The 72,089-nt window shown below is 37.1% G+C and overlaps 1 protein-coding gene across 5 annotated transcripts; it reads right to left on the reverse strand.

Moving 5' to 3' along the window:
* Positions 1-2,374: 2,374 nt before the first annotated feature.
* WDR47 (WD repeat domain 47) lies at positions 2,375-57,314 on the reverse strand. 5 transcript variants are annotated; one of them, XM_036874108.1, is made up of 15 exons: positions 56,853-57,271; positions 40,183-40,349; positions 37,602-37,685; positions 33,870-33,954; positions 31,003-31,805; positions 26,838-26,961; positions 21,007-21,185; positions 17,078-17,338; positions 14,193-14,268; positions 12,197-12,354; positions 8,605-8,774; positions 7,872-8,042; positions 7,049-7,180; positions 5,447-5,665; positions 2,375-3,736 (listed from the first exon to the last, which is right to left on the reverse strand). In XM_036874108.1, exons 2-15 carry the CDS (start codon positions 40,338-40,340, stop codon positions 3,594-3,596), a joined length of 2,763 nt encoding a protein of 920 aa, XP_036730003.1. In that variant the 5' UTR covers positions 40,341-40,349; positions 56,853-57,271; the 3' UTR covers positions 2,375-3,593. The 5 variants fall into 5 exon arrangements, with proteins under 5 accessions (XP_036730003.1, XP_036730002.1, XP_036730004.1 ...); XM_036874107.1 differs by having other exon boundaries at positions 2,391-3,736; positions 7,872-8,048; positions 56,853-57,306; XM_036874109.1 differs by lacking the exon at positions 5,447-5,665 and having other exon boundaries at positions 2,391-3,736; positions 7,872-8,048; positions 56,853-57,314.
* Positions 57,315-72,089: the final 14,775 nt, after the last annotated feature.

The following is a 72,089-nucleotide window of genomic DNA, read 5'->3' on the forward strand; positions in this document are numbered from 1 at the left end:
AGGGGGTTCAGATTGGATCTCTGGTCGGGGAACTAGATCCGGCATGCGTGCTGCAACTGAGAGTCAGCATGCTGCAACTGAGAAAGTCCGCAGGCCATAGCTAAAAGATCCCGCATGCCACAACTAAGACCCAGAGCAACCAAAATAAATAAATATTTTTTTAAAAATACACCTGACATAAAATTTACCATCTTAACCATTTTTAAGTGTACAGATGTGTCATTAAGTACATTCATAGTTGTGCAACCATCACCACCATCCATCTCCATGAATCTTTTCATCCTGCAAAAGTGAAACACTGTACACCTTAAACAATTCATCATTTCCTCCCTGCCCCCAGCCACCTGCACACCAAAGATACTTTGTATCTCTATAACTCTGACTGCTCTAGGTACCTCATACAAGTGGAATCATACAATATTTGTCTTTTTGTGACTGGCTTATTTCACTTAACATAATATCCTCAAGGATCATCCATGTTGTAACATATATCAAAATTCCCTTCCTTTTTAAAGGCTGAATAATATTCCATTGTATTGTATACCACAGTTTATCCATTTATCTGTTGGACTCCAGTTTCTTGCACATTTTGGCTCTTGTGAGTAATGCTGCTATGAACATCAGTATACAATATCTTTTTGTGACACTGATTTCAATTATTTTGAGCATATATACCTAGAAGTGGGATTACTGGATCAAACGGTAATTCTATTTTTAGTTTTTTGAGGGACCACCATACTGTTTTCCACAGCAGCTGCACCATTTTTTATTCCCACCAACGATGCACAAGAGTTCCAATTTCTCCACATGCATGCCAACACTTAGTTCTTTTGATAGCGGCCATCCTATTGGGTGTGCAGTGGTTTTCAATTGCATTTCCCTAATGATTAATGATATTGAGTATCTTTTCATGTGCTTATTGGCCATTTGTCTATCTTCTTTGGAGAAATGTCTATTCAAGTCCTTTGCCCATTTTTTTTTTAAAGATTTATTTATTGATTGATTGATTGCTATGTTGGGTCTTTGTTTCTGTGCTAGGGCTTTCTCTAGTTGCGGCAAGCGGGGGCCACTCTTCATCGCGATGCGCGGGCCTCTCACTACCGTGGCCTCTCTTGTTGCAGAGCACAGGCTCCAGACCTTTGCCCATTTTTTAATCAGACTTTTTTTTTTTTGGTTGTTGTTGAGCTGTAGAAGTTCTTTATATATTCTGGATATTAATCCTTTATCAGACATGATTTGCAAGTATTTTCTCTGATTTCATGGGTTGCCCTTTCACTGTTATGTCCTTTGGCTTATCACAATTTTTTAAAAAATAATTAAACATTAAAAAAATGAAATTTGGGGAATTCCCCGGCTGTCCAGTGGTTAGGACTTGGCATTTCCACTGCCGTGGCCCGGGTTCAATCCTTGGTCAGGGAACTAAGATCCTGAAAGCTGTGCAGCATGGCCAAAAAAATTAAAAATAAAACTAAAAATAACATTTTTTTAAAAAATGAAATTTGAATCAGACCTCTGAAGCTTCTGCCAGGGAGAAGTCAAGAACTTCTACACCACCCTCCCATCCCCACTCTCCTTCCTTGAACCCCCACCAGAGGATTCAGAGACTAGAGATACCTCAGTTCTCATATTTTCTCTTTCACATGAACCTCCAAGAATCTATTCACCTCCATGCAGAAGACAGTGTGGAGGCACAGGAAAAAGGACATATGTAACCAGACAGTTACTGAAATAAGTAAGATAATTTCTAGTGCTTATATCTAATGCACTGCAAAGTAAAAATACCCAACATATGGGAGGATCTTAAAGTTTTCTCCTTGACAGTGATGGAGGTAGAATACATAATTTTATGAACACTTTTTACCATGAAGTTGATCTGGTCTACATCAAGAAATTGCCCTTTTTTTCTAGTTTTAAATTAACACTAATGGCCTGCTATAGTATCTAAAATGTGTAAAACTAAGTATGAAAAAGTAAACTAAAGGAGCCTGTGGCCTGTTTTTAGCAGAATTCCCTTCTGCATGCCTGAGAGGTAGGAAAACTGTACTACTGAATATCCACAAGCTAATCATATTTTATTTCTAAAGTACTCGATTCAACGTATTTGTAGTCAAAGTTAGAATTTATATATTTTGCCCAGCTTCTGTTAACTTTTACAATACATTCAGTATATAAAGTTCTCTAGATAGTGAATAAAAGAGAAGACACACAAAAGTAATACAGTTGTGAAGGATTTAAAAGTAAGTTACTATGAGAAATTTAAAAAGAAACTTAAGAAAGTGATTGTGGGGTTCATCCACTGGACCACACTACTTCCAAGTAAACTGGAAAAAACAACACTCTAAACTGAAAACCACCGACACTGAGGAACAGGAATAGTTTAAGGTGTCAAGAGGTCTTTATTGAAATAATAGCACAGTTACACTTCTAATACCCTTTCCACTTGTATACAATAGATTAAAAATGCTTGCTACATACAGTGCACAGACAGTTCAATAATTAGAACCAACTCAACTTCATTTGAAATAAATAAAATAGGCTATTTAATAATTTAAAGTAAAATTACTGTACATTATGAAAATAAAGATACATAAATGTTAGGATCTACAATGCCATAGAAATAAAATCATTATTCTGCATTACACAAAACAGTGCAAGAAAAGAATCCGAATAAGCTTTTGGAGTGCAAAGTTTAAATTTTCCATTTTAAATTATCATGCAGACATAGCATTTCAAGCCATGCTATAGTCTATGGCAAAGTTTTTAATTTTGAAGAGGAAAAATGCTAGCCGGTAAATTTACTGTACCATCAAGTGTTGCATCACATAACGCTGCTGCTCTGCCTACAGTACAGTTTAGAAGGGAGGTATCTTGTTGCATCCAAAAAATTGAAATTAACAAGTTTCTGAAGAAAACACATTTACCTTTTAAGCCTGAAACAAAATAATGTGACAAAAGAGTAATTCTATCCCTGGGTTTAAGAAAAAAGAAAAGGCCTATACCACATAATGAACTAAGAAGCAGTTTTCCACCCACTTTTAAACTCCATAGTAATCCTTAGTTAAAACAACAATGTTAACTCTGGGGAGACATATAAAATTCTGATCTCTAGCTGACAAGTGATACAATATCATGGGATTGTGAGAAAAGCAAAAGTAATTTCTGAATATCTATGTTTAATCTGTGTAGAACTTGGTTGCATTACATGTAATAATATGCTTAAAGTATAGTTCAGTTTCAATGTGTATATAAAACTGTCAATTAGGCGAAGACCAAGGAATGCACTTAATACTAAACTGTAAACACATCAGCCACCTTGACTTAGAGTGCACACTGACAACATAAGAGCTCTTCCGCAGACTTTGGCAACAAGACTACACATAGCAGGTCACAGCAGCACGAGCTCACATGGAAGACTGAAAGCACTGCAGAATAACACCACCCAACAGCTCCTATCACAGGGATACGTGGTAATAAGGGGCCTCCTCGTGCTAAGCCACCTTCCAGGTCAGTCTGTGTTCTTCAAATCTGTAATGTTCACAACTCAGTAGTCTTAAGTCTGTGCCCTCACTGCATAGACTGACATTGGCTGTACTCTATCCACTGTACGTCCAGAGGGTTACAGTTCTGTCTGCAGAGGACGACAGGAAGGAAAGATCCTGGGTGTGCCACCTGCACTGAATGACTTTGTCCTTGTGTTCCCCCACCACCATGATAGGAAGCTGTTTAGTGAGGTCTCCTAAATTAAAGAAAAGAGATTTGACTTACAGTACAAAATATATACAGATTTCATAGACTTCCTATTACTTTAAGACATTACAGTATATAAAAGCCTAATACATTAATATAGTACATTGAAAAGTTTAAACAGTTTAAATTACTGAAGACCTAATTATGTGAGCAGTATTTGGTAACATATACACAGCAACATGACACGGCTGTCACTCTCTCCTTGAAACTCTCTCCCCTTGATATCTCCCTGACTTCAGTGCCACTACACCGCAGCCTCCTTTGATGTTTGTCCTCTTCTTCCTGAGTTAAAGTTTGGTGAATCCCAACAGTGAGCCTTCAAATTTCTTGTTCCCTGTATACCTCATCTCCTATGAAATTTCACCTAGTACCATACTACCACAGCCATTTATATACTTAAGATTCATGCACATTTCATCTCCAACCTTGACTTCTCACCTGAGCTCGACTAGTAGACAAACAGCTATTTGACATCTCACTTGACTGCCTTGACAGTCACCTTAAGTGTAACTTGTTTAAAACAAACTCTTGATTTTCTTGCCTAAACCTGTTCCTCTCCCTACCTGTCTTCCTCATCTCAATGGTACCATCTGCTTGCTCATGCCCAAAACCTAGGAATCAGCACTGATTCCTTTTTCCCTCACTCCGCAAACTTAACAGAAACAAACTAAAATACATCCGTAATTCAATTACTTCTTACTACCTCCACCTTTACAACCCTAGTCCAAGCCACCATCGTCTTCCACCTGAATTGGTCCAATTGCCTCCTCACAGATATTTATACTTACACACTCTCCCTATAATTCAAAATTATTTTTAAAATTTTCAGACCATATCACTCCCTATTTTAAATCTTCCGAAGGATTCCTATTATGCTTTTTTAAATGCCTACAAAACCCTGCCTCTGATTTATTCTCCTGCCTCTCTCTCCCTCGGTTCACTAAGTTCCAGCCACACTGGTTTCTTGCAGTGTCATGAGCAAGCCAAATCCATTCCTGCCTCAGCACCTTGACCGTGCTATGGTCTGTTCCTAAGGTCCTGGCACAGCTTGTTCTTCTCACCAGGTCTCTGTGCAAATGGCACCTCCCTGGTGAGACCTACTCTAGCCTGCCCAGCACAGCCTTCCCCTAGCCACCCTGTCACTCTCTCCTGCCTTGCTAATCGTTTAACAGCACTTGCCAATACCTAAAATTACAGTTTACTGGTTTGCTTTTTACTGACCTCTAAAATGTAAGCTCCATCAGGAAGAAAGTTACCTGTCTTACTCATCTCTCTGTCTGTCCATAGTTGGTACACAGTAAATATTTGCTTAATGTATGTTTAAAAACAAAACTAGATACTGAAGATATAATTATACCGATTATACACTACATTATTTTAAAGTAGCAGCAGGAGTATTGATACATAAATGTATATTTTAACATCTACCATCATTGAACTCAAAATGATTCAGTATAAAAAATGTTGATTCTTTTAAATATTTTAAAAACTATTTAACAATAAAAATAAGACTATTCGCTCAATTTAATAATTTGTTACAATTCTTCTCAATACATTTACCAAGTAATTTGCTCAGTAAAAGCTGTAAAACTAAAAGTTGAAAATGTTGTATAGTCAATCACACTAGATTAACATAAAAGAAAGATTCCAAATAGAATAGGAAAGACTAAAAAAAAGGAAAGAGGTCAATTTCCATCACCTTGTAGGTCTGTCACCTTTATTTTCATATCATAGGATCCTGTTAGCAAGTAGTGAGCTCCAGGAGAGAATCGAACAGAGCGAACATCACTGGAATGAGGGTGGTAACTTTGTACCATTCTTCCTCCTCTTATGTCATATAACATGCAGCTGGAATCTTCTTGTCCTGTGGCTAAGAGACGGCCACTGGGATCTACCGCTACAGATGCCACTGCACTGCCTGTATAGCAGGAGGAATGGAAGGTTCGATATGCAAAAATCAATATAGCTAAACTGCAACAGCTACTTATGTTCACTGAACCATACACTAAAGATTTAATGTAGCTTATCAATACTGTTCAGTTATGGAAAAATCCAAACTGTCAACCAATAAATACTTGCATCCTTTTTTTAGAGGATATATGAAGCAAGATTCTGTGAGAAATGAGAAAGCTCCTTTTTTTTGTCCTTTGGGAGAACCCCCTGGAGCAGCATTACCTATAGTGCAATAGATGAGCCACTTTTCCTAATGCAGTGTTTTCACTGCTGGGTAAGTGTCCAAAAATTCTCCCATACCCAGCTCAGAGTCTAGTTGGGGGAACAAAAGATTAAATAACAAAATATATTTTAGGACACAGTGTGGGAAATATCTCTAAGCAACACATGATTAACTGCCAACAGGAACTGAACAAAAAATAAGCTCTGAGTCTACAGGTTGGACCCTTGACTCTAGGCCATGGAATAATGCCTCCATGGGGGTGCAAAATGGTTCTCAGAGGACAAAAAAATCCTAAATATTAACAATGGTTTGTAGCCCTTCGAAGTTCAGCCCTACCAAACCAAAATCTCATTCCTTAGTATTTAATTTCTTTTGTTAGGAAAAAATTTAATTTTGTTTTTCTCCTTAGGGGAAGCGATAATGAAAATAAGATTGAAGAGCACTACTCTAGACCAAAGTGGCCTGCGAAGACTTAACAGAAAAAAGGGACATAAGTTAGAGCTTGAAGAATAGTAAACAGTATAAATAAGAGAGAATGTGTTTACATGTATTACACATATATGTAATTAGAAATAATCTTTGCTTGAATTTTTGATAGAGAAAAGAAGAGGCTATCAGGAGGAATTACATGAGAAAATGTTTAAAGGAAAGGAATAAAAATGTTTAAGGATAGGTAGCTTAGTTTGACTGGAGTTACTTGCTTATATACTTACAGAATATTCCTAGAAGAATAAATAAGAAACTGGTCCCTTAGGGAAAGACACCAAGAAACAGGAGTGGGAAGAAAATGTTTTACACCCTTTTGCTCAATTTTTGCCACGTGTATGCAATTAAAAAATGTTTTTTTAAAAAGGTCTGAGTTCTAAAACGACCCTGCTAACAGAATAATTAGGGCATGATACTTAATCTCCTCAGGCCTTGGTTTCCTTAGCTGAATATTATTTTTACAAATAAAGTAACAGATGAAAGCATTTTGTAAGAATTTAAGGTAATCAATAAAATGCCAAGTAGTTAGTTTCTATTGTTCCTATTTTTTTTTTAACATGTTTTGCAGGGGAGAAGAAGTAAGTGCAATCTATAAAGTTTCTTTCTCATATAAATTTATTTAAATTCCAAAAAACCTACCAGTTCCATGGAATGTTGTGCCAACAACGCGAACACAGCTTGGTACACGGAGATCCCAGAACCTAACAGTCTTATCTTGGGAACCAGACGCAATCATCCAGCCACTCCAAGTGTAAAGCGCTAAAATATGCCCTATAAAAGATCATATAATCAGTGAGTACTGTGGAACAGTATTTTTCTATAACACATTCAAAGCTAAGTACTCCTTAACTGTTGAGCACGTCTAATCTAGTTAATCAAATATACTGTGTGGCAGGGATTTTCCATATATAATATATCAAATATATTGGCAATTTTCAAAAAATTAAATTCAGTAAAAGGCACATCAAAACCATGCTTTATAAACTTAACCTTTTTTGGTGAGTCAAATATTTCAGGACATCATAATTAGTACTGAAAAAATATTATCATTTGAAATTAGGGCAAATTTTCCAAAGAGGAAGCACAGGATTGTGGGATTAGATCACCAGCTTTGGAAGGGACAGACCTGTTCTGCCATGTTTGGCAGTAAGATAATGAGCAAGTCATTTTGCCTTTTTCAAGTTTTGCCTTTTCCACGTATAAGATGGAGATAGAACTTCTGGCCTTATAAGATTGTTGTGAGGATTAAATTAAGGAATTATGTGTCTAAGTAAAGGAAAATGTGAGCTATCATTACCTGTGTTGTTATCCAAAGTTCACAATTTAGATTTTTGAAATAAAAATTTCCTGTCCTGAAGAAATCCCTTTTGATGCAATATACCCCCTTTAATGAAAATGCGTAGGGGGAAAAAGCATGGGATGAACAAAAAGAAGAGTAGCATCTGAGACTGATATCACATACCGGTATGCCCACTCAGAGCATGGAGGCCCTGTCCTCTTTGACAATCGGTTGTATAAATGTTACAATCCCCTGCTCCAGCACTTATCAAAATAGCTCCACCACTTTCTGGACCTTCCATAAATGCCAAGTCTCTGATTGTCCCATCATGCATACTAAATTCCAGATCCGGTCCTGAAACAGCAATAAGAATTTTAAAAAAAGACGCTGCTCAACTTACTGTGATAATTTGAGATTGCTAAACTGCCTCCAAACTGACCAAGAGTAGTAGAACGGTAGAATGGTATGGTTTATATTTTTATTTTGGAATTGATATAATAATCAATTTCATTTTACTGAGTAAAAAACTTCAAGAAATCAAAATACCGACTAGGTTATCATCATCACTAAAACAGAGCTATATGTAGAGTTACCTTCTTGGCTTTTATCCCAAAGAAAATGAAAGAAAAAACAGATACTCTCTGGAAAATATTCACTAATACAATTCTGGAAGTTATTTAAAAGTTATTTTTCTGATGACAAAATTTTTCTGAGGATTAGACACCACCTGGCCACCTTGTAAGAACTGGTTAAAAAAGGATAATGCGTCATGAACGCAAGCAATTAGAATGTAAAAAAATTCTTAATGGTATATTCTTAGATTTAACTAAAAATAATACAGAGCTATATCAGAGACACACATGGGGAAACACAAAGAACACACTGGCAAGCTACTGCTTACATACTCGGCCCCTACCTGTTGCATTACAAGTCTCTGCATTGAAGGGCAGCACTTTGACGTATTTGTCATTTGATCCTGTCGCTAATAACTGTCCACAAGGACTCCAGGCCACACAGTAAATGGATCCTTTGTGATGTTTATTCCTTTTAAAACGTACCACTGGCTGCTTAGGGATGTCATGTGCACTAGAAAGAAAAATCGCAAAAAGATATTTCAATTTCTTGCTTACTAAGGTTAATGAATGTGAAGTGAATGTGAGGTTCTGCATTATGGTTGTTCTTGAGGGAGGGAGCAAAAAAACTATCAGACAATATGTTAACAATTTTCAAACTCTTAGATGAAATAAATTTAAAGCATATTTAAAATCCAAAAGTAAAATTATTAACCATTATTATACTAATCTTAAGTCTTATTTCAGACCACATAGGGAAGAGGATATTTTCTAAGTCTTCATTTCACATATTTTCATATATCTTTCAATTCCCAAAAGAATTTTAAAAAGAGCTAATGATGCTTCTAATTCAAAAAGTTCAATAAACATTTATTAAACATATAATATGAGCAATTGCCTGGGGCTAGGGGAAGGCAAAGGATAGAGAAAAGGACAGAGAAAAAATAAAAGCGGCAAGAGCTCTGTCCTGAGTTTAATATCTGGCAGGGGGAGATGTTTCATGACTACCCACATACAGTAAAGCAAGTATAAATATTATAGTCCAATACAAGGTACTAGGTCTTAAAGGACAGGGAGAATTATTACAGAAAAAGATGAAGGCAGGAAAACTGCTTCAGTGAAGATAAAATATAGTGGGGAGACCAGCCCAGCATGCAGCATGGGAAAAAGTCTGTGGGACTGGCGGGGAGAAGCCTGGGGCATTCCAGAGACTGAGTGGGACAGACATGATGGGTGAGGAGCAGCAAGCACAGCTGGGGAAGGTCCTAAATGCCATGCTCCTCGATAGCTTGGCCTTTAATGGGAGTATAACATTGGTTTAGTGGAGTAGTAGCATCTTATCTGTACTTTAAAACATAGACTAATATTAAGATACTATAGGTATAATGATAACATCAAGTCTATGTAAGAAAATGTACATGTTTTTGGAAATTCATCCTAAAGGGTGAAATGACATATCTAGGATTTACCTTAAAATACTTTAGTAAACAAAAAGGATGAAGAAATATGACAAAAATCTTGACAAATGCATTTCAGTGTACTAATCTCTACTTCTGTGTATGCTTAAAATTTTCATAATTAAGAAATTTTTAAAAAATAAGAATATTGATAAATCTTCAACACTTACAAGGTAGTTAATAGTGATAGAGAAAATAAATCAGATCAAGATTCTCTTTTCAGCTGGACATCCAGTTCATTGCCAGGGCCAACCAATTCTTTCTTTAAATGGATTTTACCTCCATCCATTTTCCACTGCCATCACACCAGCCATTGACAACAGCCTCCTACCTTTCTCCTAGCATCCAATCTTATTGCCATCTGACCCAGAGTTTACATCACAATACTGTTCTGCTGAAAACTTCCAGCAGCTTCCCACTGCACTCACCATAAAATCCAAAATGTATACAAAACTGCATAATATAGTTCACATCTATCTCTGTAGCCTCATCACACTACAGCTCACAATACTCCAGCCGATCCGAACTTGTTTTGGTTCCTTAAAAAGCCAAGCTCTTTCTCACTTCATGTTCCCTCTAATTACTATCTTCTCCCTTCTCTTCACAGGGCTAGGTTCTACTCACCCTCAGATCTCAGCTTTAACACCTCTTCTTCAAAGAGGTCCTACCCTGACTCCCCAGTTCCCTCATCTCCCGTTTTACTATGTTACAGCACCTTGTACTTTCTCTTCATAGCACCTACCACAATGTATAATTACATTTATTAGTGTGCCTATCTCCATAATATCCATCTTCTCCACTAAAACAGAAGTTCCATAGGTCAATGAACATGTTTGTTTTACTCACAACTATCCCCAAAGCCTAGCACATAGAAGGAGCTCAAAATATATTTGTTAAATAGATGAATTTATTTTCATAAAAATCAGTTTCTTCAAGGGAGTCTATGAAACATCTGTGCCAGCATGAGAAATACAAAAGAGGAAAGTCAATTTAAGATCAGATTAACCTTAGATATACAAAGTCTTTGGCTCTGCCTACATAACTGTTGCTCTTTTCCACACCCTGATCTGGAATTCTGCCTATTCTCTCTCATATAATCCTACTTAACTAACACAATGAGCACCAATAAATTATATTACTATCATCTAACATGATCCCTATTCCCCTTCCCAACCTTTAAATGCTACTGCAGTCCAAAAGCCTAAATTTCTAGTTTCAGATACAGAGATATACCAAAAATGCAAATAAATAAATAATCTCACCCCTCTGTTCTCTGGGGTTATAATAAAAAAGCCTAAGGGTTGTAAAAAGTTTCCAAAACATATTATGACATGTACTGCTTTTTATTTTTAAAATTTTAAAGATGTGTAGCTTGTTTTGTTTGAGTGTTTTTGTCTACTGGTATGAAAACTATTCCATTTGTGGCCATTTCTCTAACCACAAAATCTACCAAATAGTTCTTGACCTTTATAATGCCTATTTATTTTGATAGTAAAAGCCTTGACAAATAAATTGACAAAAAGAGTTCAAATTTGGTTTTCTGTGAGATTATATCTAAGGTATATGCTTTCTCAGTAACTTTAAAGAATTAGTTGTACACCTAATACATAAGGTCATGTGCCTGGTTTTTTGCGACATATGCCTTTAGAGATATATCTCTTATTTTCAAATCCCATAATCTGTTAAAACAAGAGACTAAAATCATAATTAGGTTGACTGAATGAAAATTGAATCTTTCTAGGTCAAAATGGTCAAATATCAGCAATTTCATATAGTTCAACCTAATACTTCTTTGTAGTGTAAGACATTTTAAATTTTCTCCAAGTCTACAACCAGCAATACTTTGTCTTTATGTAATTAAGCTAGAATAGAAGGATCTTGCAGATTTTTTTAAAAATTAACAAAAACCATGAAAATAAAGAAAACTAGACTACTGAGTGAACAATGGCCTAATGAAAAACATTTTATGAAAAACAACTTATAAAGTTAATGGATGGGGGACTTCCCTGGTGGCGCAGTGGTTGAGAGTCTGCCTGCCAATGCAGGGGACACGGGTTCGAGCCCCGGTTTGGGAAGATCCCACATGCCGCGGAGCAACTAGGCCCGTGAGCCACAACTACTGAGCCTGCGCGTCTGGAGCCTGTGCTCCACAACAAGAGAGGCCGTGATAGTGAGAGGCCCGCGCATCGCAATGAAGAGTGGCCCCACTCGCCGCAAATAGAGAAAGCCCTCGCACAGAAACAAAGACCCAACACAGCTAAAAATAAATTAATTAATTAATTTTAAAAAAAAAGTTAATGGATGATTCTTATGTATATTTCCTAAGTATTGAAAACAAAAATGTAAAAGCTTAATAAAAGGAAAAGAAATAAAAATTAAACACTACTGAATGGCAATTCTTAAAAAAGGGACCATATAGCTAAATTAAAAACTAAAGTAAGAATGGCACAATAATGTGCCAATAATCATCTATCCTTACCTTGGATCAATTACTTCTGGATAGGCACATACTCTCAGAGTTTTTGAATTTGAACCGACAGCATACAGACCACCACCTGGATGAAAAGCCACTGCTCTAACAGCTTGTGTGTCTTCTAGGGTATTAATACAAACAAACTGCTTTTTTGATTTGTCATCCTATGGAAAGAATGAATATGAAAGTCATTCTATAAAAACATGAATTTGAAAGAATTTGTCTTTATCTCATTTTAAATTCATCTGAACTGTATTATTCACTTCATCACTTTAATGTTCATTATCTACAATCATACATTCTTTTGAATGGCAAATCCAAATTAAGCCCAATTTTTCTATTTTTGCTACTCATTGCTAATCTAAGCTTACACAGATCACAGACATTCAAGTTTTTCTTCGCTTACTATGACAAAATATAAGAATATGCATTCCCATATTAAGTTCTCTTTAACTGTCAAGGAAAAAAATAGTCCACATGCATAGTTCTTACAAAAACAGAAAACTGTTCATGTTTCTAAAGGTAGGAAATATAAAACACTATTATTTAATCATTTTAGGGTTAAAAAAAAAAAGTTTGCCATTATCTCCAGCAATGAATACTTTAATATTTCAAACTCAAATTGTAAAATACCCTTTTAAAACTGTAAAAATGATTTTAATCAGAACATTTAATTTCAGCCTCATTTCTATTTTAAACTGTCAACCTGTCTGTCCACAGCCCTCTTCTGAGGAAGGCAAGTTGAAACAGCTCTGTATCAAAGCTTTGGTGACTGCTATTATTGGTATCATTTGAAACCACCCTGCTACCCTGACCAGGACTGGACCCTGGACCTGGAACAGAGCCCTCCAGGCTGGGTGTGGTGCACAGACCCAACCAAATTCTGTCTTTGCGTATGCACCTGACATTCATACGTTCCAAAGGCAAATCACTTCAGCTCTGGTTGTATGCTGAGAGCTCTAGAATCCATAGTGATTATATCAATGAAGAGACTATGCATCTCCCTACCCAAACTTTAATGTATTCAGCAATACATCCTCATGGGGGAGTAGGAGTTAAACCTAATATATTACACTCTGTTTGTCTTACGTAACTGAATTGAATTCTTGTATTATTCATATCAATTTGACTAGAAATACTACATTTTCCATTAATCCATATACAAGAAAGGTGACTATTTACCAAATGAATAGCATGGGTAGATAAGAGAAAAATGGAGGGGAATGACTAATTGATTAAATGGCCGATAGTACATTAATAATAATTACTAAGAGTTGCTTTACAGCAGAAGTGGCAGAGCCAAAATTAACTTTACCTGCTCTTCTCCAGTGTATTTAAATTTTTTTTTAATTTGTTGCCATTGAAAAAATAGATTTCACATAAAAATCTAACTTTCTAGCTTTTCTTTAAAATCAAAAGAACTAGAAACACTAGGCCAGCATATTTCTTTGTGCAAGGGACAAATATTCCTATGTACTTATCACAAAAAAAGTCAACTTTATTCACTTATGTTACCTGTTTGGCCCCATAAGCATCTGAAATAATTATTGTTTATGGGGTAAAAATTTGAACTAGAGAAAATAAGATAGAGTGAAGGTGTACACTGGTTAGGGAAGGATATCTGGTTCCAAAGCAAAAAACAAATGCATTGATGAGAAGTCCAAAGGAGTGAAGATATAATAATACCTTAACTAATTAACCACAGGGTTCAGAGAGTAGTGACATAGCCCTAACTCATGCGCCAAGATCACCACTGGACAATTAATATGAATACTCTCAAAATGTGATTTGCCAGGCAACCCCTTCACTTCACTCAGTGAAAGCTCAACTATCCTGAGGTAACTACCAGCATTAACAATAATGACTATTCCTAGTCATAGTCATTATATTATCACTATAATAATGAACAAAGAACTATTGTTCTTTCTTTAAATTGAGAATTCCTTGACAAAATTTGCAAGTAAATATAAAAATAATGAACCTTCCTTCCCCTAAGTATTACCTCTTCCCCTCTTGATCTTGACAGATTCCCTGCAGAATCTCCAAGAGGTGGCTTAATGACCGAATGTTCTGATGAGCTGTGTGAATAGAAATTCAAGTACAGTTTACTCTGAATATCAAAACAGAAACTAATTTATCCTTTCAATCTCTAATATTTATTTTTTTGGCAAATGACACCCACTGACTCCAGTCATAGTTACTCTCTGGAGCCATTTGTTAAGAGGCTCTGGACTCCATAACACAAAGCATAGTTAGTTGTAAGGAAGGAATGAGAAGCCATTCTAGAAAAGAGATTAAGTCAAAGTTCACAAATTTTATAGTCAGATGCCAACTACCTTTTCCCTGCTTAGTTCCAGAATCCTGGTTGCTATGCTTAAATCCTAACCCAGGCAGGAACCTGGATTGCTCTTTAGAAAAATTATCTGGCCCATGAGAAAAGACTAACAGAAACTGGACAGTTCAGGGTCCCACAATAAAACAATGTTTCCATTTAATCACTTTTTGGTGAGGCCAACAGGTAAACACATGCATCCATACATGTGGCCCTTCCTTCCAATCAGCTTTTTTAAAAAACACCTCACTCCCAATAGTCAAATGCTTGAAGAAAGCCTCCTAAATAAAAACCAGAGACTAGGGTATTCCCTGGTGGTGCAGTGGTTAGGACTCCATGCTTCCACTGCGGGGGCACAGGTTCCACCCCTGGTCGGGGAACTACGATCCTGCAAACCGTGAAACGCAGCCAAAAACAAAACAAAACAAAACAAAAAAAAACGGAGACTAAAATAAACAAGAAAGGAATTTGGAAGAAGGAAGACAATTAAGGAAACAAAAGCTACAAAAATATAATTAAAATCCTAAGAAATATAAGGGGAAATAATGAATCCAGGAAACAAGAAAAATATCTATTAAAAAATATAAGGAAAATTAGAGAATAAGAAAGAGCTTAGAAAATAAAAATGATACCAGAAAAAATTAATCAATAGAAAATGGAGGTAAGAAAATTGCTACATAAATGTTTTCAATATTCTAGCACTTAAGTTTCCAGCTTAAAAGAGCCCACGAAGTATCCAGCAAAATGAAGTAAAATAGACCTACTCTGATGTGTATCATCATGAAGTGTTAGAACATCAGGGAAGACAAAGTCCTAAAAAATCCCAGAGTGGAAAAAGCAGCAGTCCTCATACAAAGGATCATATCACAATGGCATCAGACTTTTCAATATGTACGTGAGCATGTAGCAATGACTCCGAAACTCTGAGGAATGATTTCCATTCTAGAATTCTATACTCAGCTATACTAACAAGTCAAATGTGAAATATTTAGACATGCAAGATCTCAGAAACTTCTACTCTGATGTACCCATTTTCAGAAAACTACATGAGATCCTAAAACAGGGGATCCAGTACAGGGAACAGGCAAAGGAAACTCCCAGGAGAATGGTGAAGGAAAGTCCCAGGACTCTCTAGGCCTGAATAAAATGACTTAGAAGCAATGAATATAAAGTGAACCAGGAGTGATCTTGGAGGGGTGTCTCCCAGGGGGAAAAAAAAATGGAAAGAGAAAGTACCTAATATTTTTTACTGTAATGAGGAGTTTTATGATTTTACAGTTCTGTCACAGCATCTGCAGATAGTTTAGCACCAAGAAAACTAAGCATGTATACACATACACATGCACACCAAAAATGAGGCAATTACTCCCCCCATGAAAAACAAAAAAGTTTTGTGAAAGGAAATATATTCATATTATATGACTCAGTTGTAAATAACATTTACATGGCCATAGTAATGTTAACACGGAATACCGATTTAAACAAAAATTGATGTATATTAGAAGAAGGTGTAGACAAAATTAATGTGTTGTGGCTAAGGTATGGTAGCTAAATCTAATTGGCAGGGAATCAAGGGATAATAAAAACAGCAATAGAAGCAGATTATTCAGAAATGTGGAGATACATAGCAAAAGAAACAGCTAACTAGGTTGAAAATGGCAGCCTACTGGAAACAGAAGTCATGGACAAAGATGGGTAAGAGAGGGGATTCTGTTTTGTTTTAAGCCTTGAAGTGCTATTTGTCCTTTTAAACCATGTATGTATATTACTTTGATAAAAATAAAAACCAATTTTAAAATTTGAGTTCTAGTTTGGGGGGTACACAAAACAAGTGTTATAGGAACTGTAATAAAGAAGCAAATATTAGATAAACTTATATTCTTAAGTATAAAACTAGAGTTTTTGATACTAAATGTATAAAGCTAATTCCTGTAAACATCCAAATGCCAAAAGCAAGTTATGCATTTTAAAACGAACTACTCCCAAAGGTGTTTAATGTTATAATAGAGGAAGAAAATGCTCAACTATTCCCATTGCATAAATTAACACTTGTCAACTGATAACAAGATGAAAATTTTTCTCTGACTACTGAAAACATAAATATGCAAGAAGTCTCAATTGCTGTAACTACCAGAGCTGCCAAGACTGTCTTGCTGCAATCATTCCACCATGTCAGAAAACATCTTCTTGTGCCCTGGATGTCTGTGAATTAAAAGATTATTTGTTGAAAGGTACCAATGGCAAGGGAAAAAACTGGGGAGGAATAAAGCCTAAAACTGTATGACCTCTGAGTAAGATGGCTTATAAAAAAAACAGAATTGCCTTGGTGGTGGTAAGAAAGCAAAAAGAAAAATAGGAGAATAAAGACTATTAAGAGACACAGAAGTTAGTAGAAGAGAATATAGATAAATGAAGGCAGATCAGAAAAAACAATTTGGTAGGTAATAAACTGTAAAAACTTTCATTTGTAAGGCTCCAAAGAGAAGTTCAACTTTCCAAGTTTATTTATTAGTATGAAGTTAACATTTCCAGGTCTAACAAAGTAAAGCACTTACATTTGGTTTCCACAAGAAGGTGATTCCTCAAGAAAAGGTATGTGATTTATTGATCCAGCATTACTAGGAGTGCTTGTGTGAATATCTGGAGCATCATGTGTTAATCTCTGACTAGAGTCTTGGGATGGTGTAGAAAAACTAGTGATGGAAGAATTATTAGATCCATTGCCTTTGTTCCCATTACATTGCTGGTTGAGTGCTGGCACCTCATTACCAAGGCTATCCATTCCAATATTTAATTCACCTAGCTTTTGAATGGACCTATAAAATAAAACAACGTAATTATATTAAAATTAAAACTTAGTCATATTCCTAACATATAGAAAACTGAAAATTTGAGAGGGTAAATACATGCACATATAACATATAATATATGACAAGTTTAGTACTAAAAATTACCATCATCAGTTTAAGACATAACCAAGAAACTGAAAGAAGATCCAAATTTTCCTATAGTATACCACTGTAAAGGAGATAGGCATAATGGGTATCATTGATTTTTTTTTAAAGCACCTTTTACCATAAAAAACAGAAAAAAAAAATCTGTTTCTTCTCCAGTATAACTTTGGTTCAATTTTCAACATGAAAATTAACTTCCCAAAATAATAAAAATATCACCACTATCAAATTTCTCACCAACAAAACAAAACAAGCCATTTTCATTTCATCTGTCTAGTAATGTCATATTAACTGAGAAATGGATGACTAGAACAGGTCATGATGGGACAAAGTCAAGTGGCATCCCTATTATCCGCACATTCACTCATTCATTCATTTATTCATTCTACAAAAACTATTTGCCAGGCTCTGACCTAGGCACTAGTGAGATAAAACAGGGAGCAAAACAAGGTGGCCTTGGGGTCTTTCCCTCACCGCAAGTCTCCCTACGTCAGGGTAGCCTGACTCCTTATGCTGGACTCAGGGCTCCAAAGGGCACAGAGGAAGCTGCCAGGCTCTCTTAAGATTTAGACCAGAACTGGCCCAGAATCACTTTCTCCAGCCTAGATTTAGTATGAGAGAGGACTACATAAGGGATGTAACTACCAAGGGGTATTGTGGCTCACTGTATTTTCTAATTTTTCTACATTAAACATTAGTGTTCGTGTGTGTGCTTGTGCATACGTGCATGTGTATGTTTAGGGCTTAAAAAAGACTTTAAAAGAGCAGTTTAATATTATTAAAGGAGTTGGCAGCCATTACTAAATATTTATCAGTTAAAATGTTTAACTAGACAGTACTTCTAATCTTCTATGAAACACTAATCCTGTGAAATGCTCTCCATAAAAAAAGAGCCTGAGGTCAAATAAATGTGGGAAATGCTAAGTATAAAGAATCTAAAATGCAAATATCATATTGATTCTCTCAAAGTGGGGAGGATGGGGAAGGGGCAGAATATGCCTATAATAAGTGCCAATTATTAGTAACAGAAACAAAATATCAAGAGGTATAAAGTAGTGATACACTACTGTTAATAATAATCCTATCATGCTTTAGTTGATTTTTTTCAGTAAGTTCTATTATAGAACATGACTCTTATTTCTCTGCCTCTTTCTATGCCTCTGGGAAGGAAGAAACAAAATTTAATTCTGGAAACTGTGCTCTGCTTCTAGAATGATTTGGAAGACTAAAACATTAAGGGGAAAAAAGTATATTTTAATTTCTAGATTCTATCTCTATTCAATTTGTCCTTGGTATTAGTCAGGTACTTTAATGTCCTGGTACAGGCTCAGATATATAAGGTCTAGAAAAAAAGGATTGAACTATTATTTTAAAGAGTTAGAAAACAGAATAGATAAGAAAAGGTTAAGACAACAACAGAGGGCTTCCCTGGTGGCACAGTGGTTAAGAATCTGCCTGCCAATGCAGGGGACAGAGGTTCAAGCCCTGGTCCAGGAAGATCCCACATGCAGTGGAGCAACTAAGCCCGTGCACCACAACTACTGAGCCTGCGCTCTAGAGCCCACGAGCCACAACTACTGAGTCCTGCCACAACTACTGAAGCTCACGTGCCTAGAGCCCATGCTCCACAACAAGAGAAGCCACCGCAAGGAGAAGCCCGTGCACCGGAACGAAGAGTAGCCCCCGCTCGCCACAACTAGAGAAAGCCCGGGCGTGGCAATGAAAACCCAATGCAGCCAAAAAAAAAAAAAACAGCAACAGAGAATTTATATGAAACTAATTTATGAAAACTTAGGATAAACACCCATTCATATTTATTTATAATAGACCTGGTTATCCTATGGATTTTTATAACATACTTACCTTTAGTACAATTTAAAATTCTAATCTCTAAAGAAATTGAGAACAGTTGTTAAATAATAAATATGCTCTAAACTGATCCTAAATTATAAGAAATAATTTGAATTCTATATATAATTGTCTTTAAAGGAAGAATAAACCATCTTGAATAGTTTAACTTTTTTTCTGAGAAAGGACATCCTTACTACTACCAGAATCACAGAACCTTGCCACTTCATGTTCTGACTTAATGCTAGGTATCTGCTTTCACTGAAAAGCAAAACAGTCAGGAAGTCAAACTGCAACCATGACTTTTACTGGTATGAAGACGACATCCAAGAACTAGAAGTAGCAATTCATCAAATTACAATAATCCTCATAAGCCACTGACTTGATCAGAGGTGATAAGAAAACGACCCTCAAACTGAATGTTCAGAGGCCTACCTAGACTCTATAGATTACCACTATACAAGTTCCTTGTGTGAAGGTTTGAAGACAGGATCAGTTTCAGGCTCACTGACTTGCATAACACGCAGAGTGTCAAGCAGATTACTTCCAATATTACTGAACCAAGTAAAGACAGTCGCCACTGCATTGCCATATTATAATCATGATGATAGCCAACATTTATGGCATACCTCCTATATGCTAGAAATTATTCTAAGTAATTTTTTATGTATGTTAATTCAATCTTCCAACAACCCTTGCTCATTTAAATATACATATTCAGGCTTCCCTGGTGGCGCAGTGGTTAGGAATCCGCCTGCCAATGCAGGGGACACAGGTTCGAGCCCTGGTCCAGGAAGATCCCACATGCCATGGAGCAACTAAGCCCGTGCCCCACAACTACTGAGCCTGTGCTCTAGAGCCCGCTAGCCACAACTACTGAGCCCATGTGCCACAACTACTGAAGCCAACGCTTCTAGAGCCCATGCTCCGCAACAAGAGAATCCACCACAATGAGAAGCCTGCGCACCGCAATGAAGAGTAGCCCCGGCTCGCCGCAATGAAGACCCAACGTGGCCAAAAATAAATAAATTAATTTTTATAAATAAATAATAAATAAACAAACATATTCTGGTTTACTGATTTCTAAAAAAAAAAAATGTTACCATATATTTACCTCCTATAGTTAAAAATAATATAAGTTCATACTGTCTTGGCAGAAATTACAAGAAAGAATCATTTTAATATACTGAATTCAATAGAATCTGAAAGTTTAAGCTCTCAAAATAACAATAAAAATAACAGGTAACACTTAATATAGTGCTTACTCTATGCCAGGTACTGTTTTAAGCACTTCACGTGGATTAACGCGTTTAATCTTCATGGCAACCCTGTGAAATAGATGAGGAAACAAGCAAATAGAAGGTAGTAACATCCCCTAGGTCCTCAGCTACCCTGGGACAGGGCTGGATCCAGAAGTAGTCTACTTCCAGGCTGTGTGCTGAAACCACCACTCTCACTGCTCCCTTTGCTTAGATGTGAAAGGCCATTTAAAGGGAAGAAGGACAAAACTAGATGAGCCCTCAGAATGCTGTGACTGGAAGAGATTAAGTAACTCCACACTACTTGAAACACTTAAAAAGCCTTAAAATTTCAAACTATACATGGCAAGTAGCAGTTACTGCATGCTCTTAATAGCTTTTAAATAATTCCTTATATTTAAAAAAGTGACTAAAAAGACCAACCTATTGAGGAATTGTTCGGTAAGATTCTGCTGCTGATCAGGACCATCCTCCTGATTCACACCTCCTTCAAGCAGCATCTGTTGGTATATCTGTCGCTGTTGCTCCTTCTGTTCTAAATGCTGTTGATAGCGTAATCTTTGCCTATAATATTCTTGAAATTGTTCTGTTGAATCTCGAAGCTTAAAAATATTAGAAAAAATAATATATTTGAGCAGACTACAATTGAATATGTCACCACTCAACAGTAACTTCTATAAGTGCTGAATAAAACATACAGATAGCTATAAATAACAATCAGAAAATACTTAATATATTGGCTCTTTGAAAAATAACATAGTATCCATGAGTCTTAACAGTCAAGTAGATCAGATCAGTTAATTTGCTGAATTCCACAGCAAGAAATTGACCAAAATGAATGGTCATCCTGGATCCCTAACACCAAATAAAAATACAAGTTACAGTTGTCACAAGGGAGACATAGAGAATACAAATGTAGATAAAGACAAACACAAATCTATCTATATTACTAGAAAAAAAAATACTTACTGAGGGACTACATTAATATTTAATAAGCACAATATTAATCTTATCCAACACACTTAATTTAAGCATGTAAGTGGCTTAATAGGTTACTCTGGAGGGAAGCTTATAAAATTTCCCTCAAAAACAATACTTTAATTCAAACAGCCTTTCACAAGAAAGTAGAATAAATGGGTGTTAAACTTAGCAGTCTCAACATTCCTTCCTCACTCTTCTAGAAGCCAACTTAAAGGACTTAGATATCATAGTGAATTCAAATATTGGCAAAGAAAGACTCCTGCCAAGCCGGAGTCTGGTCACATTACACAGGTCACGTGAATTGGAACAAATCAGTCATCTCTAAACTTGGCCAACACTGATAATAAGCTTATCTAAGAGTCTTGTACCGCTAACTAAAGCTAAAACTGTCTCCCTTTTCCAGAAAATAGTAACAGTCCCCCTTTATTTCATAACATAGCAATAACTCTGAGACAAAATTATCTGTATGTCCTTTAAAAAAATTTTTTGTGGTAAAATAAATACAAATATTGTAATTTTAGCCATTTTTCAGTGTACAATTCAGTGGCATTAGATTCATAGTGTTGTACAACCATCACTATTATCTATTTCCAAAAATTTTCATCACCCCAAACAGAAATTCCATAACCTTTAAGCAATAACTCCCCATTTCCCTCTCCCCCTAACCCCTGCTAACTTCTACTTTCTGTCTCTATAAATTTGCCTATCCTAGATATTTCATATAAATGGAATCATACAATATTTGTCCTTTTGTGTCTGGCTTATTTCACTTAACACGATGTTTTAAAGGTTCATCCAAGTTGTAGCATATTTCTTTTTATGGCTGAATAATATCCCATTGTATGGATATATCACTTTTGTTTATCCATTAACTTGTGGATGGACATGGGTTATTTCTACCTTTTGGCCACTATAAATAATGCTGCTATGAACATGGATGTACAGATATGTTTGAATCCTTGCTTTCAACGCCTTTGGGTATATACCTAGAAGTGCAATGACTGGGTCATACAGTAATTCTATATTTAGCTTTTTGAGGTACTATGAAACCACAGTGACAGCACCATTTTACATACCAACCAGCAACGTATGAGGGCTCAAATTTCTCTATTTCCTCATCAACACGTGTTATTTTCCATTGCTTTGATTTTAGCCATTTTAGTAGTTGTGAAGTTATATTTCATTGTGGTTTTGATTTACGTTTCCCTAATGACAAGTGATGTTAGGCATCTTCTTCATGTACTTTTTGCCCATTTATAGACATTTAGCCAATTTGCAGAAGTGTCTATTCAAGTCCTTTTTTACATTGGATTTTTTTGTTGTTGAGTTGTAGTAGTTCTTTACATATTCTAGATATAAAACTCTTGCCAGATAAATGATTTGCAAATATTTTTCCCATTCTGTAGGCTGTCCTTTCACTTTCTTGATAATGTCCTTTGATGCACAAAAGGTTTTTTTTTAAATATTTATTTATTTATTTTGGCTGCCCTGGGTCTTAGTTGTGGCATGTGGGATCTTTAATTGCAGCATGCGGGCTCTTAGTTGCAGCATGCAGACTTCTTAGTTGTGGCACATGTGTGGGACCTAGTTCCCCAACCAGGGATCGAACCCAGGCCCCTTGCATTGGGCGCATGGAGTCTTACCCACTGGACCACCAGGGAAATCCAAAAGTTTTTAATTTTGATGAAGTCCAATTTATCAATTTTTACATTTGTTGCTTAAGCTTTGGTATCATACATAAGAACGCATTACAAAATCTAAGGTTGTGAAGATTTATCCCTTTGTTTTCTTCTAAGAGTTTTATACTTTTAGGTCCTATACTTAAGTTGTTGATCTACTTTTAGTTAATTTTTATATATGGTGTGAGGTAGAGGTCCAACTTCATTCTTTTGCATGTGGAAATCCAGTTGATCTAGCATCATCTGTTGAAAAGACTATTTTTTCTCCCACTGAATGGACTTGGCACCCTTGCCAATAATCAGTTGGCCATAGATACACGGAATTATTTCTGGTCTCTCAATTTGTTCCATTGGTCTATATACCTATCCTTATACAAGTACCACACAGTTTGGATTACTGTAGCTTTGTAGTAAGTTTTGAAATTATTAAGTGTGAGTCCTACAACTTTGTTCTTCTTTTTTCAAAATTGTTTTGGCTATTCAAGGTCCCTTGCAATTCCATATGAATTGAGTATTGGCTTTTCCATTACTGCAAAAGAGGCGGTGGAATTTTTATAGGAATTGCATGGAATCTGTAAATAATACTGGGGTAGTACTGACATCTTAACAGTATTAAATCTTCCGATCCATTAACACAGAATGTCTTCAATTATTTAGATCTTCTTTAACTTCTTTCAGCAATGCTTTGTAGATTTTAGCATACAAGTCTTTCAACTCCTTAATTTATTCCCAGATATTTTATCCTTTTATATGCCATTGTAAATGAAATCGCTTTCTTAATTTCCTTTTCTGATTGTTCATTGTTGGTGTATAGAAACACAACTGATTTTTATGTGTTGATCTTGTACCCTGCAACTCTGCTGAACCTGTTTATAAGCTCTAGTAGCTGTCTTGTGAATTACTGATTATACATATAATATTCATGTCATCTGTGAATAGAGATAGCTTTACTTCTTCCTTTCCAATTTATTTCTTTTTCTGGTCTAACTGCTCTGGCTAGAACTTCTAATAAATGTTGAATAGCAGCAATGAAAGCAGGCATCCTTATCTTTGTTCCTGATCTTAGGGAGAAAGCTTTTAGTCATTACCTACTGAGTATGATGTTAGGTTGGTTTTACATAAATGATCTTCACCATGCTGAGGAAGTTCCATTCTATTCTTAGTTCTCTGAGAGCTTTGATCAGCAAAGTGTTTGATTTTGTCAAATGTCTTTTCTGAGATGATTGCATGTTGTTTCTTTTTTTCCTTCATTGTATTAATGTGATGTGTATTAAACTGATTGTTTTTTTATGTTGAACCACCTTGCATCCTGCAATCAATCCACTGGGTCAGAATGCACAATCCTTTTAATATGCTGATGGATTTGGTTTACCAGTATTTTGTTGATTTTTGCTTCTATGTTTATAAGAGGTATTGGTCTGTAGTTTTCTTTTCCTGTAATATTTTCAGTTGGTTTTCCTATCAGGGTAATGCTGGCCTCACAGAATGAGTTAGGAAGTGTTTCCTCCTCTCATATTTCTTGGAAAATTTTGAGGATTGCTAACGCTTCCTAAATGTTTGTAGAATTCACCAGTAAAGCCATCTTATCCCAGTCTTTTCTTTGTTGAGAAGTTTTTTCATTACTCATTCAATCTCTTTACTCATTATAGATCTGTTGAGATTTTCTATTTCTTTCTGAGTCAGTTTAGTAATTTGTGTTTCTAAGGAATTTGTCCATTTCATCTAAGTTATTTAATTTGTTGGCTTACAACTGGTCACAGTATTCTCTTATAATCTTTTTCATTATTGTAAGGTTGACAGTTTTATTTTTTTTTTTTTTAATTTTATTTATTTATTTTTGGCTGTGTTGGGTCTTCATTTCTGTGCGAGGACTTTCTCTAGTTGCAGAGAGTGGGAGCCACTCTTCATTGCGGTGCGCGGACCTCTCACTCTTCATCGCGGTGCACGGGCCTCTCACTATTGCGGCCTCTCTTGTTGCGGAGCACAGGCTCCAGACGTGCAGGCTCAGTAGTTGTGGCTCGCTCAGTAGTTGTGGCTCACGGGCCTAGTTGCTCCGCGGCATGTGGGATCTTCCCAGACCAGGGCTTGAACCCGTGTCCCCTGCATTGGCAGGCAGACTCTCAACCACTGCGCCACCAGGGAAGCCCGACAGTTTTATTTTTGATTTTAGTAATTTGTGTTTTCTTTTTCTTTGTCAGTCTAGCTAAGGGCTTGTCAATTTTATTGATCTTTTCAAAGAACCAACTTTTGGTTTTGTTGATTCCCTCTGTTGTTTTCCTTTTCTCTATTTTATTTCTCTCTCTTCTAATCTTTATTATTTCCTTCCTTCTGCTAGCTTTGGGTCTAGCTTGCTCTTCCTTTTCCTAGCTCTTCAAGGCATAAAATTAGGTTATTGATTTGAGATCTTTCTTCTTTTTTAATGTAAGCATTTGCAGCTATAAATTTTTCCCTGAGCACTGCTTTTGCTGCATTCCATAATTTTGTTGTATATTTGGTATGTTGTACTCATTTTCATTAGTCTCTAAGTATTTTCTAATTTCCCTTGTGATTTCTTCTTGGATCCAGTGGTTGTTTAAGAGTGTGTTGATTAATTTTTACACATTTTGGATTTAAAAATTTTCCTTCTGTTATCAATTTCTAGCTTCATTCCACTGTGGTCAGAGGAGATACTTTACATGATTTCAAATCTTTTAAAAGTTATTGAGACTTGTTTTGCGTCCTAACACATGCTCTATCCTGAAGAACACTGCACGTGCACTGGAGAAGAATGTGTATTCTACTGTTGAGTGTCCTATAGATGTCTATTATGTCCAATTGGTTTACAGTGTTGTTCAAGTCCTCTATATCCTTACTGATCTTCTGTTAAATGTTCTATCCATTACTGCAAGTGGGGTATTGATGTCTCCAACTATTATTGCAGAACTGTCTATTTCTCCCTTCAGCTCTGCCAATGTTTGCCTCATATATTTCGGGATTCTGTTGTTTTGTGCATATCCATATGTACTTTTAAGAATAATTTTTCTACTTCATTCTAAATATTTAGTCAAAACCAAGAAAACTTACTCAACTTATTAAACCTACCTACTCACCCCTTATAAGTGGGATAATATATATAAGATAAAATTTACACCCTATTTCACAGTACAATTTCCTTCCCAAAGCACCACAGAAAAATAATCTGGAACTCTAAAGGCTTAGATAAAATATTATTCTATATTATAAATGTCATAATTTCTTGCTCATTAAATCTAATTAGCAAAATATAGAGCATATATCTTTAAAATACAAGCTGTCCACATTTAATGCAAGTTCAATTACGTGAGTGCTCAAACATGTAGGAGCAATGTCAACTGTGATATTTTAAATTGTTAATAAATCCATCCATTAAAAATGCTCCAAAATATAGTGATAACTAAAAATACTGTAAATTCTTAAGGAAGAGGGGAGAAAATGATCTAATAAGTAAGAAAATCTAGATATTCTCTCTCTTACTCTCAAATATCAGAAAATTCTTTTTAAGTTCTATCCAAGCAAATAGTATCACTTCTTACAAAGAGAATAACTCTAAAAGACTCGAGGTGTAGTAAATATTACCTCATTTTTTTCTTGCTTAGCTGGTCCTGGATTCTGTGCTCCATTTGCAGGCTCTTTTTCTGAAACTGAACTCTGGCCCAGGATTTCACTGCTGATAGGCCGCTGTGCCTCAACAGGTGTATCACTTCAGGGCAAAAAACAAAAAGGAAGAGGTAGGGGTAAAGAAAAACATATTGTAGTTAGAGAAATTTTAATTTAAAAAGTGAGTATTTAGCCTAAGTGTTTATCAAATGCACAAAAACAGATTTTTAAATTTTACTTTCTTCTCTTAAGTACACTATCTAAGGGATTTTTAAAAATAGAATGTGCTTATAATGGAAGAGCACAGGATTATTAAGCAAGGAGGGTAGGGGTTCCCATCTAAAATAATGTGTGTGGCCTTGGGAAAATCACTTACATTCTCTGTGGCTCAGCTTCACCTACAAATTAATAGGTTAGATGACCTAATGCCTACATTCTTTTAAAGAACTCTTAATCTGTTATTTTGTTATCCAAACATCAATTTTCTTTCCTCTAATATATTTCAATAAAATTTTAAGAATAGTTGGGATTTTATTAAAAGGCTTTCTTTGCACTTAACGCAAAAGCTAAACATACCTCTTTCAAATTTAAAAAAAAAATTTTATACTAATTATTTTTATTTATTTAAAATTTATTTAAAATTTATTTTATTTTTGGCTGCATTGAGTCTTTGTTGCTGAGCGCAGGCTTTCTCTAGTTGCGGCAAGCAAGGGCTGCTCTTCATTGCAGTGTGTGGGCTTCTCATTGCAGTGGCTTCTCTTGTTGCGGAGCACAGGCTCTAGGCGTGCAGGCTTCAGTAGTTGTGGCACACGGGCTCACTAGTTGTGGCTCGTAGGCTCTAGAGCGCAGGCTCAGTAGTTGTGGCGCACTGGCTTAGTTGCTCCACGGCATGTGGGATCTTCCCAAACCAGGGCTTGAACCATGTCCCCTGCACTGGCAGGCGGATTCTTAACCACTGCACCACTGGGGAAGTCCCCAAATATTTTTAATGTATACTAATTAGTAAGCTTGATGTCTTATGTCAGGTTGTTCCTAACGGTCTTCTAAAATACTAGCAATTTCTACTTTTCATAGTTATGCTGTTCAAAGTTTTTAATAACTAAGATTATCCAAAGATGACAAATACCACATTCACATAGATTACCTATCAGTAAAAGGCACCATAGGAACAAGTACAAAAGTAAAGTGATTTTTGTCTTCAATGAATTTGATTAGGAGATGACTTCCTAATGGCCTCTCCAGGCAGAAGTATGTAAGACATATCAAAATATAGGTCTAGGGTTTAGGAAAGCAGAGCTAGACAGTCATCTTCACAAAGGCACCATTAGTTAGGAGCCTAGTAGTCTTAAGTACCTAAACATACATACACACACATGCACCCTGAGGAGGAAGTAGAAAGACCTGGGAAGAGTTTTCAGCTACCAGACTGTGCTGTAAGCTGCTAATGACCATAGGAAGCCCCATTTTAGTCCATAAATTAGAATTTGTAAGAGTTATTAACTGTATAGAGATAGAATAAAACAACCTTTATAAAGTAACATTTGATTTAATTTTGCAATTTACACAGCACTTCCACATGCATTATCTCATTTAACTTGCAAAATAACCTGTAAAACAGGTTAAAACTCCCATTTCACACATGAGGAAACAGACTCAAAAAAGTCATTTTCCAAAAAATACACAGTAAATAAAGCTAGGACTTGAATCCAGGTCTTCAGACTCCAAATTCAATGCTGGCACATGTCTGAGAATAGATCTTTTTTCCTGCCATTTAATTTTGAGACTATTATATTGTATAGTCACAGCTTGTGTATTTCAGCTGATTTTTATTCCTTTTTTATTTTGAGTTGGTTTCTGTTCGAGTGAAAAGATATCCTTCAAAATACCACACACTCTTTTATAAACTTTTCTTCTGTGTTTTATCTTCTTCTTCACCATAGTAACTCAGTCATATCCTGGGGATGCAGCACAGTGCTAGCACAGAGTAGACAATCAAATATTTTTAAATGAATACTGACTTCAAATTACCATAAGCAGGAGTCTCTTTATATTGCATTTTAACATAATTGATCTAACTGAGCTTTCCAATATTTTTTAATTACACCTAAAATATTCTTTAAAACCAGGTAAACTTTTTTCCAAAGTAAATTTTTATACTTTATCCACAGCACAATAGCTCTCCCATAGTATGTTATTAGTAGCCCTTTTGACACATTGTACTTTCCAAGGGTATGGACCCTGAACAGGGGAAATTTATGTTTATTAAGCACTAAGCACATGCTTAGCACTGTGCAAGTCAACACTCTATTTTATAGAGGAGGTCACTGAGGCTCAGAGAGATTAAGTAACCATCCCAAGATCACACAGCTAGAAAATGGCAAGGCTACAGTTCAAACCCAAGTCTAACTCCAAAGACCATGTTCTATTCATTGTTCTACACTGCTTTGTCTCGTAAGTTTTCCAATTTCAGAGACATGACAGATGTTTTCTGGGTTATTACTACTGCTCAGCTAATAACACATACATTACTTACCTCTTGACATGTCACGTTTTACCCCACTGCTTATTCTATAATGGTCTAATAACTTATATTCCACTTCTTTCCATCTTTATTCAGTCATTCCTCAATTTATAATACTTTCTTTACATAGGGAATAGCACATGTAGAGTCAAATTTGGCTGGATTTTTGTGTGTCTTTTTTCTTTATAAAGGCAATCCCACTGGTGCACAATTCAAAACATGCTATTCATTATATCAACCAAGAAGATCCTATCATCTCATGTACTCAGAAGAATATCAGCAGTTCCCCCAGAATTGAAGCCCAGCATCCCAGACAATGAGAATTTTCTCTAAGGGGATCAGAAAGTCCAAGAAAACTTTAAGATAGTCTCTACCAATGCTCAAGATTCTCTACTTCTTTAGGATTTAGATAATAGGATGCTCCTATATTAAATTATATTCATTCATTTGTATCACTAGATATCATCTTTATCTTTCAAATATAAAATACAGAGCAATAAGATGCCTTAGGAAGTCACCCTAGGCTTTGGGAAGTCCCTCACTTAACTGATCCCAGAATCCTCTCCTCTCTTTAAAGAACATTAAAGAAAAATCACACCCACCCACCCCAACAATCTCACAGCAACTTAACAGAAAATGCTTCCATAAATATTTATCCTGTAATTCTTGTGCCTTAACCCTTAACTAAAGATCTCCTCCTGTTTTAATTAGAAACAGAAATTACAAGTCCAGTGCTCCTTCTTCAATAAAGAATGCCTCCAACTATCCTATATGAATAGTAAAAGGTTTAGGTTTAGTTTTTGTGCTTTTAATGAACTTATTGCAGTCGATAGTAATACTTCATAGCATCAACTCCGAGTATAGGAAACCAAGATGTGTCCCCAGTGGGTTTCCTGGAAAATGGAGGCAGGAAGTTTCCTAAGCCTTGAAATAAAGAACTGCTAATCAGGAAATTATTATTTCAAGCCAGGTTTGAAGGAAAAACTGAGTGGTAGTTTTAATACTTAATTTCCTCATGTATGTATATAAAGAATTACTAAAAAAAGATAAGTGGAAATAATCAGAGATTTTTATATATATATGTTCAATACAGTAATATTTACAGGAAACAGTCTACTCTCCTACAATAAGGAACTAGGTAAAATTATGATCCAGTCATACAATGGAATACTGCACACACCATTAATCATTGACCTCAATAAATGTTTAAAAATATGGGAAAAAGTCAGGATTTATCAAGTGAAAAAAGCAAATTATATGAAAATATATATAGCACCTTCTCAATTTTTAAAAATGTATTCATAGGAAAAATGTTGGTCATCTAAGTGCAAGATTGTGTGGGATTTTAATTCTCTTATTGATACCCTTCCATATTTTCCAAAATTTCTTCAATGCACATGTACTGCCTTTATAACCAACAAAATGATAATACGGGATATAAAAATAAAGGTTTTCCCTGATAATTGTAATTATCAAAATTTTTTAAATGCCTTATAAATAAAGTTTTAAAGACTAACTTTCAACTAAATGGACTTGAACATTTAGAAAACACACACACACACACACCAATTAGATTATCTCACACTTGGGGAGATCTCCCAATTTTCATGAGCAAATACTTACCGTTCAGGGGATTCTTCATAAATACTGTGACATTCTGTATTCTCAAGCATGAGACTTCTACTGAGGTTTTGTACCCCTGGATAATGGAAGTTAGCAAAGGAGTGTGACATTGGAGAAGTTTTGTTCCCAAGGTCTGAAATTCTCTTATCGTGACTGGTTAGTCCACAAGTGAGGCCATCTAAAGCAGGATTCAGAGAGCGAGTCATATAGGCATCAGCTGATTGAGGCCTTCTCATTGGAGATGATGGATAGGGAGAAAGTTTGCTGATAAGAGGAGTCAAAAGATCAGCATATGCAGCTTTTGTGGGTTTCAGAAGTTTGTCAACATGAATATTAAGCATTTTCTGTTCAAAAGCACAAGAGAAGACCGAAGATGGGAGATTCTGAAGCCATGACAATAAACTCAGATCCAAATCATCACAACCATTACCACATAAGAGGTCGATGCCAAGTAGTACTTCACTTTCTGTAATTTCTTCTCCAGTTGCTTTACTTTGACAAAATTCTACACAGCATTCATAAAGTAGGCCCTTCATTACAAGCTGAAATAAACGATTGCTACTTGCTTTAAAACCAGCCTCACTTAGCTTCCTATCAGCAGGGATGAATTCTGCAACCATGACACAAGCCTCTTCAAAACAGTGAACTCGTGCAGTGCTGGGATTCCAGTCCTTAAATTCAGCATGATTGGTCAGACGAGGCAAAGTCAAAAGCAAACAGAGCTTGCTGTAATCATCTTTAGAAGGACAGTACTCTTCTAGGGCATGTAAACATTGCACAGCTTCTTGCATGGTAAATTCCAGCTGTAAGAAAAACATAAGTGATTGCTATAAAGAGAGATGCTACGAGATATGAAAACAATGAGAGTATTTTATTCAAATATAAAGACACTTTACGAACTTTCACAAACTGTTCAATTGCAAAAGGATAAACTCATGTCACAGAATACTCATATAATTGTGGGCTATTTAACAACTTTCAAGTCAGGAACCAAAATGTTTTTTATTCCTAAAATAAAGATTTTAAAATTTGGTTATTAGCACATTAAACTTTTACCTATAAAAAAAGTGTTGTAATTCAGACTTAATACCATTTTCAAATGTATAATTTTTTAAGAGTAAGGATAATTAAGTTTTCTAGCAATGAAACTGAAGCATGCCAAAATTCAATTATTTATTATAGCTTGCTATCACTCCAGCTTACTCAAAAAGCAAAAGAGCCATTCTCAAACTTACCTTAGGACAAATGTGTGTGGGGAAAGAAAGCAAATCAAGAAAGGGAACACCTACAGTTCACTTCTACAAAAACAGTGCAGAGACAGAACAAAAGGAAGCTTAACTGAATAACAAATTACAATAATTTGTATAGTGAATATTATCTTAGGATCATAAGCTTTTTTTTTTTTTTAAAAATGGAAATATGTTAATATAAATGTTTCAGACATTACATGAAATTTCTAAAAATCTTAAAAAAAAAAAAAAAAAAAAAAAGATTTTTTTTAATAAATTTATTTATTTATTTATTTATTTTTGGCTGCGTTGGGTCTTCGTTGCTGCATGCGGGCTTTCTCTAGTTGCGGCAAGCGGGGGCCACTCTTCATTGCGGTGCGTGGGCTTCTCATTGCGGTGGCTTCTCTGTTGCAGAGCACGGGCTCTAGATGCGCAGGCCTCAGCAGCTGTGGCACGTGGGCTCATTAGCTGTGGCTTGCAGGCTCTAGAGCGCAGGCTTAGTAGTTGTGGCTCATGGGCTTAGTTGCTCCGCGGCATGTGGGATCTTCCCAGACCAGGGCTCGAACCCGTGTCCCCTGCATTGGCAGGCGGATTCTTACCCACTGCGCCACCAGGGAAGCCCCAGATCATAAGCTTTTGATGATGTAAGGAACCTTAGAGCTTGCATAGCACAGCTTCTATATCTTCCCTGTGGGAAAAGTTAGGGTGCAGATTTAACCTAAGTAATTCAGTTGGTTAGTGACGAAGACAGAATAAAAATTCTTATTGACTAATATTCCAGTGTTCTTTCCACTTTTTTCTTTTTTTTGGCCACACCATGCAGCACGCAGAATCTTAGTTCCCCGACCAGGGATCAAACCCATGCCCCTTGCAGTGGAAGCATGGAGTCTTAACCACTGGACTACCAGGGAAGTCCTTCTTTCCACTTTTAAACATCATTATCTGCAAACATTGCTCTATTTTTTCAATGATTACTTACTGGCACTTAATAAAAGTTTCTTTGGTTTTGGATACAACAATACTAATATTAAAACTTTAAAAGTATCTCTCTAATCAAAAAGAATTTAATATCATTAAATCTAAATTGTTATTAAAAATACACATTGTATTAAAAAAACACCTTTGGGGAATTCCCTGGCGGTCCAGTGGTTAGGGCTCTGTGCTTTCACTGCTGAGGGCCCGGGTTCAATTCCTGGTCAGGGAACTAAGATTCTACAAGCTGCACTGTGCAGCCAAAAAAAAAAAAAAAAAAAGTTAAAAAACACACCTCTGGATCAAAGAAAGTACTGAAAAGACAGAAAGAGGAAGTAAACATAATCCACTTCTGGGATAAGAAAAGAAGCAATGATGTAGAGTCATCAAGTCAAACATCTTTTGCTATCTATATCACCTTAAACAAGAGGGGAGCACACACTCTCCAACCAGATAGCCACTCATTTATCATCTTTGCCTAAATCACAGAACAAATTCAGAAGCACTACAGACTGAAAGTACTACATCTGCAAAAGAGCAGATCTTGCCCCACAGCCGCTCATAAAAACTTTGAAAACTCATGATACTAATCTTTTGTTTTAGTGAACAGAATACTTATGACTGAAACAAGACTGTGGCGCAAACCTTTAGGAATAAAAATCTTACATGCTGGGGCTCATCTTCTGCTGACATTGCGTTGTTAACACATAAAGCTTCTAAAAACTTCTGCTTCAGGATAATATAACGAAACCTGTGAAAAATAAAATATGAAACATTAAAATGATTAAAATCTGAATTATAGCAATGTCGAAGACTAGAAATGAAACTCAAGTTCCTAAAGCAAAACAGGCCAAGTTTTTCTTATAGGACTAATTATTTCTTTAAAAAAAGACTTTAAAAAATTAATTTCCCAATGTCTCAGAAATCAAATGTACTTATAAGTTACTGTAAGTACCTCTGCTTTCAGAAAATTCTTTAATTATTTTACAAAGCTGATCAAATTGAAGCCATAATTAAAATAATTTCAGTAGCAAGTAATCACAATTTAATACTCAAAGGAAGGATTTCTATTTGCAATATTAATTCTAAGCAATCAAGTTTTTATGCAAGATGTCAAATGTCACCTAATATGAAAATCCTTTATATTCCAAATATTTTATTTCCCAAAATATGTCCTCTTTTCTTTTCAAACATGAGAAAGGTCTAATAAAAATAGAGCTGAAAGGATAGGAAGGAATGAACAACATTGCTAAAAAACCGCAAGATAACTGTAGACTTAAAACTTTTTAAAAGGGATTTTTCAGAGAGGGGAAGGGAGTGTCTACCTGACTTCTCTATGAATCAAAAAATGTTGAATGCCTTAAGCACTTTAAAGAAAAGTGTTTCTAAGGGCTGAAAGAAAATAATAATGAACTTCACAGTCATTCTTTCAACCACTGTTGTAACAGCAAATATGTGTCCAATAAAACAAAATCCCTGCCTTCAGGAAGAGGGTCATCTAATGGAAGCAACCCAAGTACCCATCAACAGATGATCGGATTAAGAAGCTGTGGTGCGTGCATGCATGTGTACACACATACACACACAATGAACTATTACTCAGCCATAAAAAAGAACAAAATAATGCCATTTGCAGCAACATGGATGGACTTAGAGATTGTCATACTGAGTGAAGTAAGTCAGACAGAAAAGGACAAATATCATATGATATCGCTTATATGTGGAATCTAAAAAAATGGTACAAATGAACTTATTTACAAAATAGAAATAGAGTTACAGATGTGGAAAACAAACTTATGGTTAACAGGGGGGAAGGGGAGGAGGGATAAATTGGGAGATTGGGATTGACATATACACACTACTCTATATAAAATAAATAACTAATAAAGACCTACTGTATAGCACAGGGAACTCTACTCAATACTCTGTAATGGCCTATATGGGAAAATAATCTAAAAAAGAGTGGATATATGTATAACTGAATCACTTTGCTGTACACCTGAAACTAACACAACATTGTAAATCAACTATACTTCAATAAAAATTTTTTTAAAAGTCACACAAGGAAGCAGAAAAAGAATGAAATATTGCCATCTGCAAAAACATTGATGAACCTAGAGAATATTGTGTTTACTGAAATAAGTCAGACAAAGAAAGACAAATACTATATGATAACACTTATATGTAGAATCTAAAAAGTAATACAAATGAATATATATACAAAACAGAAACAGACTCACAGACACAGAAAACAAACTGTGGTTACCAAAATGGGGGGGTGGGGAGGGATAAGTTAGGGGTATGAGATTAACAAAGGCAAACTACTATACATAAAATAGGTAAGCAACAAGGATTAACTGTATAGCACAGAGAATTATACCCAATATCTTGTAACAACCTATAATGGAATATAATCTGAAAAAATACTGAAACAATATGCTGTATACCTGAAACTAACACAATATTATAAATCAACTGTACTTCAATTTTTTTAAAAAAAGAAGAGGGTCATCTAATAAATTGCATGAAATATGTATAGGATTCAGCAAGATTTCAAAGGAGTCATTATGAAACCAGGTCTATCAGAAATAGTGAGGGTCTTACAAGAACTGACTCTTGGAAGATGATCAAGAATGTGCTATGTAAAGGCAGGAGATGATGTAAGAAACAGTATCCCAGATAAATGAAGAATGTATAAAAGCAAATAGGTATCAAATAGCATGGTTTATGGAGAATCAGAAACTAATATGAGGTTCCACTTCTGATAATGGTGGAGTAACTTGTATCTGGCTAACCTTTCTGCAAATAACAATTAAACCCTAGATTAAATATAAAAAATATTTGAAAGCACTGAAGAAAAAAAAAAAAACTGGCATAGCTAGAGGGAAGTCAATCCTTGAAAAAGGGAACTTTAGGGGGTGAGGCTGAAGGGTATAAGGCCTTCCAGCTGAGGGCAATCCCCAGTCCACACAGTGTGAGCTAGAACTCAGGCAGAAAGCTGCAGTTTTACAGGCTTTGGAGAAGTCAGGCTTTTGAGAAGTTCAGCTGCCAGAACAGCTGAAAAGTGGTGGGCAGGGTAGGAGGATCCAAAAAAAGAGGAAACCACAATGAAAAATACACCAAAATCTACTGTATAAACTGTGCCTAAATCCTTGGTCATCCCTAAAACTGAAGATGCAAGGGAGACTCCAAAGAGCCCAGGGAAAGCAACAGATTGAAGGCTAAATAACTGAGCAGAGATTTCATCTGGTGTCCAATAGGTGAGGGACAGAGTTTGCATTCTGAAGTACAACAAAGTAAACTCCCTGCATGAATAAAAATCAGTACCTTCCAAAGGAAGATAACAGAAATCCAGAGTTTCAACAATGAATCCCAATGTGCAAAATACATTAAAAAATGACTAGATGTGAAAAAAGAGTGACTCATAGTTAAGAGAAAACTCAATCAATAGAAACTGAGCCTGATATAACCTAAAAGTTGGAATTAGCAAATAAGGACTATTAGTGAACAAGCAGTTACTAAAAATATGTTCAAGGGCTTATTGGGAAGTACAGTCACAATGAACAAACAGATAGGAATATCTCAGAGAAAAATTATAAATAAAAGTAAATTCTGCAACCAAAAAGTACAATATCTGAAATGAAAAATTCATTGTTTATGAGCAGATTGCTAATAACTGAAGAAAGTGTCAATAAACATTGAAGGTAAATCAACAGAAATAATCCAGACTGAAGAATACACAGAAAAAATGTTTTTTTAAAAAAGGAACAAAGCCTCAAAACTGTGGAACAATATCAATCTGTCTAATGTTGTATACTTAGAAGAAGAAAAAGGGGCAGAAAAAATGTTTGAAGATATAACTGCCAAAAATTTCCCAAACTTGATGAAAGACATAAACTTATAGATCCAAAAAGCTCAGCAAACCCCAAGCAGGAAAAAATACAAATAAATCACTTAGGCACATCAAAATCAAACTGCTGAAAACCAATGACAAGGAGAAAATCTTGAAGGCAGCCAGTAGAAGAAGAATAAAAAGAAAAAAAGAAATATTACATACAAGAGAATTAAGGATAATTGTTTGTCAGAAATAATGGAGGCCAGGAAACAATGGAATGACATCTTTAAATTCTTTGTACTATCATGAAGAAACAACTGCTTCAGACATGGCCCTTGTGATGTTTTATATATATACACTGTTGACTAAGGGGTTTATATATCAGATGTTCAACTAATTGAAGTACACGCAAGCTGTCCTCGAGAAGTGCTCCAACTCAATGGGATTGAGTGTACTATTTGCTAGGAAAGCTAAAAGTCTTGTTTTTAAATTTTTGTTTATTGTTTTGTTTTGCTCAACTTCTACCAATGATAAGACACTAAAAATTTCAGATGAAATCTTACCTTTTTTTGTCAAATTTTTCCATACATTCTAGAGGCTGAATGAACTGAAGAACTTCATCCCATTGACCATCAAGGATTAGCTGCCTACATAAAGAAAAATCCACACATGCTATCAGATTTGTGTTACACTAATTAAAAGCAGAAGAGATGACAAGATAGCATTAGAACTTCACAAAGCAGGTATTGAGAATAACATTTTACTTGGTTTCTCAACCATTATAATAAACTTTTTCACAACTTATTTGTAACAACATATACTATTTGAGAAGAATTTGTGAATCTGCACCCACTCCTCATTCTAAAATATGTTTTTTTTACCTATGTAAAAACATTGAACTAAGTCTAAAAGTTTCTTTATTTCCCCACTAATCTTACAGTTTAAAGTTATTCTGTATTATTTAGGGGCCAGTGTGTTGGTATGTTCCAGTCTCACTAAGTCATTGGTTCTCAACTGGGTGCAGTTTTGCCCCCTGGAGAAATCTGGCACTGTCTGGGGACATTTTTGGTTGTCACAACTAGGGTGCAACTGGCATCTTCAGGGTATAGGTCAGAAGTGCTGCTAAACACCCTACAATGCACAGGAAAACCCCCACACTCACAACAAAGAACCATCTGGCCCAAAATGTTAACAGTACTGAGGTTGAAAACCCTGCTCTAAACTGTGAATTCAACATCTTTGAGGCATTTAACACTAGAGTTTATATTCTGAGAATGAAAATAGTAATGAATAATATCATATTTCATCCTACTTAAGTAGTCTATGGGAACTTCTAAAAGTTATAAGGCATTCAGATTACTGTTCTTCTTTTATAAAAGTAATTTCCCTATCTATGCTTTTTTACAACAGAAAATTTAAAAATAGGCAGGAAGATCTACATAGGATTGCCAACTTTTGATTCCACAAAGAATGAATATTAATAAAAAGCAATCACAACATGTATCATAATCATTTTATAAAGGGACATTTTATTTTATTTTATTTTTTAAAGGTTTTTTAAAAATTTATTTATTTTATTGATTTTTGGCTGCATTGTGTCTTTGTTGCTGTGCACAGGCTTTCTCTAGTTACAGTGAGCGGGGCCTACTCTTGTTGCAGCGCGCAGGCTTCTCATTGCGGTGGCTTCTCTTGTTGCAGAGCACGGGCTCTAAGCGCACGGGCTTCAGGAGTTGTGGCTCACGGGCTCTGGAGCGCAGGCTCAGTAGTTGTGGCGCACGGGCTTAGTTGCTCCGCGGCATGTGGGATCTTCCCAGACCAGGGCTGGAACCCGTGTCCCCTGCATTGGCAGGCGGATTCTTAACCACTGCGCCACCAGGGAAGCCCTAAAGGGACATTTTAATATCTCAAAAGTAGGAAGGACACAATTTCAAAGGCCAGCAGCCCTTTAAGATGAATACATTTAGTTTAATGAGAAACTTACTATCCTGTAATTTCACCTAAGACCAGTAAAACTTCATAACAAACCATCAGGTTTCTGCAGGGGGATATCTGAGAGCCACTGCTAAATTCCAGAAGTAGCAATGACAGAGCCCAAAGAATACTGCCTCAGTACTGGTTCTTGACTATATCGTTGACTAAGCTCCCTGGGGCTGAATGACATTCATAATATCAAATACAGGGAAGTGCAATGAGTTTAAATAAACTCTCCTAATATAATAAAGCTTTTTAAAAAGTTCCTTATTCATGAGTTAGAAACATTTCATTTCTTAAGGCTTTCCTAGTCACAAAATGCTACATATCCAAGAATCTGTACTCCTTATCAAGGACATTTGGTATCACATAAGCACAGAATACATTTCTGCATGGAAATTTGGGTTTTTCTTTTTCCATCCAATTCAAGGAAGGATATATTTAGCTTCCATTTTGGCAAACATGTTAACTCCCTTTTGCTCTGTAATTCCACTTCCAAGAATCTTGTTTTAAGGAAATAATTCAAGATACAGAAATAGTCACATGTATGAAAGATGCTCAGTAGAACATGTATTTAGAAAAATTGCAAACAATTTAATTGTCTAAAAATAGGGGAATCATTAGGAAATTAAGTAAATCGAAAATTTTCAAAGCATAAATTTGTAATCACATAGAGAATTCCTATAATGTTAATGGATAAAGCAGGATACAAAATTCTAAATGCGACGAAATTGGTTTTTTTTCAATATGCACAGAAAATTATCAGTAGTATGTGTGGATGGTGGGCTGATTTTTCTTCTTTATTTTTCTATATTTTCTACAAAGAGTATGTTTATATAACGAGTATGTTTTACTTCTATAGCATAAAAAAAGGTATTTCAGAAATATTTTTTTTAACTTTACAGAGTCTCTGATTTCTTAATCAAATATCTTTTATGATGATGCCACAAACACAAGAGAGTTGTGACTCTTTTTAATGAATCTCTGGATCTTACTCCTGAAAACATTCTACAGAAAACTTTGTTTTGTAAACGTTCTTTATAAAAATAAACATTTAAAAAACTATACTTTGTCTTTTCATGATTACAAAGGTCTATCTATACTGTACCTATTATTAATACTTAACATTTCTTGGAATGAGCTACAAACCTCACAGTACTAATGAAATCATACCTCAGGAAAAGCATATCATCTGAAAATAGGCCATTTATGACTCCACTTTCCTTCTCAAGGGCCAACATACTAATGTGAAGCTTCTTTGAATTCAAGAAGTCTAAAATTAGCTTAATGACTTCAACCTCTTTTACATTCACTGTTTCTTCAGCCGTCATGTTGATAACCTAAATATTAAACAAAACAAAAACAAAAATTAGTTCTATTATTTCTAACCATTATTAACTATCTGGAAACTACACATAACAAGTTTCTTGAAAATATTTAATACAGTTATTCTAAGTGAAACTAATGTAATATTTGTCAAAACCAAGTCATTCTTCAAGGTTTGATATAGGAATGGCTATGATTTTAAGTCCTAATCTTTGAGAGATACACACTGGAATTACATATTGATATGAAGTTCGTGGTTTGCTTCAAAATAATACAAGAAGCAGCATGTGGGAGGAAGTAAAGATAAAACAATAATCACGACCATTAAAGTAGGATAATGAGTAAATGGAGGTTCATTATATTTGCTATGGTCTAAATGTTGGTGTCCTCCCAAAATTCCTATGTTGAAATCCTAACCCCTAAAGTGATGGTATTAGGAGGTGGGGGCTTTGGGAGGTGATTAGGTAATGAGGGCAGAGCCCTCATGATTGGGATTAGTGCCCGTACAAAAGAGACCACAGGGACTTCCCTAGCAGTCCAGTGGTTAAGACGCTGTGCTTCCACTGCAGGGGACACAGGTTCAATCCCTGGGTCGGGGAACTAAGATCTCACATGCCGCGCAGCTTGGCCAAATAAAAAAAATTTTTTTAATAATAATCATACACTGCGATCTATTGAAAGTCAGCCCTCGACACAAGGGTTTGTCGCTCCCGCCGCCGCCACTGCGGCGGCGGCGGGGCCCGGGGGTGCTCGGCGTCCGTTTCTTCCTTCCTCCCTCCCTCGCTCTCCGGACTCCCCCACACAGCACCCCGCAGGCGGCGTCCTCGGCCCACCCTCGGTGGCTGCCCACCGTCCGCGCGATGGGAGCGGCGGCGGGTTTCGGCGCGCATGTTCCCGGACCGCCCGTCCCGGTCGGTCGGGGGAGGCGCCAGCCCCGCCGGAGGAAAAGGGGGGCGAGAGGGAAGGGGACGCCCCTCGTGGCGCCCCCCGGCCTCGGCGCGCCGCGCCTCCTCCCCACCCCGCCGTGGGCCTCGCCCACGGGCTGGGACGGGGAAAAGGGGAGGCGGGTGCGGACCGAGAGGTGGCGGACGTCGCAGGGCGGCCCCGTGGGCCCCTTTCCCGGGTGGCCGTGGGGGCTGGAACGGCGGCGGCACACGTGTGCCGCCCAACGCGTCCGCGGCCGGGTCCTTCGCCACCCTCGGCGCGGGGGGTGGGCCGGGGTTCCCGGCCGCTCGCGGCCCTTGCGCTCTTACTAAAAAAAAAAAAAGAAAGAAAGAAAATAATATAATCATAAAAAATAAAAGAGACCCCAGAAAGCTAGTTCAACCCTGTCTGTGAGGATAAAATGTGAAGTCAGCAGTCTGCAACCGGGAAGAGGGCTCTCACCAGAACGGAACTATGCTAGCACCCTTATCTCAGACTTCCAGCATCTATTGCAGAACTGTGAGCAATAAATTTCTGCTATAAATAAACCACCTAGTCTATGGTATTCCGTTATAGCAACCCAAATGAACTAAGACAATATTATTTTCTCTACTCCTACATATGTTTAAAATTTGCCATAATAAAGAATATTTTAAAAAGTCACTAATAACCAAACCATGTTTAGCTATGCCCTATACACTCATTCAATAAGCAGTTACTGTCTTTTCTCTGTGATAGACACTGTCCCATAGTCAGGACACACTGGCTCTGTCCTTAAGAAACTTATAGAGTGTAGCAGCAACACGTAAAATGTTGTACCCTATACTTTGGAACCAAACAAAACAAGGTTGGTTAAAATGTGCAACTTTAAGTCATATTGGTACTACCAACCCAAACATCAGTGATATTTCAGCTCTCTCAAATCCCTTCTCTCACCTGTAAGTCTGCAGTGATACAATTGAGCACACAGGTTAATTCATCAAGAATTAGAACCAGGAGGAATTCTGAAGATCATTAGATCAACATTCTCATTTTAAAGATGAGGCCACACAAGTTAAATGGCCTAAGTTGTTGCAGTTTTCAAATGTTCACGCTCAGAGCAGTACAAATCACTACCAAGCTAAGCGGACTAGCTGCAAACAAACCTCATCAGATGAAACAGACTGGAAGCGTATCTTTCTCACAGGACCAATTATCTTCTCACAGGACCTATCTTTAACCAAATTCAGAGAAACATAAACATATGCATGTATGCACATGGGTTTATTTTTTGTCTACTATTTTGACAATATATTTCTTCATAATGAGAAGTACAAACATCTAGCAGACTAGAATGTTCGTCAGATGAATACATTTTCTCTCTTAGGTGGAGGTGATAGAGTAAACAAGGGACAGAGCATGGAAAAATAATTATGATTCAAATATTTAATGACATCAGACTAAGCTAATCTCATACATCCATCTCCACAATAAGGACATGCCTACCTCAGGAAACAAACTTACAAATCTGTCTCCCCCAACAGGCCAGCCACCCAATTCCTCATGCTTTGGGTTTCCCTTTGCTATCTTCTGAGCTGACCACCCTTCTGTTCATAGACTTTGTCCAAAAGACTTTGTACAATAAAATTAATGATATTTCCATTCAATAAATTCTGATCATATTTCAGAACTGTCTCTGAGATTAGCAATTTGAGCATTCCCCAAATCTTCAGATAATTCTTACTAGAAAAGAATGGCTTTTGCTAATTTAACTCTCAGAAAAAATAATTGCAAACTCCCCTCGAATCTTAGAGGGCACTTCACTTAAATCACCATATACCAATCACACAACTTAATACAGAACTGAGACTAATTTTCTAATGATTCAATACATCCAATGTTCAATACATAATTTTCTAATGTTCTATAATTTTCTAATGTTCAATACATCCAATGATATTAAACATTTTATAGGCCTCATATTATTCAACATTCAGTCTAATACTAAGTAACTCTGGAGTTACTACGAATCTATGGCAATAGTCCCACAAGTTTCATGCTGCCATCATTTCTGATCAATAAAGCCTAAGAGAAAAATGAGTAGTATATTCTTACAAATACATATTTTACACTGACTTTATATCTAGATTTTGAATAGATACAAAAAATGTATCTTAATTACCCTAGAATTATTCAGGGTTTTAAAAAATTCATTTAAAAAGATAAGTTTTAATTCTATACTGTAGAATTCCCAGTAGAAAAGTATGATATTTTAATCACCCAACCCAGAATTTTAACTCTTATCAACTTTACTGTTGCTGGATACAACATAAAACATAGACACATAACATAATGACTATATCTTAGAATTATTCTTTTCTAACCCACCCTGTGTTACTGAAACATTTGTAGAGGCTCCCAAAATCCTAGCTATGTAATTTAGAAATTAGATATGTATATATTTTTAAACATAACATAAAAGCATGATTCATGAACATTCTTTAATCTCCTTGAACTATTAATCACTACAAAGCTAGAATTTTTTGCTAATTCAGAGGAGTAGAATTCAATAATAAATGCCTCTTCCCCTCCCCTCAGGGGGACTACAAATCAGTAAGATTTAACTAGCTTAGGAACCACTAAAATTATTTTTTAATGAGAGGTACAGTATATAATAAGTGTTCATAAATTAACACTTATTAACTTAAGAAGCAAAAAAATCAATGAAGAAATGTCTCTAAAAAAGTACAGAGTAGATGCTTTTGTTTGCAACTGTTCTAAAAGCTATTCAAGGGAATTCCCTGGCAGTCCAGTGGTTAGGACACTGTGCTTTCACTGACGAAGACATGGGTTCGATCCCTGGTCAGGGAACTAAGATCCCACAAGCCACGTGATGCAGCCAAAAAAAAAAAAAAAGCCATTCAAAAGGATAAAGCTCTGGCCCTTTAACCTGACTATTTAGCCAAAATCAGCCTTGATAACATCTTAGGTAGACCTGCCAGCCCATGGTACATGTGAACAATTACTCATCAGGCACAATTTATATAGGACGAACAATAAAGTGTATTCCACTAAAAACAGAAAACAAAATGGGGGAGGAGGAATCAGAGTGTTTCAGTATTTCCATATGAAATGATAGATTTACTGTAGGAAAAAAATCACAGAAACATGAACGCTATGAATTTTCCTTTAAGAAATAAATGTTTACTTATATTCAATATCTGGACTAAGTGAGGTAAGAAAACAAGAGTTTTCTTTAAAAATAAATATATCTGGAAACCAGCTGGAAAGTGGTTAGTATTTTAGTACTAATATACAATTAACACCTACACAAACTAAATTCCAGATGGCGTCTCTATATGGACTCCTGCTGATTACTATCTTAGTGAATCAAGATTAGAAGAATGTATTAGAGGGCAAGAAATAAAATTATTTTTAGAAATCTAAGATTAAAGGTAAAATGTTAACAATAGATAAGAAAAAAAAGAATGGTAATAGAAATATATTGACTTCTATGTATATTTCTATACATAGATACGGAAAAAGTTTCATGAAAATTATATCAGTGGTAGCTTTCTAGCCAAATATAAATAGATATTTAAATGTTCCTTTGCAATGAGGTTCTTCTTCTACTTACTTATAATACAGATTAGAAAGGAAGAAAAATGCACAAGGCTAAGAATGATTCAGAAGCATAAGGCTGAGAACGATTCAGAAGCATAAGATTAAGGGAATTAAGGCACAGCCACTAAATATTTTATAGTCAAGAAAAAAGTGCATAAAAAGGCTCCATTAATCCCCATCTCCATCCTAAACAATAAACACCACTTTCTTTAACCTTCCAAGAATTACAGAGTGCCTAACGCTGAACAATAGTCCTTTACCATTCCAGTTTACAGGCAAAAATGCAGATAAAGAAATGAAGTACTATGAAGCTTTTTCATAAAATATCAAACTGCAACATAAGACTATGGTAATTTTTCCTAAAAAAAAAGAGTGAGAAAAAACTTGCTAGCTATCTCTTTAATAAAATAGCATTCCAAAAATTTATGTTGCTGCCAGATCATTTAATTGTAAATGTCTGGTCCTTCAGGAATATAAATGTGACATTGCAAGTCACAATTTCTATGGGCCTCAATTTCTTCATACATAAAATAAGAGGGTTAGTTTAGCTAATTTATATGATTTCCCTTCAACTTTTATAATTTGTTTTAACTCACATTTCAGTAACAGGAAGCATATATTCTTAGGGGGAAATAGCAAGTCTGGAATAATCAGAAGTCTCTGATCCTTAGGTCAGTTTAATAAGAAGAAAGAAAAGAGATTTGTTTTAGATCATTTAAGTAAACAAACAAAAGAAAAGCCCTTCTAACTGCAAGGCTCTGTCACGTCTGCTAATCGGCTAATATGGATGCAGTGTGTGTCCCTTCTTACTGCTGACAGCTGTTCTCTATTCATCAATTATTTTAATTTACCTTCTGGAACTGTGAATGATTTTTGGTGTGAAGAACAAATTGTTTAAAGCAGGTGCAGCTTTATATAGCTATAAAAAGAAAAGAATCAATTAACATAAACAATATGTTGTGTATATACATAAAATATCTCTAGAAAAAGACACAAGAAATTGATAAAAATGGTTGTCTCCAAGAGGGAAAACTGGATAATAAAGAATAGAAATGGAAGACTTTTCACTATATACCCTTTTGTACCTTGTCAATTTTGTACCATGTACAATTATTACCTATTCAAAAAAATTGAAATACTATACATGAAACATAAGTAATGAATTTCCAATTGCAAAAAACTGGAAAGAACTAGAAATATAATGAATATAATGTATTCATTATGTATATAATGAAGCAATAACATTTCAGAGTGATTTGTATTTCTTTTATAACCTGAGACCTCTTCTCAGATCGGATTCAAATATTATTTCAATCTTTCTTTATGAGATTAAAGTATTTGAATTATTTGCATATTCGAACCCACAAGTATTTTAAAAACATATTTAATTACTAAAGTACTAAAAATGTACAAGACAGGCAGACACAGGCTGTGTAACTGAGTCACATAAAAACCAGAAAAGGTGGACTTCCCTGGTGGCGCAGTGGTTAAGAATCCGCCTGCCAATGCAGGGGAAACAAACAGGTTCGAGCCCTGGTCCGGGAAGATCCCACATGCCCCGGAGCAACTAAGCCCATGCGCCACAACTACAGAGCCAGTGCGCCTAGAGCCTGCGCTCCACAACGAGAGAAGCCACCACAATGAGAAGCCTGTGCACCACAACGAAGAGTAGCCCCCGCTTGCGACAACTAGACAAAGCCCGTGTGCAGCAACAAAGACCCAAAACAGCCAAAAATAAAAATAAATAAATAAATTTATTTTTTTAAAAAACAGAAAAATTTAAAAATTGCTAAATTTGGCACTAAAAATGTAAAATGTAAATCTTCCATTTAACAGAAGTTGCCATAAAGTTAAAAGACAAGGGTCAAACAAGGACCAAATACAATACATATAAACAGCTAAGTGATTACCATCTAGAACATAAAAATAGCATCTTCAAATCAGTATCTCCCCCAAAATTCCAGTTGAACAATAAGCAAAAACTCCAGACAATTCACAGAACTACAAATAACCAAAGAATTTATGAGAAGATGTTCAACTTCACTAGTAATATTAAAGATGCCATTTATGGAAAAATTAAAAAGACCTGATAATGTATAGTGTTGGCAAGAGTGTAAATGCCCCTTCATATGCTGTGTTAAGAATATAAATTGGGACAGACTTTTTTTTTTTTTTTGCCTGAGTTGGGTCTTTGTTGCTGCACACAGGCTTTCTCTAGATGCGGCGAGCGGGGGCTACTCTTCATTGTGGTGCGCGGGCTTCTCATCGCGGTGGCTTCTCTTATTGCAGAGCACAGGCTCTAGGCACACAGACTTCAGTAGTTGCAGCACGTGGGCTCAGCAGTTGGGGCATGCAGGCTCAGCAGTTATGGCTCACAGGCTCTAGAGCACAGGCTCAGTAGTTGTGGCACACGGGCTTAGTTGCTTGGCAGCATGTGGGATCTCCCCAGACCAGGGATTAAACCCATGTCCCCTGCACTGGCAGGCAGATTCTTAACCACTGTGCCAACAGCGAAGTCCTGGGACAGACTTTTTGAAAGAGAATTTGACAGCATGAAATTTTCATCTATGAAAATTTTAAATGCATATACTCTTTGACTCACCGATTCCAATTCTATTTCTAGGAACCTATTCTGCAAAAATACTTGCAAATATATACAAAGATACATATACAAAGATGTTCCTTAAGATTTGCTCGTAATAGACAAAAACTAGAAATAAACTGAGCTCTCATCAATAGAATTGTTAAATTGTGGTAAATTCATACTATAGAATACTAATGCAGTGATGTAGATCTACTGTACCTTAGCAATAAAAAGGCACATCACAGAATACAGCTATCAATAAATATTTGCTGAATGGATGAATATAAATAGGCCTATTTATCTTTTTTAAAAGGGAGGGCATAATATCTCTGTGTCTAAATAAATGACAAAGAGAGAACTGGAGGGATACATATCAAACTGTTCAGAGTGGTTACCTCTGAAGAGAGGAATGAGATTGGATAGAGGGCAGGGAACTAGGAAGGGAAAGGGGTTGAAGGGAGTTTTTTTACTCTTTATCATCTGTATTACCTGAATGGTTTACAACCAATATATATTCATGCATTACTTGTACATTTATACATACATTTCTTATATAAATAGAATTTTTAATTTTACACAGAAAAAACTGTGAAAATGAAAAAAAATTATAGAATTAGATCTCAAAAGTTCTCTTCTATGTCAAGGTACCAGGTAGAATAGAATCCCAAAGATAGGATTAACTGCTACATTTACAATGCAAAAACTATTGGGTACAAAAACTATTCTAGGATCTTTACTTATATTGTTTAATTGATCTTTATAACAATCTTACGAGATTGGCAATTTCATCCCCATTTTACAGATGAAGATACTAAGCTTTGTAAGGTTAAGAAATTAGCCTAGTATTTATATTAAGGCTGAACATCTCACTAGCAGCTGAATACTTCTTTCAGAAGTGTGTCAGGACATAAATCCTGATATCAACATCCCTGTCAACACCATCCAGGAAATCTCTTAAAAGTACCTGAGGGAACCTATTTAATTGTGTAACAAAACAAAGGGGCAAAGAGGAGGAAAAAATATATATATTTAGATTAACTTTTAGATCAATTTTTCATTAGTTCCTTAAACATCTGGGCTGTCTTATCTTGATAGACAGGCAAGAAATTGCCTCCTCCTCCCCAATTCATATCCTAAGCTTTGTAACAATGAAAATTAGAATTTCTGACTGTGAAAGAGTAAAAGAAATAACAGACATAGAGGAGAGGCAAAGAGAGACAGAGAGATAGAAATAGGAAGGGACAGAAGGAAGGAAGGAAGGAAGAAAATACAGTAGACAAAGGTTAAAACCCTAGAACAAGATTGGAACCATAAGTTGACCAGATTCTAAAGCTCTTCCTACTGTATCACACTGATTCCCAAGAAAGGGAAGGGCATCAATACTTTACAAAAACAAGGAAAAACATAAAATGGATAGAGTCGTCTAAATATGCTAAAATGAAAAACCTTCATTTTACTGAAATAATATATAAAGATTATTCCAACAGAGGTCCATAGTTCTATGATTCTTCAAATTATTTTTCTATTAAACAATGTTAATAGGGTGGGTAAACAAGCTAGAAGTCTACATTAATAACAATCTAACCAGACTTTTAAACATACCGTTTTAGCTAGAGAGACAAAATTATTAGCTCAACTGTGTCAGAAACTAAAATGAAATTAAAGATTATTTTTTATTTTAAAAGATCTCTCCAGGTCCAATAAAATATACTTCCTAACCCTACTTGATAAACCACACTTAATTTTTGTTTTTAAGATAAAGGATGTTCTTTTATTTATTTATTTATTTATTTATTTATATTGGCTGCATTGGGTCTTCGTTGTTGCGCGTGGTCTTTCTCTAGTTGCGGCAAGTGGGGGCTACTCTTTGTTGCGGTACGCGGGTTTCTCATTGCGGTGGCTTCTCTGGTTGCGGAGCACGGGCTCTAGGCATGAGGGCTTCAGGAGTTGTGGCTCGCGGGCTCTAGACTGCAGGCTCAGTAGTTGTGGCGCACAGGCTCAGTTGCTCCATGGCATGTGGGATCTTCCCTGACCAGGGCTCGAACCCTTGTCCCCTGCACTGGCAGGTGGATTCTTAACCACTGTGCCACCAGGTAAGTCCCAAAGGAGTTTTAAATAGTTTATTCCTTAAATTATCACAGCAGCTTATGGTAAACATTCAAATGTTTATTAAGCAAAATTTCAACCTATAAAAACACATGTAAATAAGAAATGTAGAATTGTTTTAAGATTAATATTTGTACCAAAAATTTTAATTTTAGACTCTAATCACAAGTTAATGCTACTTCAACTAAGATCAAAGTGAATATTCATATAAATTCATATAGTATTCTTTATTTATTTGCTTATTTGTTTGTGTGTTTTTACCTTATCTGTGGTAAAAGGTATGCTTTATCTAAGAACACAATTTAACCTTTCATTATATGATGAAATCGCTAGTATAGTTTTCTGTCACACCTAAAGCCAAGGTACCAAAACAGTGCTTTGTAAAATAGATTAAAATTATCCTTTATGTTCTTTTTTTACTCCCATGCTTTTTTGTTTTCAACGAGAAAAGTAGAACTTAAGATATTTGAGTATGCTTCAAAACTGAACTACATAAAAAATGGTTTGTCGGTAAGTATAGGACTATATTTATTATATAGAGGTACATTCAGAAACATAAGAAAATGTACTGAACCAAGAGTCACAAAAACTTGAAAACGAACTAAAAATAACACAAATTTTACAAGTATTAACTATAGAAGGAAGTACAACAGAGTACATACTATATAATTACCCATTAAAGTTTTCCATCCTTAGCTTTTCTACTTCCTTAGCATTTATAAACTTATCATAGAATTGAGTTGGAAGGTACCTCTGTCCACTCTCTAATTTAGTACAGAATATCTGAACACTTAACTCTGAGAGATGGTCTGCCAACCTCTACATAAATGCCTCCAATAACAGAAAATTTCTATAACCCCCAAGGCACCTATGGAAGACAGTCTCTAAGGCGGTCACCAATAAGACTACTAGTGTTTTTACATCATTTTGTAGTCCCTGGCCCTTGAGTGTGGACTGGATTTACTGACTCACTTGTACCCAAGTGCAGAGTGGAAGTCCTGGGATGTCATTTCCAAGATTTATAAAGAGATGGTAGCATCCATCCTGAGGGCAGGCATGTGCCCTCTCTCAGACTGCTCACTCTGGGGGAAGCCAGCTGCCATGTCATGAGGCAACCTTGTGGAAAGGTCCAAGTAACAAAGAACTGAGGGAAGCCTTCAGTCAACAGCCTGTGAAGAGTGGAAGCCCTCAGTCCAACAAGGAACAGAGGTCCAGGTCACTGAGATTGGAAGGACATCATTCCCAAGTCGAGTTTTCAGGTGAGACCACAGCCCCTGTAAAAAACTTGGCTGCAACCTCAAGAGAGACCTAAAATCAGAGGCTCCCAGCTGGGATGTTGGGACCCTCAGAAACAGTGAGATAAATATTTGCTATTTTAAGCCACTTAGTTTTGGGGTAATTTGTTACACAGCAATAGATAATACAGAATTCCTTTAATTTTTTCTCAAGTATAAAAAGGCATTTTGTTTTGTTTTCCAATATTGAATTAAAATCTACTTTCATCTAAGTATGTCTTTGGGTCAGCATAATAAAAATCTGTTACGTTAAAAACTTTTACACATTTGAATCTGACAATCATCAGGTCTGTTTCCCTACTTCCTTCAACCATTCTTCACATACCTGCCAGATCCCCTACAATTCTAGTCATTCTCCTCTGAACATTTGTTAATCTCTCTCTTTAAAGCATCTGAAATAGAACACAATACTCCAGGTATGGTCTGGTCAACAACTGTACACAGTGAAATTAACAATTCCCATTATGTGGGTACTATACAGTGAACACACCTAGACACCTAAAGTTGCTTTACATCATCTAGTTGTGAGATACTGTTTTTTGCACTTCCCAGAATTTCATTTCAAAAGCTTTTCCTAAAGTTGGAAAGAAGACCAACCCAATTCTATTTCCAAGCTCTCAAAATAATGTAAACAACAAAAAAGCAAAATTTACAAAAATTTGCAAACAATATATACAGTAAGGTGTTAATATCCAAAATATGCAAAGAACTCATACATCTCAACATCAAAAAACAAACAACCTGATTCCTGATTAAAAAATGGGCAGAGAATCTGAACAGACATTTTTCCAAAGACATACAGATGGCCAACAGGCACATGAAAAGATGTTCAACATCACTAATCATCAGGGAAATACAAATCAAAACCACAATGAGATATTACCTCACACATGTCAGAATGGCTATTATTGAAAAAGACAACAAATAACAAGTACTGGTGAGGATGTGGAGAACACGGAACCCTCGTGGACTGTAGGTGAGAATGTAAATTGGTGCAGCCACTACGGAAAACAGTACAGAGAGTCCTCAAAAAATTAGAAATAGAACTACCATAGGACCCAGTAATTCCACTCCTGGATATTTATCTGAAGAAAACGAAGACATTAATTAGAAAAGATATATGCACCCCTATGTTCACTGCAGCATTATTTACAAAAGCCAAGATATGGAAGCAACCTAAGTGCCCATCAGTAGATGAACTGAGAAAGAAGATGTGGGGTGTGTGTGTGTGTGTGTGTGTGTGTGTATATATATATATTTTTATACACACACACACACACACACACACATATATATGCACAATGGAATATTACTCAGCCATAAAAAAGAATGAAGTCTTGTCATGGATGGACCTACAGGATATTATGCTAAGTGAAATAAGTCAGACAGAGAGAGGTAAATACTGTATGATTTCACTTATATGTGGAATCTAAAAAACAGAAACAGTTATACATAGAGAACAAACAGGTGGTTGCCAGAGGGGAAGGGTGTTGGGGGAGAAAAGAAATAGGTGAGGGAAATTAAGAGGTAAATTTCCAGTTCTGAAATAAATGAGTCATGGGTATAAAATGTATAGTGTGGGGAATATAGTCAATAACTATGTAGTATCTTTGTAGGGTGACATATTGTAACTAGACTTATCATGGTGATCATTTTGAAATGTATAGAAATATCAAATCACTATGTTATATAACAGGAACTAACACAGTCTTCAATAATTATACTTCAATTATACTTCAAAAACAAACAAACAAACTCATAGAAAAAAGAGACCAGATTTGTGGTTACCAGAGGTAAGGAGCAGGGGAAGGGAGAACTGGATGAAGGCTGTCAAAAGGTACAAACTTCCAGTTATAAGATAAACAAGTACTAGGAATGTAATGCACTACATGATAAAAATAATTAACACTGCTGTATATTATACAGGAAAGTTGTTGAGATTAAATCCTAAGAGTTCTCATCACAAGGGAAAATATTTTTTTCTATTTTTTAAATTTTGTATCTATATGAGATGATGGATGTTTACTAAACTTGTTGTGATAATTATTTCATAATGTATGTAAGTCAAATTATTATGCTGTACACCTTAAACTTACCCAGTGCTATATGTCAATGGTATCTCAATAAAACTGGAAGAAAATAGATAAATAAATAAACAGGAAAAAATGTTAAACCAAAATGGACATTAAGGCACCAACTTTAGCTGAGTTCTATAAAGCTTTCTCACAGATTTTATGTAAGTTCCATTTTCTCTTTCAATAGATCAACAAAAGTCACAAAACATGGCACTTCATCATAGAAACTCATTCATTTCACAGAATTCATTATTTAAATCAAATATATCAACTGTAAATAGTATAAAAATTTTATGTCCTTTTTCATGTAGTACTGTTTCTCTATAAAATAGTGTTGACTTGTGAAATGAGATCAACCTCCTAGTAGAGTGGCAAGCATGTGATTGGTGCAATATAAATTTATCCCCTTTAGAACTCATAAGGTAAGGGCATTGTCCTTAGGGTTGCTAATAACATGCTATGGAAGAGCTACTGTGCTACAGATAAAGTATAAAAATTTACTCTGGAAAAAGTTTACCTTGTTTTTTAAAAAAATTTTAGGTGTAATTTTGAAACACTGGGAATCCTGATTAGATCAATTATGTTAAAGATGCCACATGGAGAGACTCCTACTTGTGGTAACACGTTTGAAGTAAGTATTCATTTAAAAATACTTGTGTCTATTATGTGCTGGTACGATGCTGCATCCCTGGGATACAATGGTTGAGTTACTATGGTGAACAAGAAGATAAAACACAAAACAAGGGCTTCTAAGGGAGGGTGTGGTGTTTTGTAAGGTATCTTTTTACACAAACAAAAACAAACTCAAAATAAAAAGGAAGAAAAATCAGCTGAAATATGTAAGCTTTGGCTATTCAATGTAATGGTCTCAAAATTAAATGGCAAAAAAAAAAAGTATTCTCAGACATGGGTCAGCACTGGATTTATAACCTGAAGACCTGGATTAAAGTCTTCTGTATAAAAATAATATACATAAAATATAAAGTAAAGAGTATCATAAAAAATTACAAATAAAATGCCATGGAAGTTCTGAGGTATCTTGCTAAGAATGGGTCTGAAGGATTGTTAGTATCCTAACATGCAGAGATGGGAAGGGAAAAGGTACTAACATTTATTGTGCATCCACTATGTCAGCTCCTGTGCTAAATACTCCCATTCATCACCTATATAACACTCACAACTCTCCAGTTTCATTTTACAGATGATTACACTAATACTCTGAGACGTTAGTTACTTGTCTAAGGTCACACTGCAAAAAGTGCAGAAGCAAGAATGGGATGACCGGGTCTAAAATCCTGTGACCTTTCCACTATAACATTCTAACACATACAGGGGTGAAAACAAAGAGAAGATAGTTAGGATTCAAGTAATCTTGAGGCTAATGTCAAAGTTTTAGAAAACGGAATTCAACTTATTTCCTGTCCTATGTAGTGATTTGTCATTTATTAGCTGAGTAAGTCTAAGGCAATGCTTCTTAAACTTTTCTCCATAAGGACAGAAGAAACTGAACCCATCCCCACAGAGTCCATAAGCATAAAATTTCTTTGAAGTCTTTGAATTTTACCTAGAAATTAGTGTGAATATTACATTCTCCATATATCTTCTGTTTAATATAAAAACACTATTTTTTATCCAACTCTTCAAGTGAAATTGATGACAGCTCCATTAGTGTGTGCCATGTTCTGTGACAACAGATTTATCTCTTGGCACACTGCAGCTTATCGCTAATACTCCTATTTCAAAAGCAAAGGCCGGGGGGATAAAGTAAGCTATTTCTTGTTTATTCAAGAACCAATGATGCACACTGAGGATTATTTAACACCAAATGAAACTCAAGTAAGAGTTATTGGCCATAGCCTTATTTTCTAAAATATGAGAACACCCTACTGAAAGCAGGAAAGCAATCCTGACCCACATATAGGGAGGAAACACCCTTTTCTCCATGTCACCACAGTAATAAAGAACCTCTGCCAAGGAGTAAAGACACATCTTAATAGTTTCCATGAGCCCTTTTAAGGCCACTGTAAGAAATAAGGTCCTGGACCTAGAAATGCTAAATAGATCATAAAGAAAATTTTAATTAGCCATGTCAGTGCGCCATTCTGTTAAAAGGTAATCAACAGATGCCTTAAATTTTTTTCCAAAGTGCTTTCAAATACTTTATTTTGTTCAACTTCAGAGCTCATTCCCAGACTAATACAATAGCAAGTACTATCATCTGGAAATTAAGTCAATAGTAGGGTAAGTAGCTCTTCCAAGACTGCAATCAGTAGCAAAGGGAAACTTAAATCCTAGAAATCTGATTTCCAGCTTACTGAGCTACTGAGGAAAACTGCATCTTTTCATACTTATTTTGCAGCATATATCAAAGCATATCACACACTATTTAGTAAGTAACTAACTGATAAACTCGATTTCACAAACAGAAAAAGAGGCTGAACACAATTATGTAACTAGGAACATAAGATAGTACCCCTGCTCTCTTATGATACATTCCTAGTACTGGCTTTAAAAAAGAAAAAGAAAAGAAAAAGACAAGAATTAGGAAGTAGGAGGGTGGGAAGAAAACAGGTTAAAATTCCTTCACAAAAAAATTACATATCCATAATGGCATCAAATTCAAGTGTTTGTGTGTGTGTGTTTTTCCCCTAACAATATACTGTTATGGCTTAATTGGTTGGTCACTAAAATTTTTCTTTCCTGTGTGGAAGCAATCTACCCACTGAAACCTAAGATAAAACTGTTCATTACATTTTCCTCCTAAACGAGACCAAAGAATATGTCATATAAAGGAAAATGGGCTCTTAGGCGTTTCTCCTTTCTAGTAAAATTTCAAGGCAACACGTGCCAACACTGGAGACAAAATTCTACTTGGATTTACTATGAAGTAAAGGTTTATAGCATATTAAAGCCTACATGTTAATCTCTGTGCCATTAACTTCTTGAAGCATTCTAAGAAGTCCGCAGCAAAGGGAGGGAAATAAATGTTAGGATCACAACCTATGAATGTGGGTGGAACAAAGACTTCTCCCTTCATTATGCAGAGGGAACCAAGTTGCCAAAAATGCTCTGCTCAGATACCATGCGTGGTTACTGACTGCACCTCTGGGTACAGAAAAGAAAAAAATCAAATGCTGGTCAAAGGCCGCCCCTGCCTGCCCCCGCCCCTTTCGCTCAAGGCCTCGCCCCAGAGCTGCAGCCCCAATCTCTTTCTCCCCTACATAAGAAAGCGGCTTAACCCTAAGAGTTCTACAAGCTCCCGTTCCCGTGTCTCCTACGCAGACGCCCCCGGGACACCGCTCCAACCCGAGTTCCAAATCTAGTCGCTGTCCCCCTCCCCGACCCCACCCAGACCCCCAAAGCCCTGCTGCCACTGACCACTGACGTCAGAAAGGCCAAACCCGGCCCCCGCGGGGCTGCCCCAGCCCCGCAGCACTCTCCCCTCCTCCCGGCCAAGGCGTGCCCAGAAAGGGAGGCGAGCGCGTCCCTCGGCTGTCGCTCGGGCTCGGCAGAGGGGCGAGGAAGGAAGAATCAGCGCAGTCAGCCGCCCTCCCGCCCCACAGCAGCAGCGAGGTGGGCACCAACCCTGCGCTGGCTTACTGCTCAGGGGCGGGCGGTGCCAGGGCGAGGGCCGTCGCTCGGCCCCCGGAGCCGGGTTGGCAGCGAGAGAAAGGTGTGGTTCAGGAGCGGCGGCTTCCCGTCGGGGCCTGGCCCCCATCCGTCGGCGCCGGGGCCTCACCCACGACCCCAGTCGCCACCCAGTCAGCACCCAAGCCTACCCAAAACCCTTCTCCGGGGCCGCGAACGCCGCCCTTGGGGGTCGCCATGGTCGCAGCCCTGTCAAGTGGTGACAGGCGGTGACGGGTGACCATGGCAACCCGAGGTGTGCAGCGCGGCCCGACCCCGCCTCCGCCTCCCGAAGTCGCTAACCTGAGGGCTCCGGGACGAGCCCGGAGAAACCGCGGAGGAGAAAGCGGCGCGGAGGCCGGAGGACGGGGCCCCCAAGCGGCGGGCTCTGGGCTGGAAAGGGAGTGTGAGGGCGGCGGTCTGGGCTCGGCGTCAGTCCTGCCTCCAGCCGCCCGCGCGTCAATCCATCAGCTCTTCAGTCTGTCCTTCCTCCCGTCTCCCCCTCCCGGGCCGGCGACCGTCCGCTCAGCCTCTCACACACTGCGGTTGTCAAGCGGCGCTGCAGCCGAGCACCAGCCCCGAGCCGCAGCCAATCGCCGCGCTTCCCCGAGGCGCCTCAGGACCCCGCCGAGCGGGGCGGCCAGGCAGGTGCCTGCGTCGAAGGGAGAGTCGGCTGGGCGGGCGCCAGCCCGGGGCACGGTGGGGACTGGTCTGGTGGACCGGCTCCCCGCTAGGGCTCCAAGGACCAGCTGGACTCGAAGGAAAAGCCGGCGCGGCGACTGCGTGAGAGACCAGCAGCCGGCACGCAGACCCTTTGGTGGCTGGTGACCTGGCGTCCCGAAATAGGGCGGAGGGGGTTGTCTCCTCCGAATCGAGAGTCGTCTGCGCATTAGAAGTGACTCTTAAGACTCCTCCCAGTTGATCTATTAATAAGGGATAACGAAATAAATCTCGCCGCCTTCTCCTCTCTCTGCTTTTCCAGGTCCCACTTCCTGAAGGCTCCAGCAGTTTAATTCCCCCTTCTTGATGCTTGAAGTATTTTTGTTATTTAACACTTAACACATTCACTGTTTTCCATCACCCGTTTTGATTGTAAGCCCCATGACAGCAAACCTCACTAGTTCCCACCCTATCGGTGCAGCAGCATTCCACAAATATACCTGATGCTCAACCGAGCTGAATTAAGCATTCAGGGGTAAAACCATGTAGAGCTAACGAAAGAATACAGGACACAAACCTGTAAGAACTCGGTCCTCACAAAGGCTAAAAGCCAACAGTAAGCGGGGCCTCCCAAAGTGAGGGAAATGGGCAAAAGGGACTGGTAATAAACATCAGAAACATTTCTGGAAAGGAAGAATTTGACCCAATTCAAGATAAAAGAAGCTATAGCTTGAGGAAAAGGTTCTAAGAAAAATATTTACAAATTGATGGAAAACAATTTAAGCACAGACGCTTAACTGCAAAACTTCAATTGCCTAGCCCTGATTAACTCCTGGAAGAAAGTCTTCATTAAGAATGCTCTCAGTGATAAGTGACAGAAAAATAAATGTAAACACAAGTTAATGTTACCCAGGGTCTTGATGTTAAAAACAACAGCAACAACAACAAAAACTTTACAGAACGTATGAAATGAAAAAGTGGGCAAATATATCTTGGGAATAAATAGTCTGTTGATTATTTTACCACTATAGTTTACCTGACAACTCGCTTCTCAATCTTGATTCTCAAATAATAGCAGTTACAAGAACCAGCATCACTTAAATCTTAAACTAAATCTAGAAACAGTTACTAATCAGGAACAATCTGAAAAACATTTGACCACCTAATAGGGGCAGGGTGCTATAAAAAGGAAGAACCTGACCTTCTGGCACTAGATTGGTTTTGGTGTTCACTAACTACAAAACAAAATGCTTTGCCTATATTCTCATTTAAGCCTCACAATCTCCCTTAAAGTGCCTGTTAATTATTACCATTTTAGAGATTAAGGGAAATAAATCACCCAAGGTCAAACAGCTGATAGGTAGCAGAGCCAAGATTCTAACCATTCTGAATCTTAAAACCTTCTTTATCTACTCCACCTCACTGTGTAATAACTGGAAATTTTAGCTTGAAGAAAATGGACTTTATTCTGACAAGGCAGAGGGAATAACAGGTCTTATTCATGTTTATATCCCTCATGCCCTAGGGCATAGTGTTATTTGCATCTAAGTTTTCAGTAAATAGTAATCAGAATTATTGGAAGCAGATGCACAACCATTATATTTCCAGAAAAGGGGAATGGGAGGAGGAAAAGAACCAGGCACTGAAATACAAGACATCTGGTACATCTTATCACTTGTACACTGATAAATGCATTGACTATGTATTTGCTTCCTAATGTAACATCAAGTTTTACACTACAACCTTAATAGCTGTTAGCCTAAGATATCACCTTTCCTTCTACACTCAGCCACACTGGTTAAGATTAGATCTTCTTGTCTTTCACTCTAGTTGCTGCAAAGCAGCGAATTGTTCAGAAAGGACAAGGCTTTCTTAGATGAAGGGCTGTCCTCACATCCTGAGGTACTGCCTCAATCACTCACCAAATATTTAGAGTGCCTCCTCTGGATCAGTAACTAGGCTAGGTATCATTTGAAAATGCAGGTTCTAACTTGACGGAATGATTCATGGTGCCTCGTGACTCAAATAAGCCTATAGGCTAAGGTGGACCCCTTTTAATCTGATTCTCAAATCTCACTTCTAAAAGGGAGAATAAACGTTTTTGGTGTTTCCCCAAAAGTAAAAAGGAAGCTGAGTACAAACCTAAGTAAGGAAATCTTGCCTCAAGTTATTCAGGGGAAGATCAATGGGTATAAGGGAATTTGTTTTAAAAGCTCCACTCTCATTAGAATGCATACTCAGAAATATACACACCAAAGAGCTGTGTGCTTCAGAGCCAGCAGTGCTCTGGCTCTGGGAAAACAAAGTACTACCACGGCTGCTTCTCCTTCAAACAGGTTCAAGGATTATGAAGGTAGAATACTGGGTCTACCAGAGCTCCTCTCCACACCCCTAAATAAAAGCTTAAATTCTATGCGGATGGTTGAACCTAGTAAAGAAACATACCTTCTTGTTTCAACATAAAAAAGGTATGCTTTTATTTATATTAAGTAAATATCTGGATGTTATATTGAAAACAAAAGTAAATAAAATAAAATACTTGTTTTGGAAAGAAATACTCAACCTATTTAAATTAAGTCATTGAAATAGTTCAACAATTTTTAAAAACTAGAAATTACGTGTTAGGAAATGTTAATAATATGTTGGTAAGGGGGAAATCTCCCCCGTATCCTTCTTGAGTTTTTGTTGGCTGGTCTAATGATTAAATTGACACCAGACAGATTAACAGGAGAAAAAAATGAATTTAATTACCTATGTGTGGGAGTCCATAAGAATATGAGGACCTAAACCAAGTTAGGCAATTGAGGCTTACATGCCATCTGAGAAAAGGAGAAGGGGTTAGGGATTTGGGACTCCAAAGGGGAGGAAAACACTTTACAGGAAGATGGGGAAATGTTTGGTAAACAAATGTTTGCTGGGCTATGCAGAGACAATGGGACACAAAGAAGACACTTGTCTCCAGGCCCTGAAGAGTTCCCCCTACCACTCTTAGCCCATATTCTGTGTAGGTATCTCCCACGATGGTGCTCTTCCTGGACCAGGCCCTTTATCTAAATTCTTTTAGGCAGTTAAGGGGGAGGTAAAAAGAAAGACTTCCTGAGTCTTTTGTTTCTTAAAAATAATCAGCATAAAATAATGCTCATGCCAAAGAGAAACATTTTAGGGAGACAAATTTTGCTCCCCTTCCATCCCACCTTTAAAACTTCCCCCAAGAAATTTCATAGTCCGGAAGCTGAGATGGAAGATTGTTTTATCTCACTGAACCAGTCTCTTAGTCCTGACAATAGATTAGTTCAGTTAGACTCATTTTAGGAGGAGGTGATTCAGGTGGGCTCCCCAAAATAGGGCTGTGGTGCAAGCAAACAGGCATTTAATGAGGCATTTCTATGGGGACAAAATAAAACAATGGTTAATGACTGGAGCAGACACATAATCCCAGTTCCTGGAATCTGAAGGCAGCCAGTGGAGATTTCTAGACATCCGGCTTAAAGCATATTCAGATGGAATAGGGCAGGCAGTGACAATTTGACAGATTTTCCTGGTTTGTCACTTGAATGTCTTTGGTGATGTCATCAGGTATACCAGTAAACTTTCTGAGTGGCCCACACAGCAAGAGGCACAAAAAAGATTGTCTAAAACATGAGCAACTGTGGTGATTTCTCTGAAGTTTGTATCAAGTTTTCTAGTTTTAGTTTGCAGGGCCTCAGGAGACAAGGCAATTCTCAATAATTCCAAATCAAAAGGATGGGAAAAAGCAGACATTAGTTCAGAGAGTTGTAGCTAGATATGAGGAAACTAGAAGAATTGAGGATCTAGTCCAGTTTATAGGTAGAAAACAAACCTCAAAGACAATGGACAGTATTAGAAGCTAATATCCACAGTGTATTACTGAAACATAAATTTTCTCCCTAAAATCATGTTTTTATAAGTTTATTTATTTTGGCTGTGTTGGGTCTTCGTTGTTGTGTGAGGGCTTTCTCTAGTTGTGGCGAGCGGGGGCTACTCTTCATTGCGGTGCACGAGCTTCTCATTGCGGTGGCTTCTCTTGTTATGGTGCATGGGCTCTAGGCGCGCACGCTTCAGTAGTTGTGGCACGTGGGCTCAATAGCTGTGGCTCGAGGGCTCCAGAGCGCAGGCTCAGTAGTTGTGGCGCATGGGCTTAGTTGCTCCGCGACATGTGGGATCTTCCTGGACCAGGACTCGAACCCGTGTCCCCTGCATTGGCAGGCAGATTCTTAACCACTGTGCCACCAGGGAAGTCCCATCACCCTAATTTTTTACCAAAGGTAGTCAACTTAAGACAAATTTGTTTGCAAAATAAGTTTAGTTTCAATAAACTTGGCCTATCTACTTAAAATACAGCAAGAATTGCAACTGACCATGTAGGCCCTCCTAATCTGCTTTGTTGGAACCTTTCATAAGGAATTTCAGACTGGACTTTTTTTTTTCAGATTGGACTTTTAAATGCCTCTTGAAGCCAGGAAGTCAAGCCAAGGACTTACCATCACAATTGTCTGTAATACCTATATACTGGGGTGAATTCCTCTCTTCTCAGGGTCCCCCAACTATCCTGAGGTTCCTGCACCTGTCAGGAATTGACCTTCCTTACTCACCTGGTAAGGTTGCTGGGAACCCTGTAAGCAAGGTACCAGTCTGTTTCTCCAAGGGATTTTATTGGCTACATAAAGTCAACCTTAGTTCCTTAAAGTGTTCTGGTCATATTTCTGAGTCTATGCATGTCTCTCTCAAATATGACAATCCAATCATAGACTTGGTAATATGACCTATGTGTCTAGGTGTGTCCTGTTACAATAAAAACAGATTCTTACTGAACTTATGAAAATAACTATTGATACATCGCCATGAAAATAAGAGTACTCACTGAGAGTTTCTGAATCCTGGAGGGGTCAAGTAGGGAGAAAAAGTTAAATGTTTCAATTCTGCTTACAAAGGTATAACTTACCAAGTTGCTCTAAGTCATAGGTAGCTTAAGAAGAAAGGTTTCTTTGTATCTGGAAAAGAAAAGATTAAAGAACCAGCAATATTTCAAATAAAAAGTCATAAAAATTATAATAATAAGTTTATTCAGTCCCATGTAATTAATTCTGGTTCTGTTGATCATTTGTAAGACATTTTATGAAGCCATCATTTTCTCCATTAGGGCCCTATAAATTCTTATCCAGTCAGTGGTATGATTTGAAAGTTATCAGAAATTTGATTCTAGAATACTTGTTAGATTCCTTCCCATGAATTTCTCTGAAGGTGAAACACATTTGCAGGAAGGTTTTGTAAAATCACCTGAGGAAAACAATAACTGTCTGTAAATGATAAAAGACTTCAAAATGCCCATTGTTAGAGTTCATTTGATAAGGCAGTGTAGGTTTTTTTATGATATACAACATTTAAGATAACAACCAAAATTATGATGACAACATTATACCAGGACATATCATATTTTTAGGAATATCACATAATTTCTGGAACACTTATAATATATAACTGTACAGACACAACAAAAGAAGGGTTAATGTTACTTATTTGACAATGCTTCCCATGCAATTTAACATATCAAATGAGACTAATTAATTTAACATCTCCCTTTTTACAAGGAGAGAGGACAAATCTTTTGAAATGTCCAGGGTGCCTCTGGAATATTTCAAAGTTAGACTAAGGTCAAAAAGACTTCATTTAGAATTTGATTTCAGGAAGTTTGTCAAGAATACGAAAAGGTTTTAAAACATTTGGTCAAGTAGGATTACAGGTCACTGTGAAACAATACTTAGTTATCCATTTAACCATAGTGACAAAGATTTTGCAGGCAGATATAGAAAATTACACAGTTCTGAACAAAACTTAGTTCTTTTAGTTTCAAGAAAACTCAGTTTAGTTAAGTAACCAAGACCTGATGAACGCAGAAAATACAGGAAATTTTTTGGAAAAACACAGATTATTTTTAATTTAATGTGATTATTTTTAATTTAATGTAATTATTTTTAATTTAGGCAGATTATTTTCTTTTTTTTAACACCTTTATTGGAGTATAATTGCTTTACAATGGTGTGTTAGCTTCTGCTGTATAACAAAGTGAATCAGCTATACGTATACATATATCCCCATATCTCCAAAGCCTTTTAGAATTTCTTATCAAGAGCAGATCAATAGTCCAATAAAACTTTGTTCTTTTATCAGAGAGAAAACCAAATTCTAATTTTGCACAGGCTTACTTTTGTATTAAAATTCATTTACTTAAATAAATTTATTCCAATCTTAACCAGTCCTGACCACACATAAAATTTCTTCCCAAAGATTCATTTTTTCACAATTCTTCTATAACTTTCTATGTCCATTTTAGTTTGTCTATTGTTCTCTTTCCCATTTAGAAATAATCAGTTTTATGACAAAGGCACTTTCATTTCCCTCAACAAAAATGCATCTCCATATCTCATACCTTTTCTTAACCAAAAATACATCTTATTTTTCTAGCATACAGAATTGTTTTCCTTATTATTTCTAGCAGCCTTAGTCACACATGTTAATTAGAAACCTTAATTTCTAGTGAAAATAAAGAAGTAAACAATTGTGAATGGTATTAGCATTTTGTGGCTTGGTGAATTTATAAATACCTTTTATAATTTATAGAAACATGTACCCTTGTATTTATTTTTTAACATCTTTATTGGAGTATAATGGCTCTACAACGGTGTGTTAGTTTCTGCTTTATAACAAAGTGACTCAGCCATACATATACATATATCCCTATATCTCCTCCCTCTTGCGTCTCCCTCCCACCCTCCCTATCCCACCCTTCTAGGTGGTCACAAAGCACCGAGCTGGTCTCCCTGTGCTATGTGGCTGCTTCCCACTAGCTATCTATTTTACATTTGGTAGTTAATTTTTATTTTTATTTTTATTTTTATTTTTATTTTTTGGCTGCGTTGGGTCTTCGTTGCTGTGTGCAGGCTTTCTCTAGTTGTGGTGAGTAAGGGCTACTCTTCATTGCGGTGTGCAGGCTTCTCATTGTGGTGGCTTCTCCTGCTGCAGAGCACGGGCTCTAGGCGTGCGGGCTCAGTAGTTGCGGCAAGCAGGCTCTAGGGCGCCCAGGCTTCAGTAGTTGTGGCGCATGGGCTCAGTAGTTGTGGTGTATGGGCTTAGTTGCCCCTCAGCATGTGGGATCTTCCCAGACTAGGGATCAAACCCATGTCCCCTGCATTGGCAGGCAGATTCTTAACCACTGTGCCACCAGGGAAGTCCTGTACCTTCTTAAATAGTGCAATCTTTCAATGTGGCACAGGACGTGGTTATTAATAGACAAAAATTTATGTTTACTTTCTCTGCAAGAGGAAGATAAAAGTAGATAGACATATATTCCATAACTAATATTGTATTACTTTATCTTATTTAGAAATGACCTAGATATTCAATGAGTTTCCATCATTTAATTTAACTTAGCAAAACTCTAAGGTTTCAAGTTACCAAAAGAATTCTGAAAAGTATTTTTAAGTACACATACCATGATACATAATTATTGTTAACAAGTTCACCTAAAAGCTTTTTATCCTATTTGCATCTATTTAATTTGGTTTAATTATTATACTTAACACTGATAATGCTAAAGACATGCCTGTTTTAGTTAAACCAATAACCTTAAACTTGCTTTTATTTTCTAAAGATTAATCCTAGATCATGTGAACCTGAAAAATATTTGGTTGAGTTTCTATTATATTTTTGAGAATTTTATATAAGCACTTGTTTAAGCCAATTGAATAGGGTTCCACTGGTATAAAAATATCACACATCTACAACATACATATATAGACTCATATACAAACATATAGACACATACAAACAACGATCTTATAGCTTTCATTTTAAAAAAAACTTTAGTCATTAAATGGGCACAATGGTACAAAACTTACTAGTCTACAGAAGAACATTTGGATCCAAATTTTGTTTCAGCAGTTGGAAAAAGTTAAGTTTATCTGTAAACTTAAAGGTTTTTTACTAATACTGGTGGAGAAGACACATGAATTTTCATTCATTTAAATTTTCAAATGACCTTTTCCTCTTTTTGTTACTTTTCTGATAAAATGACCTCCCTTAACCCTCCTACACTGTTGGTGGGAATGTAAATTGGTGCAGCAACTATAGAAAGCAGTGTGGAGGTTTCTTAAATAACTAAAAAATTGAGTTACCATATGATCCATCAATCCCACTTCTGGACATATATCCAGAGAAAACTCTAATTCGAAAAGATACATGCAATGTTCTTAGCTGTACTATTTACAATAGGCAAGACACAGAGATGAATGGATAAAGATGTGGTACACACACACACAATGCAATACTACACTACTCAGCCATAAAAAAAAGAGTGAAATAATGCAATTTGCAGTAACATGCATGGACCTAGAGATTATCATACTAAGTGAAATAAATCAGAGAAAGACATATACCATATGATATCACTTTTATGTGGAATCTAAAATATGATACAAATGAACTTATTTACAAAACAGAAACAGACTCACAGACATTGAAAACAAACCTATGGTTACCAAAGGGGAAAGGGGGTGGGAGAGGGATAAATTAGGAGTTTGGGATTAGCAGATACGAAGAACTATATATAAAATAGATAAACAACAAGGTCCTACTGTATAGCAAAGGGAATTATATTCAATATCTTATAATAAACCATAATGGAAAAGAATATATATGTGTGTGTATGTGTATATGTATATATATATATATATATATGTGTGTGTGTGTGTGTGTGTATATATATATATGGAACTGAATTACTTTGCTGTACAGCAGAAACTAACACATCATTGTAAATCAACTACACTTCAATTAGAAAAAAGAAAAAAAAACAGAAAACCTCCCTTAAGTTTCTGGAACATTTACATCCCAAAGGCACAGGAAAGGAATGCAAGTTCTCCAAGAAGGAGTTGATTTCCTAAGGCTGGAATACTTACACACCTTTTGATATAGATCAGTGAAGTCAGTTGCTTATCATAGGAATGACATGCCCATCAACTTATGTTGGAATGTTTTACTTTCTATCCGGATACATTTAGCTTAGGGGAGAAGGCCTAAAAAATTTCCTATTATGCTCTGAATTTGAGTTATGGTCACAAGTTCAGTCAGACCGGTGGCCTCCCATCTTATTTTCTGCCTTTTACAACAAATCTTTCAATGAAGCTATTTTGAAATTTTGAGGCCTTTTGGCAGCTCCTGCATACTAATTACAGTAGGTATCCAATTCTGTTTGTTTGATTTGGAAGCCCTTGCTTTTTTTTTTTTTTTTAATTTTGGGCTGCATTTGGTCTTTGTTGCTGCGTGCAGGCTTTCTCTAGCTGCCGCGAGCGGGGGCTACTCTTCGTTGTGGTGCGCAGGCTTCTCACTGAGGTGGCTTCTCTTGTTGCGGAGTAGAGGCTCTAGGCACATGGGCTTCAGTAGTTGTGGCACGTGGGCTCAGTAGTTGTGATTCGTGGGCTCTGGAGCACAGGCACAGTAGCTGTGGAGATGGGCTTAGTTGTTTCACGGCATGTGGGATCTTCCCAGACCAGGGCTCGAACCCCGTGTCCCCTGCATTGGCAGGCGGATTCTTAACCACTGAGCCACCAGGGAAGTCCCAGCCCTTGCTTTTAAGTACACTTTTTAAATGCTCTTATCTAACTGGAACATTCCTCATAATGGCCATTGTCATTCTAGGCTGTAATTTCCTTGAGAACTGGCAGCAGTTTGGTAGGACCCTAGTCACAAATGGAGTGTAACCCACATTTTCTTTCTTCTTTTTTTTTTTTAATATTTTCTTGGCCGCACTGTGCTGCATGTGGGATCTTGGTTCCCCAACCAGGGATCGAACCCAAGCCCCTCGCATTGAAAGCGCAGAATCTTAACCATTGGACCGCCAGGAAAGTTCCATAATCTACATTTTCTGTCCAACCATATCTAGCTGCAAATAGGGTACAACCCATATTTTTGTCCAGCTATTTTTTTATAGATATTTATAGCTTCCAGGGCTATAGTTCATAGTCATTTAATATTTCACCCCCCAATTTCCATATAGTTTTTCCTTTTTTTTTTCCTTCTTTTTCTTATATACAGGACAATTGAACTTCCAATGTCCTAATTTTTTACAATATCTGCAAATGTCTGAAGGCAAATAGGAAGGGGTCTGAGTGGATTTTGATTTTTGTTCTAATTTCTGTCCTTCCCTCTTATTAAGAGAGTCCCTAAAGTTAGCCATTACATATGTATATTTTTTTAACCCACATTTAAATTTGGCCCTTGGATGAGAGCTCTCTATATTTTTGCTTTTAAATATAGCCAATTCAAAGGATGCATCATCTGGCCTTTGATGAGTAGGGTCTAATATTAATCTCAAATAGCAACTCAAATCAATAAGCCTTTTTATGGCTTAACCAAAAATGCAAGAGGCACAAAGGATGAAGCCCTCATAAGATCCAGAAAGTTCATTCCCAGAATTCATCAAGAAAGCAAAGACCAGGACTTCCCTGGTGGCACAGTGGCTAAGACTCCGCACTCCTGGGGCTTCCCTGGTGGCACAGTGGTTGAGAATCTGCCTGCCAATGCAGGGGACACGGGTTCGAGTCCTGGTCTGGGAAGATCCCACATGCCACGGAGCAACTAGGCCCGTGAGCCACAATTACTGAGCCTGCGCGTCTGGAGGCTGTGCTCCGCAACAAGAGAGGCCGCGATAGTGAGAGGCCCACGCACCGCGATGAAGAGTGGCCCCCGCTTGCTGCAACTAGAGAAAGCCCTCGCACAGAAACGAAGACCCAACACAGCCAAAAATAAATATAAATAAATAAATAAATAAAAGCGTGGTAAAAGGAAAAAAAAAAAAAAAGACTCCACACTCCTAATGCAGGGGGCCCAGGTGCGATCCCTGGTCAGGGAACTAGATCCCACATGCATGCCGCAACTGAGTTCACATGCCGCAACTAAGGAGCCCACCGGCTGCAACTAAGACCCGGTGCAACCAAATAAATAAATAAATATTTTTTAAAAAAAGAAAGCAAAGACCTTTGTTGTCACAGGTGGTAAGAATGGTGTACTGCAGTGTCTCCAGTTTCTCATGAGAACATGAAATGCCTCCAGTCAAAGACCCACTAATCTGTGACACCAGGCAGGTACTACAGGAATTGGACTTTTCCAGCACTAACAAAACAACGAAGGTTGGGAAGACAAAGGCCCCTTATGGACTGGGACCCCTTATGATAAATTCCCCTGAGAGCTGGCACAGTTGGAAAAGAGAAGCCAGTTGCAAGGCTAGGTTGTTACCTGGGTTTCTGACCAACAGGCTACAGCTGCTCAGAATCCCAGTCTATTTGATTGACTGACTGCCAAATGCACGCTGTTACATGCACCTTCCTGATGGTGGAGACCAGAGAGAATATTCTCACTGGTCATAAAGCTAAGCTCTTAAGACATAGAACAAGACAAACGACACAACAGACAGAGACAAGGAAAAACAGTGACCATCTCTGGGAGGAAAAGGATCAATAAAAACTGAGAGTACGCATGTACCAAATTTTTACCAGAGTTGTTGTGCCCAAGGGACTTGTTCCACAAACATTTTCTCCTGCTAATCTAAATTTAGAAAGAGAGGAAAAGGACTCTCACCACTTTTGATTTCACTGGACCCTGCAGACAGAGATCTGGGCGGCTGACATGGTGAGAAATTTTACCTTCTGCTGGCTTTTATCAGACGTCCCAGGATCTCATGTGTAGCAGTTTTGGGAGAAAGTTTCCAGCCAGTGAAGATTAGCCTGACTACACCAACTGTTGGGAAGGGGGAAATCTCCCCCCTACCCTTCTTGAGTTCTTTTGGCTGGTCTAATAATTAAATTGACACAAGATAGATTAACAGGAGAAAAAAAAAACAAATGTAATTACTACATATGGGGGCTCCATAAGAATAGGAGGCCCAAAACCAAGTTAGGCAATTGAGGCTTATATGCCATCTGAGAAAGAGAAGGGGTTAGGAGTTTGGGACTTCAAAGGGAAAGAAAACAATTTATAGGAAAATGGGAAATGTCTGGTAAACAAATGTTTGCTGGGCCATGCGAAGACAGTGGGACACAAAGAGAACTTGGGTCTCCAGGCCCTGCAAAGTTGCCGCTACCACACTGAGCCCATATTCTGTGTAGACATCTCTGGCGATAGTGCTCTTCCTGGACCAGGCCCTTTATCTAAATTTCTCTAGGCAGTTAAGGGAGTTAAAAAGAAAGACATCCTGAGTCTTTTGTTTCTTACAAATAATCAGCCTAAAATAATCCTCATGCCAAAGAGATACAGTTTAGGGTGGCAAATTTTACTCCCCTACAAATACATAAAGCCCACTAAGCAGCATAATTTCAGATGGGTGTTTCAGGATAAAGTTAGTAAGTTTCTAGTAATAAGCTTGAGAGCATGTTTAGTAGAACTTGCTATAAAAATGGTAGAAAAGCACAGAGATTCACCAAAATCTAGGTAGGTGTCTTATTATAAGTTCATGTGTCCCCAAAATACTTTAAAAAACCCAATTTCAGAAATATTAAGTATAATATTAGTATTTCTTTTAGAGTGTGGTCAGTAGCTAGTAGGTTCTTTCCTAATAAATTTTTATTTATTTATCAAAAATGGCCACGCAAAGGCAAATGACAAAATGATTTATGTTTTAGCTATTGTTCTTCCTGTTCTAAAAGAATACACCCAAGGATTTCGTAACAGTTTACCAGGCTTTCTGTGTTAAGTATAATGAAGCAAACATGTGCACAGAAGTCTCAGAGCTACAAATAACATATGAATTGGGATTTTATACAAAAGTTCAAACTGAAACTCTTATCAATCTATTGGTCACATATAAGAAATCTGCTCCTTTATTTCTATAACTTTAGAATCCCAATTATCCAGATACCATATAGCAAAATAGTATCTGTGCTATGCCTCAAGCATAATAGGTACTTAATAAATACTTGTCTGATATATCAAAACCTTTTCCTTGATCTTATCCCATAACATAACAGTCTGACTAGCTCATGCAGCCATTTACCAGGACTCAGGAAAAGCAGAAGCCTCAACAACGCATTTAACACCTTGCTCACTGGTCATCCACACCTCAGTCTCTATTTGTGATAAGAAGGGAAGCATAGAGACCCTAAGAAAATCAGGCCTAGAGAACTGGGGATGTTTTGAGACACAGGGAGCGCTCTTAAAAAGTTCTTGATTTTCAGGCCCAATGCTCAGTGTTGTCAGCTCTTAGGAGCAACTATGAAGCTTCCCTGAAGAACTTAGAAATAAAATTGCCCTCTTTGAACTACCTCTGAGATGAGCATTTAAATGAATTACAGTAGAAACACGCAAAGTCACTTTAAAGCTGACAAACAGACAATGCTTGGATGGGTATTGTCAGTGGAAGTGAAAACTCAAGCCAAGTTTCTAGAGACAGTAACAAGGCAGTCTTGAAGGAAGATGCCCAGGAAACACACCCCTCTGTATTGCTTCAGGCCCTGGGGAGCCATTTTTCCCATTTCTGTAACAGCCCTAATCTTATCTTACCTGATGCTCTAGGTAAAGCATTCATGTAACTCCCCAAATTCTGATTTACCCTCATAATTAATGCTTCAGTTTCCCACACGTCTGCCTGGAGAAGGGAAGAATTTGCTGGCCACACGATGCAGGTTTTACTTTGCATCTGTAAATTGGCATCCATTTTCATACATTGGTCTTAACGAACTTGGTTTCTGTGAGTCTGAGTCACCCCAAGAGATGGATGTGCTCTCCATTTGCTGATGAAATCGGTTTCTGAGCCTGCAATGCTGCAAATCAAACTCTGGACTACAATACATTCTCCCAAGTAACTCAACCTCCTGAGGCCTCTTGGGAAGCAGCCAAACGACTCTCCAGACAACACCTCTCTCCACTGATGAGAGGCCAAGTGAACTATTTCCCTCATTTAAAAATTTCTACACTTGGAATTAATATTACAGTTTTTACTTAAGAAAACCAGCTTAGGGCTTCCCTGGTGGCGCAGTGGTTGAGAATCTGCCTGCCAATGCAGGGGACACGGGTTCGAGCCCTGGTCTGGGAAGATCCCACGTGCTGCGGAGCAACTAGGCCTGTGAGCCACAACTACTGAGCCTGCGCATCTGGAGCCTGTGCTCCGCAACGAGAGGCCGCGACAGTGAGAGGCCCGCGCACCGCGATGAAGAGTGGCCCCCGCTCGCCGCAACTAGAGAAAGCCCTCGCACAGAAACGAAGACCCAATACAGCCAAAAATAAATATAAAAATAAATTAAAAAAAAAAGAAAACCAGCTTAAATACAGTAAAAACAGTTTCAAGTGAGTCTTAGGTAGCTATCAGACACTCTGCTTGAGCAACTAATAAACATGCTAGCTAAAAAAAATAAAAGGTATGAATTTTTTCAAAGAAAGAGCTTCACTTTAAACAAAATGGGGGAGGGGAGTTCTTAGAGATAAAAAGAAATTTAGACATACTCACCAAATGCAATGGGCGACACCTTGTTTAGTTCCTGTTACAAACTATGGTAGGCAGAATAACAGCCCCCAAAAGATGTCCATGTCCTAATCCTCAGAACCTGTGAATGTTACCTTACATGGTAAAAGAGACTTTGCTGATGTGATTAAGTTAAGGACCTTGAAATGGGGAGAGTATCCTGGCCTCTCCAGGTGGGTCCAATATAATCACATAGGTCCTTAAAAGCAGAGAACCTTTCCCAGCTGGGGGTTAGGGGGAGCTATGACTATGGAATAAGCATCAGAGAGATGCAACATTACTAGCTTTGAAGATGCAAGGGGACCATGAGTCAAGGAATGCAGCCTCTAGAAGCTGGAAAAGGCAAGTAAACA

This window comes from Balaenoptera musculus, chromosome 1, assembly GCF_009873245.2.
Source record: "Balaenoptera musculus isolate JJ_BM4_2016_0621 chromosome 1, mBalMus1.pri.v3, whole genome shotgun sequence".
Lineage (NCBI taxonomy): Eukaryota > Metazoa > Chordata > Mammalia > Artiodactyla > Balaenopteridae > Balaenoptera > Balaenoptera musculus.

Coding starts and splice junctions, on each gene's coding strand:
- WDR47 (XM_036874107.1), bottom strand. CDS start 40,340: ATGACGGCTGAAGAAACAGTGAATGTAAAAGAGGTTGAAGTCATTAAG. Junction 37,686..40,182: donor GATGATATGCTTTTCCTGAG/GTATGATTTCAT, acceptor TTCTTTATGTAG/GCAGCTAATCCTTGATGGTC. Junction 21,186..26,837: donor CTAAGCAAGAAAAAAATGAG/GTAATATTTACT, acceptor AATATTTTTAAG/CTTCGAGATTCAACAGAACA.